Here is a 72089-nt window from a genome sequence, read left to right as displayed (position 1 = left end):
GTTCAAGAAAACAAGCTGCCCCTTTCCTGTGAGTGCAAGTCTTACAGAACAAGAGCAACACAAATTAAATCTCTGACAACAATTCCTGTGTGCAGACATACTCATGGTGTGATTCTAGGCAGAAAACGATATTTGATTGGCAATTTCAAAGCACATTTACTACTGTGGTAGAACAAATGATAATTACTGTAACAGCCTGAAACATTTTCCTTATAGTTCAGAGAGGCAGAAAAGAGCACATGTCCTAACAGCTACTTGAGACCATGAGCATGTGGAACCTGGGTGAGTGATTAGACTAGAGCAAAGGAAATGAGCCTTGGTGACGTTGAATGTGTTAGCGTTACACACTGCTATCTGAAATACCACACAGTGCTGAATAGTAAGCATGGGAGTGCAGGAAAATCAGCTGCCTGTGTGCTAAGCGTGTGCTTCTGGAGACTGTGTATTGTCAGGTGCAAGAGAGGTCTGCATGGACGCTTGCACAACTGCATGAAGACTGCAGAGATGTATGTAAGAGTACATGTGTGGTAAGGGTTAATTGGAGTTTTGAACATGTAGGAACTACCTCACCCATTGCAGGAGTGGAAGGAAAATCTTCCATGTTGATTTCAAATGTGTTAGCATTTGCCTCTCATTTGTGAGATATTGATTTGTGCTGAATGCTAACCATCACAGTTCAAGAAAACAAGCTGCCCCTTTCCTGTGAGTTCAAGTCTTACAGAACAAGAGCAACACAAATTAAATCTCTGACAACAATTCCTGTGTGCAGACAGACTCATGGTGTGATTCTAGGCAGAAAACGATATTTGATTGGCAATTTCAAAGCACATTTACTACTGTGGTAGAGCAAATGATAATTACTGTAACAGCCTGACTCATTTTCCTTATAGTTTAGAGAGGCAGAAAAGAGCACATGTCCTAACAGCTACTTGAGACCATGAGCATGTGGAACCTGGGTGAGTGATTAGACTAGAGCAAAGGAAATGAGCCTTGGTGACATTGAATGTGTCAGCGTTACACACTGCTATCTGAAATACCACACAGTGCTGAATAGTAAGCATGGGAGTGCAGGAAAATCAGCTGCCTGTGTGCTAAGAGTGTGCTTCTGGAGACTGTGTATTGTCAGGTGCAAGAGAGATCTGCATGGACGCTTGCACAACTGCATGAAGACTGCAGATATGTATGTAAGAGTACATGTGTGGTAAGGGTTAATTGGAGTTTTGAACATGTAGGAACTACCTCACCCATTGCAGGAGTGGAAGGAAAATCTTACATGTTGATTTCAAATGTGTTAGCATTTGCCTCTCATTTGTGAGATATTGATTTGTGCTGAATGCTAACCATCACAGTTCAAGAAAACAAGCTGCCCCTTTCCTGTGAGTGCAAGTCTTACAGAACAAGAGCAACACAAATTAAATCTCTGACAACAATTCCTGTGTGCAGACAGACTCATGGTGTGATTCTAGGCAGAAAACGATATTTGATTGGCAATTTCAAAGCACATTTACTACTGTGGTAGAGCAAATGATAATTACTGTAACAGCCTGAAACATTTTCCTTATAGTTCAGAGAGGCAGAAAAGAGCACATGTCCTAACAGCTACTTGAGACCATGAGCATGTGGAACCTGGGTGAGTGATTAGACTAGAGCAAAGGAAATGAGCCTTGGTGACGTTGAATGTGTTAGCGTTACACACTGCTATCTGAAATACCACACAGTGCTGAATAGTAAGCATGGGAGTGCAGGAAAATCAGCTGCCTGTGTGCTTCTGGAGACTGTGTATTGTCAGGTGCAAGAGAGATCTGCATGGACGCTTGCACAACTGCATGAAGACTGCAGAGATGTATGTAAGAGTACATGTGTGGTAAGGGTTAATTGGAGTTTTGAATATGTAGGAACTACCTCACCCATTGCAGGAGTGGAAGGAAAATCTACCATGTTGATTTCAAATGTGTTAGCATTTGCCTCTCATTTATGAGATATTGATTTGTGCTGAATGCTAACCATCACAGTTCAAGAAAACAAGCTGTTCCTTTCCTGCGAGGGCAAGTCTTACAGAACAAGAGCAACACGAATTAAATCTCTGACAACAATTCCTGTGTGCAGACAGACTCATGTTGTGATTCTAGGCAGAAAACGATATTTGATTGGCAATTTCAAAGCACATTTACTACTGTGGTAGAGCAAGTGATAATTACTGTAACAGCCTGACACATTTTCCTTATAGTTTAGAGAGGCAGAGAAGAGCACATGTCCTAACAGCTACTTGAGACCATGAGCATGTGGAACCTGGGTGAGTGATTGGACTAGAGCAAAGGAAATGAGCCTTGGTGACGTTGAATGTGTTAGCGTTACACACTACTATCTGTAATACCACACAGTGCTGAATAGTAAGCATGGGAGTGCAGGAAAATCAGCTGCCTGTGTGCTAAGAGTGTGCTTCTGGAGACTGTGTATTGTCAGGTGCAAGAGAGATCTGCATGGACGCTTGCACAACTGCATGAAGACTGCAGAGATGTATGTAAGAGTACATGTGTGGTAAGGGTTAATTGGAGTTTTGAACATGTAGGAACTACCTCACCCATTGCAGGAGTGGAAGGAGAATCTACCATGTTGATTTCAAATGTGTTAGCATTTGCCTCTAATTTGTGAGATATTGATTTGTGCTGAATGCTAACCATCACAGTTCAAGAAAACAAGCTGCCCCTTTCCTGTGAGTGCAAGTCTTACAGAACTAGAGCAACACAAATTAGATCTCTGACAACAATTCCTGTGTGCAGACAGACTCATGGTGTGATTCTAGGCAGAAAACGATATTTGATTGGCAATTTCAAAGCACATTTACTACTGTGGTAGAGCAAGTGATAATTACTGTAACAGCCTGACATATTTTCCTTATAGTTTAGAGAGGCAGGAAAGAGCACATGTCCTAACAGCTACTTGAGACCATGAGCATGTGGAACCTGGCTGAGTGATTAGACTAGAGCAAAGGAAATGATCCTTGGTGACGTTGAATGTGTTAGCGTTACACACTGCTATCTGAAATACCACACAGTGCTGAATAGTAAGCATGGGAGTGCAGGAAAATCAGCTGCCTGTGTGCTAAGAGTGTGCTTCTGGAGACTGTGTATTGTCAGGTGCAAGAGAGATCTGCATGGACGCTTGCACAACTGCATGAAGACTGCAGAGATGTATGTAAGAGTACATGTGTGGTAAGGGTTAATTGAAGGTTTTGAACATGTAGGAACTACCTCACCCATTGCAGGAGTGGAAGGAAAATCTACCATGTTGATTTCAAATGTGCTAGCAGTTGCCTCTCATTTGTGAGATATTGATTTGTGCTGAATGCTAACCATCGCAGTTCAAGAAAACAAGCTGCCCCTTTCCTGCGAGTGCAAGTCTTACAGAACAAGAGCAACACAAATTAAATCTCTGACAACAATTCCTGTGTGCAGACAGACTCATGGTGTGATTTTAGGCAGAAAACGATATTTGATTGGCAATTTCAAAGCACATTTACTACTGTGGTAGAGCAAGTGAACATTACTGTAACAGCCTGACACATTTTCCTTATAGTTTAGAGAGGCAAAAAAGAGCACATGTCCTAACAGCTACTTGAGACCATGAGCATGTGGAAACTGGGTGAGTGATTAGACTAGAGCAAAGGAAATGAGCCTTGGTGACGTTGAATGTGTTAGCGTTACACACTGCTATCTGAAATACCACACAGTGCTGTATAGTAAGCATGGGAGTGCAGGAAAATCCGCTACCTGTGTGCTAAGAGTGTGCTTCTGGAGACTGTGTATTGTTAGGTGCAAGAGAGATCTGCATGGACGCTTGCACAACTGCATGAAGACTGCAGAGCTGTATGTAAGAGTACATGTGTGGTAAGGGTTAATTGGAGGGTAAACAACCTTTACAACGCAACTTTTACAACGCACTACCATTACAACTAAACTTTTACAACGCAAGTGGATTTACAACGCATGCCATTACAACGCAAGTCTTTACATCGACTTGAGCTAGATGGCGTGCTAACATTACAAATAGTGTAGTTTACTATCGCAACACCTTCCCTACTGTTAAGTGGACTGGAGTTGGAATAGTAAATTACGCTTTTCTAATGTTAGCACGCCATCTAGCGCAAGTCGATGTAAAGACTTGCGTTGTAAAAGCATAGCGTAGTAACATCGCAGTCGTTGTAACGACCGCGAGGTAACTGCACGCGTTGTAATGACTCGCGTTGTTACGTCATACATCCAATTGGAGTTTTGAACATGTAGGAACTACTTCACCCATTGCAGGAGTGGAAGGAAAATCTACCATGTTGATTTCAAATGTGTTAGCATTTGCCCCTCATTTGTGAGATATTGATTTGTGCTGAATGCTAACCATCACAGTTCAAGAAAACAAGCTGCCCCTTTCCTGCGAGTGCAAATCTTACAGAACAAGAGCAACACAAATTAAATCTCTGACAACAATTTCTGTGTGCAGACAGACTCATGGTGTGATTCTAGGCAGAAAACGATATTTGATTGGCAATTTCAAAGCACATTTACTACTGTGGTAGAGCAAGTGATAATTACTGTAACAGCCTGACACATTTTCCTTATAGTTTAGAGAGGCAAAAAAGAGCACATGTCCTAACAGCTACTTGAGACCATGAGCATGTGGAACCTGGGTGAGAGATTAGACTACAGCAAAGGAAATGAACCTTGGTGACGTTGAATGTGTTAGTGTTACACACTGCTATCTGAGATACCACACAGTGCTGAATAGTAAGCATGGGAGTGCAGGAAAATCAGCTGCCTGTGTGCTAAGAGTGTGCTTCTGGAGACTGTGTATTGTCAGGTGCAAGAGCGATCTGCATGGACGCTTGCACAACTGCATGAAGACTGCAGAGATGTATGTAAGAGTACATGTGTGGTAAGGGTTAATTGGAGTTTTGAACATGTAGGAACTACCTCACCCATTGCAGGAGTGGAAGGAAAATCTTCCATGTTGATTTCAAATGTGTTAGCATTTGCCTCTCATTTGTGAGATATTGATTTGTGCTGAATGCTAACCATCACAGTTCAAGAAAACAAGCTGCCCCTTTCCTGTGAGTGCAAGTCTTACAGAACAAGAGCAACACAAATTAAATCTCTGACAACAATTCCTGTGTGCAGACAGACTCATGGTGTGATTCTAGGCAGAAAACGATATTTGATTGGCAATTTCAAAGCACATTTACTACTGTGGTAGAGCAAATGATAATTACTGTAACAGCCTGACACATTTTCCTTATAGTTTAGAGAGGCAGAAAAGAGCACATGTCCTAACAGCTACTTGAGACCATGAGCATGTGGAACCTGGTTGAGTGATTAGACTAGAGCAAAGGAAATGAGCCTTGGTGACGTTGAATGTGTTAGCGTTACACACTGCTATCTGAAATACCACACAGTGCTGAATAGTAAGAATGGGAGTGCAGGAAAATCAGCTGCCTGTGTGCTTCTGGAGACTGTGTATTGTCAGGTGCAAGAGAGATCTGCATGGACGCTTGCACAACTGCATGAAGACTGCAGAGATGTATGTAAGAGTACATGTGTGGTAAGGGTTAATTGGAGTTTTGAACATGTAGGAACTACCTCACCCATTGCAGGAGTGGAAGGAAAATCTTCCATGTTGATTTCAAATGTGTTAGCATTTGCCTCTCATTTGTGAGATATTGATTTGTGCTGAATGCTAACCATCACAGTTCAAGAAAACAAGCTGCCCCTTTCCTGTGAGTGCAAGTCTTACAGAACAAGAGCAACACAAATTAAATCTCTGACAACAATTCCTGTGTGCAGACATACTCATGGTGTGATTCTAGGCAGAAAACGATATTTGATTGGCAATTTCAAAGCACATTTACTACTGTGGTAGAACAAATGATAATTACTGTAACAGCCTGAAACATTTTCCTTATAGTTCAGAGAGGCAGAAAAGAGCACATGTCCTAACAGCTACTTGAGACCATGAGCATGTGGAACCTGGGTGAGTAATTAGACTAGAGCAAAGGAAATGAGCCTTGGTGACGTTGAATGTGTTAGCGTTACACACTGCTATCTGATATACCACACAGTGCTGAATAGTAAGCATGGGAGTGCAGGAAAATCAGCTGCCTGTGTGCTTCTGGAGACAGTGTATTGTCAGGTGCAAGAGAGATCTGCATGGACGCTTGCACAACTGCATGAAGACTGCAGAGATGTATGTAAGAGTACATGTGTGGTAATGGTTAATTGGAGTTTTGAACATGTAGGAACTACCTCACCCATTGCAGGAGTGGAAGGAAAATCTACCATGTTGATTTCAAATGTGTTAGCATTTGACTCTCATTTGTGAGATATTGATTTGTGCTGAATGCTAACTGTTAGAGTCGGGGATCTCTGGTTGGCGCAAGGTTGCCCTTGTGTCAAGCAGGAACCCTCTCCTCCACGTCAGGGCGCAGGATAACCCCTTTTGAATGACCCTTGCTCACCCTCTAGGTGCGTGGCGTGAGCAGCCAAGGCGATTCCTCAGGCGTTGTTGGTTAAGCACTTACAATCACACACACAGTAAATACATCAATCCCCCCAGAAACGGACACCAGACTTGGATATATAGAAAAATACGCTTCTTTATGTAAAAATAGGTATATATATCTCAGCAGACTTATCACAAGACCAATAACGTTTTCGCTATGCCACCAGGTTATAAAGCAGGCAAATGTTCTTTGTTCGTAGCTTCAAATGGATACTTTGTAGTCTCTTGCAAATGTTACTTGTGGTTCCAGTACTCACAGAGATCGGCTCCTGCGAACGGGGAAATAAGGCGTTGCGGGCCCCGAGCCCGATACTGGAACTTCTTTCGTGATGTGGAGAGTCGGCACAGGTCGGTGCGACTCTCAGCTTGGGAAGTGTTCTTGGGTCCTCAATCAGCAGGTGTGGGCAAGTAGGCAGGCGCGGCCAGCGACCCTTTAGCACGGCGGTGCAGGGGGGGTCTCCACAGCGGGGGCGGCGCGGCCTGAGATGTCCGGGGATAGCGAAGCGGGGTCGCAGGGCACAGTCAGTGCAGCTGGATGACCCGGCGTAGATCACAGTCGTCGGACGGCTTCCGGCGGGAGGGGTGATAGCGCGGTCAGCGCGCTCCAGTAGCAGGCGGTGACAGGGATGCAGGCGGCCTGGCCCGGGGACAGAGAGCGGCTCTGGACGGAGCGGGGCTCTCACGGGTTTGAGGCAGGCAAGCTTCTGAGTGTCACGGCCCTAGGAGGGGCGATGAGGGGCGCAGTCTCTTTCCAGCGGGATGCACACACGGCTCGAATTGGAGGACGAGCAAAAGCACAGAGAACCCACTGGTCCTGGGGTTCAGTTCAGGGGGCAAGCTCAGATCAAGCCCTTGGAGAATGTTCAAGCACAAAGTAGCAAAGTCTTTCCAGTAAGTCTCTTCCTCTCCTTTCTCAGCAAGGCAAGCAGCAGGCCAGCTCCTCCAGCGTCTTCTTCTCCTTCTAGTCGGGTAGAGGTTCTTTGTGGTAAACAGGATTCTGATTTCTTAGGAGCCAGGCTCCTACTTTTATACCATGATTCTTTTGTTCTTTAGCGCCAGGGGGCCTGGGCCTGGCTCAGTCCAGTTCTGGCGCACTTTGTTATGGTGACTCTGCTCTTTCCTTTCAGCAGCAGGGCAGAGACATCAGCCGCTCCACAGGGGGCGGCGCCGGCTTTGTGGTGGCAGAGCACAGGTCTATTCAAGAGTCAAGGTGTACTCCTCCCACCCATCCAGGTGTCACCTCTCTACCCACCACCTGGCAGCCAACCTGTCTCTGGGGATTCCCCAACCCTGCTCCTTACTGTTGCTAGGCAGAACACACACACACAGCAGAGGCGGACTGAGATGGTCAGGTCAGTAAATACTAACTTTCTAAAAGTAGTATTTACAAACCCAGGATATTAAAATAAACTTGACTACAAGAAGTATTTTATTATTCTGAGCTCAGGCATACTAAACTTGACACTCTACCATGCTTTCTGAGTCCACTGGGGTCACAGCGTTGGCGTGATCCCAGCAGCCCATTCTGGCCTATGGAGAGCAGGTAGCCTTCAATAGTGAAAAACGACAAGGGCTGTGATTCACTACTAAGACATGCCACACACATCAGGGCATGTCCTACCTTATGCCTACAATGCACCCTGCCCGTGGGCCTACCAGAGGGGTGGCTAATATGTAGGTAAGGGAAGGTTTAGGGACTGGCAAGTGGGGGCACTTGCGCAGTCAGTGCGACAGTCCCAGACTGCACGCAGGGTCTGCGGTGGCAGACCCTAGACACATTTTACAAAGCCGCTTTCTGTGGGTGGCGCAACCAGCGCTGCAAGCCCACCAGCAGCATTGGCATTCACAAGCCCTGGCACCCCTGGTGCACTTTACTGGGGACTGACAGTGAATCCAATAAACCAATCAGGGACATCAATTACAGGTACACTTTACGTAGGGAGCACTTGCACTGCGGCACGGATTAGCCGTGGCGCAGTGCCCTGAGCGGACAACACCAGCAAAACAATCAAGGCACACCATCAAAAAGTGGAAGGGAAACTCACGCCAAGGTGCCAGGTCTAACACGTGTCCCCTCCAGCTGAAATGTGGGGAGAACTACCCTTGCCCAGGGGGTTCCTCGTCACTAAGGCTGAAATACCTGGACAGACCGTCAGCGTTGGCGTGATCTGTACCAGGACGGTGTTCCACCGTGAAGTCCATACCCTGTAGGGAGATGGACCACCTCAACAGCTTCGGGTTCTCACCCCTCATTTGCATCAACCATCTGAGGGGCCTGTGGTCCGTCTGAACCCGGAAGTGAGACCCAAACAAGTAGGGTCTTAGCTTCTTCAGCGCCCAGACCACAGCAAATGCTTCTCGCTCAATTGCACTCCACCTACTTTCCCGTGGAAGTAACCTCCTACTGATGAAGGCTACGGGTTGGTCCCAGCCCTCCTCAGTCATCTGTGAGAGAACAGCCCCTACACCATGCTCTGAAGCGTCTGTCTGCACTAGGAATTCCTTGGAGAAGTCAGGGGCCAAGAGCACGGGCGCCGTGCACATGGCAGTCTTCAGGGTGTCGAAAGCTTTCTGACAGGTGTCAGTCCAAATCACGTTCCTGGGCTGCTTCTTGGAAGTCAGCTCTGTCAAGGGGGCAACAATCGTTCCATAGCCCTTGACAAACCTCCTGTAGTACCCAGTGAGCCCCAGGAAGGCCCTCACTGCGGTCTGCGTCTTGGGGGGTTCCCAAGCCAGGATGGTCTCAATTTTGGGTTGCAAGGGTGCCACCTTGCCACTCCCCACTTGGTGTCCCAAGTACACCACGGAACCCTGCCCGATCTGGCACTTGCTTGCCTTGATCGTGAGGCCTGCTCGGCGCAGCGCCATCAACACTTCCCAGAGGTGGCGCAGGTGTTCGGGCCAGGTGGCACTGAACACTGCGATGTCATCCAGGTAGGCGGCACTGAACGCATCCAGCCCAACCAGTACCTGGTTGACCAACCTCTGAAAGGTGGCAGGGGCATTCTTCATCCCAAATGGCATGACTCGGAACTGGAAGTGCCCATCTGGTGTAGAGAATGCGGACCTCTCTTTGGCCCCATCGGTCAAGGCGATCTGCCAGTACCCAGACGTTAAATCAAACGTGCTGAGGAACCGGGCAGCCCCCAGCCGATCAATGAGCTCATCAGCTCTGGGGATGGGGTGCGCGTCAGTCTTCGTTACTGAATTGAGTCCTCTGTAGTCCACACAGAACCGGAGTTCAGGTGTGGCTCCCGGCGCAGCAGCTTTGGGGACCAAGACCACGGGGCTGGACCAAGGACTGCTGGAGGACTCAACCACCCCTAGCGCGAGCATTTTGGAGACCTCCTCCTTAATGCAAGCTCTGACCCTGTCAGTTACCCTGTAAGCCTTGTGCTTCACAGGTAAGCTGTCTCCTGTGTCCACATCATGGACGCACCAGTCTGTGACACCAGGAACCAGGGAGAATCGGTCGGAAAACTGTCCCAGCAAGTGGCGGCAATCTTCCTGTTGTTCGGGCGTCAGGGTGGGTGAGAGGTTAACTCCATCCACTGACCCATCTTTCTCAGAGGCCACTAAGAGGTCAGGAAGAGGCTCGGTCTCCTCTTCCATTCCATCATCAGTGGCCAGCAGCATGCCCACTTCGGTCCTCTCTAAGTGGGGCTTAAGGCGGTTAACATGTAGGACCCTCAAAGGGTTCCTGGGAGTCTGCATGTCCACCAAGTAGGTGATAGGACTTTTGCGCTCCACAACCTCAAATGGACCTGTCCACTTGTCCTGAAGTGCACAAGGCTCCACTGGGGCCAAGACCCACACCTTTTGTCCAGGTTGAAGCTCTACCAGAGTGGCATTCTGGTCGTACCACCGCTTCATCTCCTCCTGGCTGGCTTCCAGATTTGCCTCAGCAAGTTGCCTGAAACGCCGAGTCTGGTTTCGGAAGGCCAGCATGTAACTATATACATTCTGCTGAGGTTTCCTGGGAGATTGCTCCCAGCCTTCCTTTACCAAACTCAGAGGTCCTCTTACCGGGTGACCATACAGGAGCCCAAAGGGGCTGAATCCTAGAGACTTCTGTGGCACCTCTCGGTAAGCGAAGAGCAGGCATGGCAAGAGGACGTCCCACTTACGCCTCATTGGACCGTCCAGGCCCATGATCATGCCTTTGAGGGTTCGGTTGAATCTCTCAACCAACCCATTTCCTTGGGGGTGGTAAGGAGTGGTGAACTTGTAAGTTACCCCACACTCCTTCCACAGGGATTTCATATATGTGGATATGAAATTGGTCCCCCTGTCGCTCACCACCTCTAGAGGGAATCCCACTCGGGAGAAAATTCCCATCAGTGCCCGTCCCACCACGGGGGCCGTCACTGTCCTCAGAGGGATGGCTTCAGGGTACTGGGTGGCATGGTCCACCAAGACCAGGATGAACCTGTTGCCCAGAGCTGTCTTGGGGTCCAGAGGCCCCACAATATCAATACCCACTCGTTGGAATGGCGTACCGACCACAGGGAAAGGTTGCAGAGGAGCCTTGTGCTTCCCTCCGCTCTTACCACTTGCCTGGCAAGTCTGACAGGTTCTGCAGTAGGAATCTGAATTCTTGTGCATTTGGGGCCAGTAAAAGTGGGTGACAAGCCTGTCATAGGTCTTGTCCATCTCCAAATGTCCTGCTAACGGCACATCATGAGCCAGCCCCAGTAGGAAGGTTCTGAACTTCTGGGGTACCACCAGCACACGGGCTGACCCAGGTTCAGCAGCCTTAGGCTCGGAATACAGGAGGTCACTCTCCCAGTACACGTAGTGTGTTTTGGCCTGAACACCATTGGCCTGGTCTGCAGCCTGTTGCTGCATACCCACGAGAGAAGGGCATTCTTTCTGCTCCCTGCAGAATTCCTCCCTGGAGGGACCTCCTTCTTGCTGCCAATGGGTCAGCTCAGGCAGATCTCCCAGTTCGGCAATCTGTTCCCCGGTAGGCTCCAGAGCATCCACCTCAGGGTCTACTTCCTCCTGGGCCGTGGGAACTTCGGGGGCCGGTTTCCCGCGCCTCCTGCGCCTTCTCCCTAAGGCCGGTTCCTGGACCTCTCCCTCAGGCTCCAGGACCCTCTCAACACCCCTACTGGCTGCCATGGACCGGGTGGTCACGCACGCCCAGTCGGGTAGACCCACCATCCTCAGATGCGTGGTCTTCTCCACCTTTTCCCAAGGGGAACTCTCCAGGAGTACCAGAGACCTCCCCCCACTCAAAGGGAACTTGAGCCATTGGACAACGACTCTCTACGTTGTCAGCATTGACAACCCTACAGTAGGCATTGGGTACAATTTGCTCTTGAGACACCAGGTGTTGCCTCACCGAGGTCACGCTGGCTCCTGTATCTCTAAGAGCCTCAACCTTCTTTCCATTGATGGTCACCACTTGCCCATATTTCTTAGTGTTAGAGGGCAGGTAGGTTACAGGGACCATCTCACTGTCCCCTAGCGAGACTAGGGTCATCTGCCCGGGACCCCCACCCTCCTGGACTGCTACCTCCTCCCCAAAGTTAACACTAGCTACTTGCCGGGGTGGAGCACCAGTGGGTGCGGTCTTACCAAACAGGCGACACTTAGGATCAGAGGCAATGTGACCCGGGTCACCACACCTATAACAATTGAAGGGCCCCTTTGGAACAGGTCTACCTGTCGGGGCCCCGTTCTGCTGCGGGGGTGGGGGAGGCTGAGAACCCTTCTGCTGGTTCCCTTGGGAATTACTTTGGGGGCCTTTTTGGAACCCCTTCTGTTTACCCTTGTCCCCCCCACTCTTCTGCTGGGGACCCTGCCCACCTTTGGCGGAGTCTCCCACTTGACCCTTGTGGACCCTGGTGCTGAGCCAGCGGTCCGCCTCCTCAGCAAGCTTCCTCGGGTTGGACAGCTTGCTATCTATCAGGTGCTGGCGTAGCTCAGGAAAACATTGACTGGACAAGTGCTCCCATGCAATTAAATCAAGCAGCCCTTGATAATCATTCACTTTGCTACCCTTCACCCAACCATCCAGCGCTCTGCAGAAAAAGGTCACATACTCCACATACGTACTCTCAGGGATCTTCTTGGTCTCCCTGAACCTCTGTCTATATAGCTCAGGAGTTAACCCATACCTGGTCATTAAAGCTTCCTTCATATGGGGGTATGAGGTCTGGACTTCTAAGGGCAAATCTAACAGTGTGTCCCGCCCTTCCGCAAGGAACCTTCCCCACAACCCCGCTCCCCAGTCTTTCTCAGGGACCCGGTGTGAGGACATGGCCACCTCGTAGGCTCTAAACCACTGCCCTATGTCATCCTTTCTAAAATACTCCTTTACTACATCTTTGGGGATGTACACCTTGGACTCTACCTGCGCTGGTGGAGTGCTGCCACCAGAAGGAGCGGTGTCCAAACTTTTCGCCTTCAGCTCCAACTCCTTCAATCTTATATCATGATCCATTTGGCGTTGTTGTGCCTCCAGGGCCAACTTCTGCTTTTCCATTTCCATTTGTCCTGCCAACTTTGCCATCTCCATTGCATGCGCCCTGTCGGCTGCCCTGTCTGCCAGCTCCTCTGGCGACCGGACTCTGCTGGGTTCCTCAAGGTTGTCGGGTGGAACGATGTCCCCCGCATTCCGTGGGTCTCGTGACTCCTTCCAGGCTCTCAGCGCCTTGGCGTACTGGGTTCTCCTCTTGAATCCAGCATGGGGAACGCGGAATTTTACACTGTAGCCTTTCAATTGCTCTATCGTGTAGCCTTCCAGTCTCTCCCAATCCACCTCATCTATTCCGGAAATCACAGAGAGTGCTCTTCCAGCGGAGAGTGAGCCAGGCATGGTTGCAGTAATGGCAGATGTCTCAACAAAGTTCAACAAATAAAAACCTGTGGCTGCGTTATTTGGTCTGCTCTCACTATCTGGTGATTAATATTTCACTGTATGCAAATTACAAGTGCAAATCCGAAATCCCAACCGCTGCCACCAATGTTAGAGTCGGGGATCTCTGGTTGGCGCAAGGTTGCCCTTGTGTCAAGCAGGAACCCTCTCCTCCACGTCAGGGCGCAGGATAACCCCTTTTGAATGACCCTTGCTCACCCTCTAGGTGCGTGGCGTGAGCAGCCAAGGCGATTCCTCAGGCGTTGTTGGTTAAGCACTTACAATCACACACACAGTAAATACATCAATCCCCCCAGAAACGGACACCAGACTTGGATATATAGAAAAATACGCTTCTTTATGTAAAAATAGGTATATATATCTCAGCAGACTTATCACAAGACCAATAACGTTTTCGCTATGCCACCAGGTTATAAAGCAGGCAAATGTTCTTTGTTCGTAGCTTCAAATGGATACTTTGTAGTCTCTTGCAAATGTTACTTGTGGTTCCAGTACTCACAGAGATCGGCTCCTGCGAACGGGGAAATAAGGCGTTGCGGGCCCCGAGCCCGATACTGGAACTTCTTTCGTGATGTGGAGAGTCGGCACAGGTCGGTGCGACTCTCAGCTTGGGAAGTGTTCTTGGGTCCTCAATCAGCAGGTGTGGGCAAGTAGGCAGGCGCGGCCAGCGACCCTTTAGCACGGCGGTGCAGGGGGGTCTCCACAGCGGGGGCGGCGCGGCCTGAGATGTCCGGGGATAGCGAAGCGGGGTCGCAGGGCACAGTCAGTGCAGCTGGATGACCCGGCGTAGATCACAGTCGTCGGACGGCTTCCGGCGGGAGGGGTGATAGCGCGGTCAGCGCGCTCCAGTAGCAGGCGGTGACAGGGATGCAGGCGGCCTGGCCCGGGGACAGAGAGCGGCTCTGGACGGAGCGGGGCTCTCACGGGTTTGAGGCAGGCAAGCTTCTGAGTGTCACGGCCCTAGGAGGGGCGATGAGGGGCGCAGTCTCTTTCCAGCGGGATGCACACACGGCTCGAATTGGAGGACGAGCAAAAGCACAGAGAACCCACTGGTCCTGGGGTTCAGTTCAGGGGGCAAGCTCAGATCAAGCCCTTGGAGAATGTTCAAGCACAAAGTAGCAAAGTCTTTCCAGTAAGTCTCTTCCTCTCCTTTCTCAGCAAGGCAAGCAGCAGGCCAGCTCCTCCAGCGTCTTCTTCTCCTTCTAGTCGGGTAGAGGTTCTTTGTGGTAAACAGGATTCTGATTTCTTAGGAGCCAGGCTCCTACTTTTATACCATGATTCTTTTGTTCTTTAGCGCCAGGGGGCCTGGGCCTGGCTCAGTCCAGTTCTGGAGCACTTTGTTATGGTGACTCTGCTCTTTCCTTTCAGCAGCAGGGCAGAGACATCAGCCGCTCCACAGGGGGCGGCGCCGGCTTTGTGGTGGCAGAGCACAGGTCTATTCAAGAGTCAAGGTGTACTCCTCCCACCCATCCAGGTGTCACCTCTCTACCCACCACCTGGCAGCCAACCTGTCTCTGGGGATTCCCCAACCCTGCTCCTTACTGTTGCTAGGCAGAACACACACACACAGCAGAGGCGGACTGAGATGGTCAGGTCAGTAAATACTAACTTTCTAAAAGTAGTATTTACAAACCCAGGATATTAAAATAAACTTGACTACAAGAAGTATTTTATTATTCTGAGCTCAGGCATACTAAACTTGACACTCTACCATGCTCTCTGAGTCCACTGGGGTCACAGCGTTGGCGTGATCCCAGCAGCCCATTCTGGCCTATGGAGAGCAGGTAGCCTTCAATAGTGAAAAACGACAAGGGCTGTGATTCACTACTAAGACATGCCACACACATCAGGGCATGTCCTACCTTATGCCTACAATGCACCCTGCCCGTGGGCCTACCAGAGGGGTGGCTAATATGTAGGTAAGGGAAGGTTTAGGGACTGGCAAGTGGGGGCACTTGCACAGTCAGCGCGACAGTCCCAGACTGCACGCAGGGTCTGCGGTGGCAGACCCTAGACACATTTTACAAAGCCGCTTTCTGTGGGTGGCGCAACCAGCGCTGCAAGCCCACCAGCAGCATTGGCATTCACAAGCCCTGGCACCCCTGGTGCACTTTACTGGGGACTGACAGTGAATCCAATAAACCAATCAGGGACATCAATTACAGGTACACTTTACGTAGGGAGCACTTGCACTGCGGCACGGATTAGCCGTGGCGCAGTGCCCTGAGCGGACAACACCAGCAAAACAATCAAGGCACACCATCAAAAAGTGGAAGGGAAACTCACGCCAAGGTGCCAGGTCTAACACTAACCATCACAGTTCAAGAAAACAAGCTGCCCCTTTCCTGCGAGTGCAAGTCTTACAGAACAAGAGCAACACGAATTAGATCTCTGACAACAATTCCTGTGTGCAGACAGACTCATGGTGTGATTCTAGGCAGAAAACGATATTTGATTGGCAATTTCAAAGCACATTTACTACTGTGGTAGAGCAAGTGATAATTACTGTAACAGCCTGACACATTTTCCTTATAGTTTAGAGAGGCAGAAAAGAGCACATGTCCTAACAGCTACTTGAGACCATGAGCATGTGGAACCTGGGTGAGTGATTAGACTAGAGCAAAGGAAATGAGCCTTGGTGACATTGAATGTGTCAGCGTTACACACTGCTATCTGAAATACCACACAGTGCTGAATAGTAAGCATGGGAGTGCAGGAAAATCAGCTGCCTGTGTGCTAAGAGTGTGCTTCTGGAGACTGTGTATTGTCAGGAGCAAGAGAGATCTGCATGGACGCTTGCACAACTGCATGAAGACTGCAGAGATGTATGTAAGAGTACATGTGTGGTAAGGGTTAATTGGAGTTTTGAACATGTAGGAACTACCTCACCCATTGCAGGAGTGGAAGGAAAATCTACCATGTTGATTTCAAATGTGTTAGCATTTGCCTCTCATTTGTGAGATATTGATTTGTTCTGAATGCTAACCATCACAGTTCAAGAAAACAAGCTGCCCCTTTCCTGCGAGTGCAAGTCTTACAGAACAAGAGCAACACAAATTAAATCTCTGACAACAATTCCTGTGTGCAGACAGACTCATGGTGTGATTCTAGGCAGAAAACGATATTTGATTCGCAATTTCAAAGCACATTTACTACTGTGGTAGAGCAAATGATAATTACTGTAACAGCCTGACACATTTTCCTTATAGTTCAGAGAGGCAGAAAAGAGCACATGTCCTAACAGCTACTTGAGACCATGAGCATGTGGAACCTGGGTGAGTGATTAGACTAGAGCAAAGGAAATGAGCCTTGGTGACGTTGAATGTGTTAGCGTTACACACTGCTATCTGAAAGACCACACAGTGCTGAATAGTAAGCATGGGAGTGCAGGAAAATCAGCTGCCTGTGTGCTAAGAGTGTGCTTCTGGAGACTGTGTATTGGCAGGTGCAAGAGAGATCTGCATGGACGCTTGCACAACTGCATGAAGACTGCAGAGATGTATGTAAGAGTACATGTGTGGTAAGGGTTAATTGGAGTTTTGAACATGTAGGAACTACCTCACCCATTGCAGTAGTGGAAGGAAAATCTACCATGTTGATTTCAAATGTGTTAGCATTTGACTCTCATTTGTGAGATATTGATTTGTGCTGAATGCTAACCATCACAGTTCAAGAAAACAAACTGCCCCTTTCCTGCGAGTGCAAGTCTTACAGAACAAGAGCAACACGAATTAAATCTCTGACAACAATTCCTGTGTGGTGACAGACTCATGGTGTGATTCTAGGCAGAAAACGATATTTGATTGGCAATTTCAAAGCACATGTACTACTGTGGTAGAGAAAGTGATAATTACTGTAACAGCCTGACACATTTTCCTTATAGTTTAGAGAGGCAGAAAAGAGCACATGTCCTAACAGCTACTTGAGACCATGAGCATGTGGAACCTGGGTGAGTGATGAGACTAGAGCAAAGGAAATGAGCCTTGGTGACGTTGAATGTGTTAGCGTTACACACTGCTATCTGAAATGCCACACAGTGCTGAATAGTAAGCATGGGAGTGAAGGAAAATCAGTTGCCTGTGTGCTAAGAGTGTGCTTCTGGAGACTGTGTATTGTCAGGTGCAAGAGAGATCTGCATGGACGCTTGCACAACTGCATGAAGACTGCAGAGATGTATGTAAGAGTACATGTGTGGTAAGGGTTAATTGGAGTTTTGAAAATGTAGGAACTACCTCACCCATTGCAGGAGTGGAAGGAAAATCTACCATGTTGATTTCAAATGTGTTAGCATTTGACTCTCATTTGTGAGATATTGATTTGTGCTGAATGCTAACCATCGCAGTTCAAGAAAACAAGCTGCCCCTTTCCTGCGAGTGCAAGTCTTACAGAACAAGAGCAACACAAATTAAATCTCTGACAACAATTCCTGTGTGCAGACAGACTCATGGTGGGATTCTAGGTAGAAAACGATATTTGATTGGCAATTTCAAAGCACATTTACTACTGTGGTAGAGCAAGTGAACATTACTGTAAAAGCCTGACACATTTTCCTTATAGTTTAGAGAGGCAAAAAAGAGCACATGTCCTAACAGCTACTTGAGACCATGAGCATGTGGAAACTGGGTGAGTGATTAGACTAGAGCAAAGGAAATGAGCCTTGGTGACGTTGAATGTGTTAGCGTTACACACTGCTATCTGAAATACCACACAGTGCTGAATAGTAAGCATGGGAGTGCAGGAAAATCAGCTGCCTGTGTGCTAAGAGTGTGCTTCTGGAGACTGTGTATTGTCAGGTGCAAGAGAGATCTGCATGGACGCTTGCACAACTGCATGAAGACTGCAGAGATGTATGTAAGAGTACATGTGTGGTAAGGGTTAATTGAAGGTTTTGAACATGTAGGAACTACCTCACCCATTGCAGGAGTGGAAGGAAAATCTACCATGTTGATTTCAAATGTGTTAGCAGTTGCCTCTCATTTGTGAGATATTGATTTGTGCTGAATGCTAACCATCGCAGTTCAAGAAAACAAGCTGCCCCTTTCCTGCGAGTGCAAGTCTTACAGAACAAGAGCAACACAAATTAAATCTCTGACAACAATTCCTGTGTGCAGACAGACTCATGGTGTGATTCTAGGCAGAAAACGATATTTGATTGGCAATTTCAAAGCACATTTACCACTGTGGTAGAGCAAGTGAACATTACTGTAACAGCCTGACACATTTTCCTTATAGTTTAGAGAGGCAAAAAAGAGCACATGTCCTAACAGCTACTTGAGACCATGAGCATGTGGAAACTGGGTGAGTGATTAGACTAGAGCAAAGGAAATGAGCCTTGGTGACGTTGAATGTGTTAGCGTTACACACTGCTATCTGAAATACCACACAGTGCTGAATAGTAAGCATGGGAGTGCAGGAAAATCAGCTACCTGTGTGCTAAGAGTGTGCTTCTGGAGACTGTGTATTGTTAGGTGCAAGAGAGATCTGCATGGACGCTTGCACAACTGCATGAAGACTGCAGAGCTGTATGTAAGAGTACATGTGTGGTAAGGGTTAATTGGAGGGTAAACAACCTTTACAACGCAACTTTTACAACGCACTACCATTACAACTAAACTTTTACAACGCAAGTGGATTTACAACGCATGCCATTACAACGCAAGTCTTTACATCGACTTGAGCTAGATGGCGTGCTAACATTACAAATAGTGTAGTTTACTATCGCAACACCTTCCCTACTGTTAAGTGGACTGGAGTTGGAATAGTAAATTACGCTTTTCTAATGTTAGCACGCCATCTAGCGCAAGTCGATGTAAAGACTTGCGTTGTAATGGCATAGCGTAGTAACATCGCAGTCGTTGTAACGACCGCGAGGTAACTGCACGCGTTGTAATGACTTGCGTTGTTACGTCATACATCCAATTGGAGTTTTGAACATGTAGGAACTACTTCACCCATTGCAGGAGTGAAAGGAAAATCTACCATGTTGATTTCAAATGTGTTAGCATTTGCCCCTCATTTGTGAGATATTGATTTGTGCTGAATGCTAACCATCACAGTTCAAGAAAACAAGCTGCCCCTTTCCTGCGAGTGCAAATCTTACAGAACAAGAGCAACACAAATTAAATCTCTGACAACAATTCCTGTGTGCAGACAGACTCATGATGTGATTCTAGGCAGAAAACGATATTTGATTGGCAATTTCAAAGCACATTTACTACTGTGGTAGAGCAAGTGATAATTACTGTAACAGCCTGACACATTTTCCTTATAGTTTAGAGAGGCAAAAAAGAGCACATGTCCTAACAGCTACTTGAGACCATGAGCATGTGGAACCTGGGTGAGAGATTAGACTACAGCAAAGGAAATGAACCTTGGTGACGTTGAATGTGTTAGCGTTACACATTGCTATCTGAGATACCACACAGTGCTGAATAGTAAGCATGGGAGTGCAGGAAAATCAGCTGCCTGTGTGCTAAGAGTATGCTTCTGGAGACTGTGTATTGTCAGGTGCAAGAGAGATCTGCATGGACGCTTGCACAACTGCATGAAGACTGCAGAGATGTATGTAAGAGTACATGTGTGGTAAGGGTTAATTGGAGTTTTGAACATGTAGGAACTACCTCACCCATTGCAGGAGTGGAAGGAAAATCTTCCATGTTGATTTCAAATGTGTTAGCATTTGCCTCTCATTTGTGAGATATTGATTTGTGCTGAATGCTAACCATCACAGTTCAAGAAAACAAGCTGCCCCTTTCCTGTGAGTGCAAGTCTTACAGAACAAGAGCAACACAAATTAAATCTCTGACAACAATTCCTGTGTGCAGACAGACTCATGGTGTGATTCTAGGCAGAAAACGATATTTGATTGGCAATTTCAAAGCACATTTACTACTGTGGTAGAGCAAATGATAATTACTGTAACAGCCTGACACATTTTCCTTATAGTTTAGAGAGGCAGAAAAGAGCACATGTCCTAACAGCTACTTGAGACCATGAGCATGTGGAACCTGGGTGAGTGATTAGACTAGAGCAAAGGAAATGAGCCTTGGTGACATTGAATGTGTCAGCGTTACACACTGCTATCTGAAATACCACACAGTGCTGAATAGTAAGCATGGGAGTGCAGGAAAATCAGCTGCCTGTGTGCTAAGAGTGTGCTTCTGGAGACTGTGTATTGGCAGGTGCAAGAGAGATCTGCATGGACGCTTGCACAACTGCATGAAGACTGCAGAGATGTATGTAAGAGTACATGTGTGGTAAGGGTTAATTGGAGTTTTGAACATGTAGGAACTACCTCACCAATTGCAGGAGTGGAAGGAAAATCTTCCATGTTGATTTCAAATGTGTTAGCATTTGCCTCTCATTTGTGAGATATTGATTTGTGCTGAATGCTAACCATCACAGTTCAAGAAAACAAGCTGCCCCTTTCCTGTGAGTGCAATTCTTACAGAACAAGAGCAACACAAATTAAATCTCTGACAACAATTCCTGTGTGCAGACAGACTCATGGTGTGATTCTAGGCAGAAAACGATATTTGATTGGCAATTTCAAAGCACATTTACTACTGTGGTAGAGCAAATGATAATTACTGTAACAGCCTGAAACATTTTCCTTATAGTTCAGAGAGGCAGAAAAGAGCACATGTCCTAACAGCTACTTGAGACCATGAGCATGTGGAACCTGGGTGAGTGATTAGACTAGAGCAAAGGAAATGAGCCTTGGTGACGTTGAATGTGTTAGCGTTACACACTGCTATCTGAAATACCACACAGTGCTGAATAGTAAGCATGGGAGTGCAGGAAAATCAGCTGCCTGTGTGCTTCTGGAGACTGTGTATTGTCAGGTGCAAGAGAGATCTGCATGGACGCTTGAACAACTGCATGAAGACTGCAGAGATGTATGTAAGAGTACATGTGTGGTAAGGGTTAATTGGAGTTTTGAACATGTAGGAACTACCTCACCCATTGCAGGAGTGGAAGGAAAATCTACCATGTTGATTTCAAATGTGTTAGCGTTTGCCTCTCATTTGTGAGATATTGATTTGTGCTGAATGCTAACCATCACAGTTCAAGAAAACAAGCTGTTCCTTTCCTGCGAGGGCAAGTCTTACAGAACAAGAGCAACACGAATTAAATCTCTGACAACAACTCCTGTGTGCAGACAGACTCATGTTGTGATTCTAGGCAGAAAACGATATTTGATTGGCAATTTCAAAGCACATTTACTACTGTGGTAGAGCAAGTGATAATTACTGTAACAGCCTGACACATTTTCCTTATAGTTTAGAGAGGCAGAAAAGAGCACATGTCCTAACAGCTACTTGAGACCATGAGCATGTGGAACCTGGGTGAGTGATTAGACTAGAGCAAAGGAAATGAGCCTTGGTGACATTGAATGTGTCAGCGTTACACACTGCTATCTGAAATACCACACAGTGCTGAATAGTAAGCATGGGAGTGCAGGAAAATCAGCTGCCTGTGTGCTAAGAGTGTGCTTCTGGAGACTGTGTATTGTCAGGAGCAAGAGAGATCTGCATGGACGCTTGCACAACTGCATGAAGACTGCAGAGATGTATGTAAGAGTACATGTGTGGTAAGGGTTAATTGGAGTTTTGAACATGTAGGAACTACCTCACCCATTGCAGGAGTGGAAGGAAAATCTACCATGTTGATTTCAAATGTGTTAGCATTTGCCTCTCATTTGTGAGATATTGATTTGTTCTGAATGCTAACCATCACAGTTCAAGAAAACAAGCTGCCCCTTTCCTGCGAGTGCAAGTCTTACAGAACAAGAGCAACACAAATTAAATCTCTGACAACAATTCCTGTGTGCAGACAGACTCATGGTGTGATTCTAGGCAGAAAACGATATTTGATTGGCAATTTCAAAGCACATTTACTACTGTGGTAGAGCAAATGATAATTACTGTAACAGCCTGACACATTTTCCTTATAGTTCAGAGAGGCAGAAAAGAGCACATGTCCTAACAGCTACTTGAGACCATGAGCATGTGGAACCTGGGTGAGTGATTAGACTAGAGCAAAGGAAATGAGCCTTGGTGACGTTGAATGTGTTAGCGTTACACACTGCTATCTGAAAGACCACACAGTGCTGAATAGTAAGCATGGGAGTGCAGGAAAATCAGCTGCCTGTGTGCTAAGAGTGTGCTTCTGGAGACTGTGTATTGGCAGGTGCAAGAGAGATCTGCATGGACGCTTGCACAACTGCATGAAGACTGCAGAGATGTATGTAAGAGTACATGTGTGGTAAGGGTTAATTGGAGTTTTGAACATGTAGGAACTACCTCACCCATTGCAGTAGTGGAAGGAAAATCTACCATGTTGATTTCAAATGTGTTAGCATTTGACTCTCATTTGTGAGATATTGATTTGTGCTGAATGCTAACCATCACAGTTCAAGAAAACAAACTGCCCCTTTCCTGCGAGTGCAAGTCTTACAGAACAAGAGCAACACGAATTAAATCTCTGACAACAATTCCTGTGTGGTGACAGACTCATGGTGTGATTCTAGGCAGAAAACGATATTTGATTGGCAATTTCAAAGCACATGTACTACTGTGGTAGAGAAAGTGATAATTACTGTAACAGCCTGACACATTTTCCTTATAGTTTAGAGAGGCAGAAAAGAGCACATGTCCTAACAGCTACTTGAGACCATGAGCATGTGGAACCTGGGTGAGTGATGAGACTAGAGCAAAGGAAATGAGCCTTGGTGACGTTGAATGTGTTAGCGTTACACACTGCTATCTGAAATGCCACACAGTGCTGAATAGTAAGCATGGGAGTGAAGGAAAATCAGTTGCCTGTGTGCTAAGAGTGTGCTTCTGGAGACTGTGTATTGTCAGGTGCAAGAGAGATCTGCATGGACGCTTGCACAACTGCATGAAGACTGCAGAGATGTATGTAAGAGTACATGTGTGGTAAGGGTTAATTGGAGTTTTGAAAATGTAGGAACTACCTCACCCATTGCAGGAGTGGAAGGAAAATCTACCATGTTGATTTCAAATGTGTTAGCATTTGACTCTCATTTGTGAGATATTGATTTGTGCTGAATGCTAACCATCGCAGTTCAAGAAAACAAGCTGCCCCTTTCCTGCGAGTGCAAGTCTTACAGAACAAGAGCAACACAAATTAAATCTCTGACAACAATTCCTGTGTGCAGACAGACTCATGGTGGGATTCTAGGTAGAAAACGATATTTGATTGGCAATTTCAAAGCACATTTACTACTGTGGTAGAGCAAGTGAACATTACTGTAAAAGCCTGACACATTTTCCTTATAGTTTAGAGAGGCAAAAAAGAGCACATGTCCTAACAGCTACTTGAGACCATGAGCATGTGGAAACTGGGTGAGTGATTAGACTAGAGCAAAGGAAATGAGCCTTGGTGACGTTGAATGTGTTAGCGTTACACACTGCTATCTGAAATACCACACAGTGCTGAATAGTAAGCATGGGAGTGCAGGAAAATCAGCTGCCTGTGTGCTAAGAGTGTGCTTCTGGAGACTGTGTATTGTCAGGTGCAAGAGAGATCTGCATGGACGCTTGCACAACTGCATGAAGACTGCAGAGATGTATGTAAGAGTACATGTGTGGTAAGGGTTAATTGAAGGTTTTGAACATGTAGGAACTACCTCACCCATTGCAGGAGTGGAAGGAAAATCTACCATGTTGATTTCAAATGTGTTAGCAGTTGCCTCTCATTTGTGAGATATTGATTTGTGCTGAATGCTAACCATCGCAGTTCAAGAAAACAAGCTGCCCCTTTCCTGCGAGTGCAAGTCTTACAGAACAAGAGCAACACAAATTAAATCTCTGACAACAATTCCTGTGTGCAGACAGACTCATGGTGTGATTCTAGGCAGAAAACGATATTTGATTGGCAATTTCAAAGCACATTTACCACTGTGGTAGAGCAAGTGAACATTACTGTAACAGCCTGACACATTTTCCTTATAGTTTAGAGAGGCAAAAAAGAGCACATGTCCTAACAGCTACTTGAGACCATGAGCATGTGGAAACTGGGTGAGTGATTAGACTAGAGCAAAGGAAATGAGCCTTGGTGACGTTGAATGTGTTAGCGTTACACACTGCTATCTGAAATACCACACAGTGCTGAATAGTAAGCATGGGAGTGCAGGAAAATCAGCTACCTGTGTGCTAAGAGTGTGCTTCTGGAGACTGTGTATTGTTAGGTGCAAGAGAGATCTGCATGGACGCTTGCACAACTGCATGAAGACTGCAGAGCTGTATGTAAGAGTACATGTGTGGTAAGGGTTAATTGGAGGGTAAACAACCTTTACAACGCAACTTTTACAACGCACTACCATTACAACTAAACTTTTACAACGCAAGTGGATTTACAACGCATGCCATTACAACGCAAGTCTTTACATCGACTTGAGCTAGATGGCGTGCTAACATTACAAATAGTGTAGTTTACTATCGCAACACCTTCCCTACTGTTAAGTGGACTGGAGTTGGAATAGTAAATTACGCTTTTCTAATGTTAGCACGCCATCTAGCGCAAGTCGATGTAAAGACTTGCGTTGTAATGGCATAGCGTAGTAACATCGCAGTCGTTGTAACGACCGCGAGGTAACTGCACGCGTTGTAATGACTTGCGTTGTTACGTCATACATCCAATTGGAGTTTTGAACATGTAGGAACTACTTCACCCATTGCAGGAGTGAAAGGAAAATCTACCATGTTGATTTCAAATGTGTTAGCATTTGCCCCTCATTTGTGAGATATTGATTTGTGCTGAATGCTAACCATCACAGTTCAAGAAAACAAGCTGCCCCTTTCCTGCGAGTGCAAATCTTACAGAACAAGAGCAACACAAATTAAATCTCTGACAACAATTCCTGTGTGCAGACAGACTCATGATGTGATTCTAGGCAGAAAACGATATTTGATTGGCAATTTCAAAGCACATTTACTACTGTGGTAGAGCAAGTGATAATTACTGTAACAGCCTGACACATTTTCCTTATAGTTTAGAGAGGCAAAAAAGAGCACATGTCCTAACAGCTACTTGAGACCATGAGCATGTGGAACCTGGGTGAGAGATTAGACTACAGCAAAGGAAATGAACCTTGGTGACGTTGAATGTGTTAGCGTTACACATTGCTATCTGAGATACCACACAGTGCTGAATAGTAAGCATGGGAGTGCAGGAAAATCAGCTGCCTGTGTGCTAAGAGTATGCTTCTGGAGACTGTGTATTGTCAGGTGCAAGAGAGATCTGCATGGACGCTTGCACAACTGCATGAAGACTGCAGAGATGTATGTAAGAGTACATGTGTGGTAAGGGTTAATTGGAGTTTTGAACATGTAGGAACTACCTCACCCATTGCAGGAGTGGAAGGAAAATCTTCCATGTTGATTTCAAATGTGTTAGCATTTGCCTCTCATTTGTGAGATATTGATTTGTGCTGAATGCTAACCATCACAGTTCAAGAAAACAAGCTGCCCCTTTCCTGTGAGTGCAAGTCTTACAGAACAAGAGCAACACAAATTAAATCTCTGACAACAATTCCTGTGTGCAGACAGACTCATGGTGTGATTCTAGGCAGAAAACGATATTTGATTGGCAATTTCAAAGCACATTTACTACTGTGGTAGAGCAAATGATAATTACTGTAACAGCCTGACACATTTTCCTTATAGTTTAGAGAGGCAGAAAAGAGCACATGTCCTAACAGCTACTTGAGACCATGAGCATGTGGAACCTGGGTGAGTGATTAGACTAGAGCAAAGGAAATGAGCCTTGGTGACATTGAATGTGTCAGCGTTACACACTGCTATCTGAAATACCACACAGTGCTGAATAGTAAGCATGGGAGTGCAGGAAAATCAGCTGCCTGTGTGCTAAGAGTGTGCTTCTGGAGACTGTGTATTGGCAGGTGCAAGAGAGATCTGCATGGACGCTTGCACAACTGCATGAAGACTGCAGAGATGTATGTAAGAGTACATGTGTGGTAAGGGTTAATTGGAGTTTTGAACATGTAGGAACTACCTCACCAATTGCAGGAGTGGAAGGAAAATCTTCCATGTTGATTTCAAATGTGTTAGCATTTGCCTCTCATTTGTGAGATATTGATTTGTGCTGAATGCTAACCATCACAGTTCAAGAAAACAAGCTGCCCCTTTCCTGTGAGTGCAATTCTTACAGAACAAGAGCAACACAAATTAAATCTCTGACAACAATTCCTGTGTGCAGACAGACTCATGGTGTGATTCTAGGCAGAAAACGATATTTGATTGGCAATTTCAAAGCACATTTACTACTGTGGTAGAGCAAATGATAATTACTGTAACAGCCTGAAACATTTTCCTTATAGTTCAGAGAGGCAGAAAAGAGCACATGTCCTAACAGCTACTTGAGACCATGAGCATGTGGAACCTGGGTGAGTGATTAGACTAGAGCAAAGGAAATGAGCCTTGGTGACGTTGAATGTGTTAGCGTTACACACTGCTATCTGAAATACCACACAGTGCTGAATAGTAAGCATGGGAGTGCAGGAAAATCAGCTGCCTGTGTGCTTCTGGAGACTGTGTATTGTCAGGTGCAAGAGAGATCTGCATGGACGCTTGAACAACTGCATGAAGACTGCAGAGATGTATGTAAGAGTACATGTGTGGTAAGGGTTAATTGGAGTTTTGAACATGTAGGAACTACCTCACCCATTGCAGGAGTGGAAGGAAAATCTACCATGTTGATTTCAAATGTGTTAGCGTTTGCCTCTCATTTGTGAGATATTGATTTGTGCTGAATGCTAACCATCACAGTTCAAGAAAACAAGCTGTTCCTTTCCTGCGAGGGCAAGTCTTACAGAACAAGAGCAACACGAATTAAATCTCTGACAACAACTCCTGTGTGCAGACAGACTCATGTTGTGATTCTAGGCAGAAAACGATATTTGATTGGCAATTTCAAAGCACATTTACTACTGTGGTAGAGCAAGTGATAATTACTGTAACAGCCTGACACATTTTCCTTATAGTTTAGAGAGGCAGAGAAGAGCACATGTCCTAACAGCTACTTGAGACCATGAGCATGTGGAACCTGGGTGAGTGATTAGACTAGAGCAAAGGAAATGAGCCTTGGTGACGTTGAATGTGTTAGCTTTACACACTACTATCTGAAATACCACACAGTGCTGAATAGTAAGCATGGGAGTGCAGGAAAATCAGCTGCCTGTGTGCTAAGAGTGTGCTTCTGGAGACTGTGTATTGTCAGGTGCAAGAGAGATCTGCATGGACGCTTGCACAACTGCTTGAAGACTGCAGAGATGTATGTAAGAGTACATGTGTGGTAAGGGTTAATTGGAGTTTTGAACATGTAGGAACTACCTCACCCATTGCAGGAGTGGAAGGAAAATCTACCATGTTGATTTCAAATGTGTTAGCAGTTGCCTCTCATTTGTGAGATATTGATTTGTGCTGAATGCTAACCATCGCAGTTCAAGAAAACAAGCTGCCCCTTTCCTGCGAGTGCAAGTCTTACAGAACAAGAGCAACACAAATTAAATCTCTGACAACAATTCCTGTGTGCAGACAGACTCATTGTGTGATTCTAGGCAGAAAACGATATTTGATTGGCAATTTCAAAGCACATTTACTACTGTGGTAGAGCAAGTGAACATTACTGTAACAGCCTGACACATTTTCCTTATAGTTTAGAGAGGCAAAAAAGAGCACATGTCCTAACAGCTACTTGAGACCATGAGCATGTGGAAACTGGGTGAGTGATTAGACTAGAGCAAAGGAAATGGGCCTTGGTGACGTTGAATGTGGTTGCGTCACACACTGCTATCTGAAATACCACACAGTGCTGAATAGTAAGCATGGGAGTGCAGGAAAATCAGCTGCCTGTGTGCTAAGAGTGTGCTTCTGGAGACTGTGTATTGTCAGGTGCAAGAGAGATCTGCATGGACGCTTGCACAACTGCATGAAGACTGCAGAGCTGTATGTAAGAGTACATGTGTGGTAAGGGTTTATTGGAGGGTAAACAACCTTTACAACGCAACTTTTACAACGCACTACCATTACAACTAAACTTTTACAACGCAAGTGGATTTACAACGCATGCCATTACAACGCAAGTCTTTACATCGACTTGCGCTAGATGGCGTGCTAACATTACAAATAGTGTAGTTTACTATCCCAACACCTTCCCTACTGTTAAGTGGACTGGAGTTGGAATAGTAAATTACGCTTTTCTAATGTTAGCACGCCATCTAGCGCAAGTCGATGTAAAGACTTGCGTTGTAATGGCATAGCGTAGTAACATCGCAGTCGTTGTAACAACCGCAATGTAACTGCACGCGTTGTAATGACTCGCGTTGTTACGTCATACATCCAATTGGAGTTTTGAACATGTAGGAACTACTTCACCCATTGCAGGAGTGGAAGGAACATCTACCATGTTGATTTCAAATGTGTTAGCATTTGCCTCTCATTTGTGAGATATTGATTTGTGCTGAATGCTAACCATCACAGTTCAAGAAAACAAGCTGCCCCTTTCCTGCGAGTGCAAATCTTACAGAACAAGAGCAACACAAATTAAATCTCTGACAACAATTCCTGTGTGCAGACAGACTCATGGTGTGATTCTAGGCAGAAAACGATATTTGATTGGCAATTTCAAAGCACATTTACTACTGTGGTAGAGCAAGTGATAATTACTGTAACAGCCTGACACATTTTCCTTATAGTTTAGAGAGGCAAAAAAGAGCACATGTCCTAACAGCTACTTGAGACCATGAGCATGTGGAACCTGGGTGAGAGATTAGACTACAGCAAAGGAAATGAACCTTGGTGACGTTGAATGTGTTAGCGTTACACACTGCTATCTGAGATACCACACAGTGCTGAATAGTAAGCATGGGAGTGCAGGAAAATCAGCTGCCTGTGTGCTTCTGGAGACAGTGTATTGTCAGGTGCAAGAGAGATCTGCATGGACGCTTGCACAACTGCATGAAGACTGCAGAGATGTATGTAAGATACATGTGTGGTAAGGGTTAATTGGAGTTTTGAACATGTAGGAACTACCTCACCCATTGCAGGAGTGGAAGGAAAATCTTCCATGTTGATTTCAAATGTGTTAGCATTTGCCTCTCATTTGTGAGATATTGATTTGTGCTGAATGCTAACCATCACAGTTCAAGAAAACAAGCTGCCCCTTTCCTGTGAGTGCAAGTCTTACAGAACAAGAGCAACACAAATTAAATCTCTGACAACAATTCCTGTGTGCAGACAGACTCATGGTGTGATTCTAGGCAGAAAACGATATTTGATTGGCAATTTCAAAGCACATTTACTACTGTGGTAGAACAAATGATAATTACTGTAACAGCCTGAAACATTTTCCTTATAGTTCAGAGAGGCAGAAAAGAGCACATGTCCTAACAGGTACTTGAGACCATGAGCATGTGGAACCTGGGTGAGTGATTACACTAGAGCAAAGGAAATGAGCCTTGGTGACGTTGAATGTGTTAGCGTTACACACTGCTATCTGAAATACCACACAGTGCTGAATAGTAAGCATGGGAGTGCAGGAAAATCAGCTGCCTGTGTGCTTCTGGAGACAGTGTATTGTCAGGTGCAAGAGAGATCTGCATGGACGCTTGCACAACTGCATGAAGACTGCAGAGATGTATGTAAGAGTACATGTGTGGTAAGGGTTAATTGGAGTTTTGAACATGTAGGAACTACCTCACCCATTGCAGGAGTGGAAGGAAAATCTACCATGTTGATTTCAAATGTGTTAGCATTTGACTCTCATTTGTGAGATATTGATTTGTGCTGAATGCTAACCATCACAGTTCAAGAAAACAAGCTGCCCCTTTCCTGCGAGTGCAAGTCTTACAGAACAAGAGCAACACGAATTAGATCTCTGACAACAATTCCTGTGTGCAGACAGACTCATGGTGTGATTCTAGGCAGAAAACGATATTTGATTGGCAATTTCAAAGCACATTTACTACTGTGGTAGAGCAAGTGATAATTACTGTAACAGCCTGACACATTTTCCTTATAGTTTAGAGAGGCAGAAAAGAGCACATGTCCTAACAGCTACTTGAGACCATGAGCATGTGGAACCTGGCTGAGTGATTAGACTAGAGCAAAGGAAATGAGCCTTGGTGACATTGAATGTGTCAGCGTTACACACTGCTATCTGAAATACCACACAGTGCTGAATAGTAAGCTTGGGAGTGCAGGAAAATCAGCTGCCTGTGTGCTAAGAGTGTGCTTCTGGAGACTGTGTATTGTCAGGTGCAAGAGAGATCTGCATGGACGCTTGCACAACTGCATGAAGACTGCAGAGATGTATGTAAGAGTACATGTGTGGTAAGGGTTAATTGGAGTTTTGAACATGTAGGAACTACCTCACCCATTGCAGGAGTGGAAGGAAAATCTTCCATGTTGATTTCAAATGTGTTAGCATTTGCCTCTCATTTGTGAGATATTGATTTGTGCTGAATGCTAACCATCACAGTTCAAGAAAACAAGCTGCCCCTTTCCTGTGAGTGCAAGTCTTACAGAACAAGAGCAACACAAATTAAATCTCTGACAACAATTCCTGTGTGCAGACAGACTCATGGTGTGATTCTAGGCAGAAAACGATATTTGATTGGCAATTTCAAAGCACATTTACTACTGTGGTAGAGCAAATGATAATTACTGTAACAGCCTGACACATTTTCCTTATAGTTTAGAGAGGCAGAAAAGAGCACATGTCCTAACAGCTACTTGAGACCATGAGCATGTGGAACCTGGGTGAGTGATTAGACTAGAGCAAAGGAAATGAGCCTTGGTGACATTGAATGTGTCAGCGTTACACACTGCTATCTGAAATACCACACAGTGCTGAATAGTAAGCATGGGAGTGCAGGAAAATCAGCTGCCTGTGTGCTAAGAGTGTGCTTCTGGAGACTGTGTATTGGCAGGTGCAAGAGAGATCTGCATGGACGCTTGCACAACTGCATGAAGACTGCAGAGATGTATGTAAGAGTACATGTGTGGTAAGGGTTAATTGGAGTTTTGAACATGTAGGAACTACCTCACCCATTGCAGGAGTGGAAGGAAAATCTTCCATGTTGATTTCAAATGTGTTAGCATTTGCCTCTCATTTGTGAGATATTGATTTGTGCTGAATGCTAACCATCACAGTTCAAGAAAACAAGCTGCCCCTTTCCTGTGAGTGCAAGTCTTACAGAACAAGAGCAACACAAATTAAATCTCTGACAACAATTCCTGTGTGCAGACAGACTCATGGTGTGATTCTAGGCAGAAAACGATATTTGATTGGCAATTTCAAAGCACATTTACTACTGTGGTAGAGCAAATGATAATTACTGTAACAGCCTGAAACATTTTCCTTATAGTTCAGAGAGGCAGAAAAGAGCACATGTCCTAACAGCTACTTGAGACCATGAGCATGTGGAACCTGGGTGAGTGATTAGACTAGAGCAAAGGAAATGAGCCTTGGTGACGTTGAATGTGTTAGCGTTACACACTGCTATCTGAAATACCACACAGTGCTGAATAGTAAGCATGGGAGTGCAGGAAAATCAGCTGCCTGTGTGCTTCTGGAGACTGTGTATTGTCAGGTGCAAGAGAGATCTGCATGGACGCTTGAACAACTGCATGAAGACTGCAGAGATGTATGTAAGAGTACATGTGTGGTAAGGGTTAATTGGAGTTTTGAACATGTAGGAACTACCTCACCCATTGCAGGAGTGGAAGGAAAATCTACCATGTTGATTTCAAATGTGTTAGCGTTTGCCTCTCATTTGTGAGATATTGATTTGTGCTGAATGCTAACCATCACAGTTCAAGAAAACAAGCTATCCTTTCCTGCGAGGGCAAGTCTTACAGAACAAGAGCAACACGAATTAAATCTCTGACAACAACTCCTGTGTGCAGACAGACTCATGTTGTGATTCTAGGCAGAAAACGATATTTGATTGGCAATTTCAAAGCACATTTACTACTGTGGTAGAGCAAGTGATAATTACTGTAACAGCCTGACACATTTTCCTTATAGTTTAGAGAGGCAGAGAAGAGCACATGTCCTAACAGCTACTTGAGACCATGAGCATGTGGAACCTGGGTGAGTGATTAGACTAGAGCAAAGGAAATGAGCCTTGGTGACGTTGAATGTGTTAGCTTTACACACTACTATCTGAAATACCACACAGTGCTGAATAGTAAGCATGGGAGTGCAGGAAAATCAGCTGCCTGTGTGCTAAGAGTGTGCTTCTGGAGACTGTGTATTGTCAGGTGCAAGAGAGATCTGCATGGACGCTTGCACAACTGCTTGAAGACTGCAGAGATGTATGTAAGAGTACATGTGTGGTAAGGGTTAATTGGAGTTTTGAACATGTAGGAACTACCTCACCCATTGCAGGAGTGGAAGGAGAATCTACCATGTTGATTTCAAATGTGTTAGCATTTGCCTCTCATTTGTGAGATATTGATTTGTGCTGAATGCTAACCATCACAGTTCAAGAAAACAAGCTGCCCCTTTCCTGTGAGTGCAAGTCTTACAGAACTAGAGCAACACAAATTAAATCTCTGACAACAATTCCTGTGTGCAGACAGACTCATGGTGTGATTCTAGGCAGAAAACGATATTTGATTGGCAATTTCAAAGCACATTTACTACTGTGGTAGAGCAAGTGATAATTACTGTAACAGCCTGACACATTTTCCTTACAGTTTAGAGAGGCAGAAAAGAGCACATGTCCTCACAGCTACTTGAGACCATGAGCATGTGGAACCTGGCTGAGTGATTAGACTAGAGCAAAGGAAATGATCCTTGGTGACGTTGAATGTGTTAGCGTTACACACTGCTATCTGAAATACCACACAGTGCTGAATAGTAAGCATGGGAGTGCAGGAAAATCCGCTGCCTGTGTGCTAAGAGTGTGCTTCTGGAGACTGTGTATTGTCAGGTGCAAGAGAGATCTGCATGGACGCTTGCACAACTGCATGAAGACTGCAGAGGTGTATGTAAGAGTACATGTGTGGTAAGGGTTAATTGAAGGTTTTGAACATGTAGGAACTACCTCACCCATTGCAGGAGTGGAAGGAAAATCTACCATGTTGATTTCAAATGTGTTAGCAGTTGCCTCTCATTTGTGAGATATTGATTTGTGCTGAATGCTAACCATCGCAGTTCAAGAAAACAAGCTGCCCCTTTCCTGCGAGTGCAAGTCTTACAGAACAAGAGCAACACAAATTAAATCTCTGACAACAATTCCTGTGTGCAGACAGACTCATGGTGTGATTCTAGGCAGAAAACGATATTTGATTGGCAATTTCAAAGCACATTTACTACTGTGGTAGAGCAAGTGAACATTACTGTAACATCCTGACACATTTTCCTTATAGTTTAGAGAGGCAAAAAAGAGCACATGTCCTAACAGCTACTTGAGACCATGAGCATGTGGAAACTGGGTGAGTGATTAGACTAGAGCAAAGGAAATGGGCCTTGGTGACGTTGAATGTGTTAGCGTCACACACTGCTATCTGAAATACCACACAGTGCTGAATAGTAAGCATGGGAGTGCAGGAAAATCAGCTGCCTGTGTGCTAAGAGTGTGCTTCTGGAGACTGTGTATTGTCAGGTGCAAGAGAGATCTGCATGGACGCTTGCACAACTGCATGAAGACTGCAGAGCTGTATGTAAGAGTACATGTGTGGTAAGGGTTTATTGGAGGGTAAACAACCTTTACAACGCAACTTTTACAACGCACTACCATTACAACTAAACTTTTACAACGCAAGTGGATTTACAACGCATGCCATTACAACGCAAGTCTTTACATCGACTTGCGCTAGATGGCGTGCTAACATTACAAATAGTGTAGTTTACTATCCCAACACCTTCCCTACTGTTAAGTGGACTGGAGTTGGAATAGTAAATTACGCTTTTCTAATGTTAGCACGCCATCTAGCGCAAGTCGATGTAAAGACTTGCGTTGTAATGGCATAGCGTAGTAACATCGCAGTCGTTGTAACAACCGCGATGTAACTGCACGCGTTGTAATGACTCGCGTTGTTACGTCATACATCCAATTGGAGTTTTGAACATGTAGGAACTACTTCACCCATTGCAGGAGTGGAAGGAACATCTACCATGTTGATTTCAAATGTGTTAGCATTTGCCTCTCATTTGTGAGATATTGATTTGTGCTGAATGCTAACCATCACAGTTCAAGAAAACAAGCTGCCCCTTTCCTGCGAGTGCAAATCTTACAGAACAAGAGCAACACAAATTAAATCTCTGACAACAATTCCTGTGTGCAGACAGACTCATGGTGTGATTCTAGGCAGAAAACGATATTTGATTGGCAATTTCAAAGCACATTTACTACTGTGGTAGAGCAAGTGATAATTACTGTAACAGCCTGACACATTTTCCTTATAGTTTAGAGAGGCAAAAAAGAGCACATGTCCTAACAGCTGCTTGAGACCATGAGCATGTGGAACCTGGGTGAGAGATTAGACTACAGCAAAGGAAATGAACCTTGGTGACGTTGAATGTGTTAGCGTTACACACTGCTATCTGAGATACCACACAGTGCTGAATAGTAAGCATGGGAGTGCAGGAAAATCAGCTGCCTGTGTGCTTCTGGAGACAGTGTATTGTCAGGTGCAAGAGAGATCTGCATGGACGCTTGCACAACTGCATGAAGACTGCAGAGATGTATGTAAGATACATGTGTGGTAAGGGTTAATTGGAGTTTTGAACATGTAGGAACTACCTCACCCATTGCAGGAGTGGAAGGAAAATCTTCCATGTTGATTTCAAATGTGTTAGCATTTGCCTCTCATTTGTGAGATATTGATTTGTGCTGAATGCTAACCATCACAGTTCAAGAAAACAAGCTGCCCCTTTCCTGTGAGTGCAAGTCTTACAGAACAAGAGCAACACAAATTAAATCTCTGACAACAATTCCTGTGTGCAGACAGACTCATGGTGTGATTCTAGGCAGAAAACGATATTTGATTGGCAATTTCAAAGCACATTTACTACTGTGGTAGAACAAATGATAATTACTGTAACAGCCTGAAACATTTTCCTTATAGTTCAGAGAGGCAGAAAAGAGCACATGTCCTAACAGGTACTTGAGACCATGAGCATGTGGAACCTGGGTGAGTGATTACACTAGAGCAAAGGAAATGAGCCTTGGTGACATTGAATGTGTTAGCGTTACACACTGCTATCTGAAATACCACACAGTGCTGAATAGTAAGCATGGGAGTGCAGGAAAATCAGCTGCCTGTGTGCTTCTGGAGACAGTGTATTGTCAGGTGCAAGAGAGATCTGCATGGACGCTTGCACAACTGCATGAAGACTGCAGAGATGTATGTAAGAGTACATGTGTGGTAAGGGTTAATTGGAGTTTTGAACATGTAGGAACTACCTCACCCATTGCAGGAGTGGAAGGAAAATCTACCATGTTGATTTCAAATGTGTTAGCATTTGACTCTCATTTGTGAGATATTGATTTGTGCTGAATGCTAACCATCACAGTTCAAGAAAACAAGCTGCCCCTTTCCTGCGAGTGCAAGTCTTACAGAACAAGAGCAACACGAATTAGATCTCTGACAACAATTCCTGTGTGCAGACAGACTCATGGTGTGATTCTAGGCAGAAAACGATATTTGATTGGCAATTTCAAAGCACATTTACTACTGTGGTAGAGCAAGTGATAATTACTGTAACAGCCTGACACATTTTCCTTATAGTTTAGAGAGGCAGAAAAGAGCACATGTCCTAACAGCTACTTGAGACCATGAGCATGTGGAACCTGGCTGAGTGATTAGACTAGAGCAAAGGAAATGAGCCTTGGTGACATTGAATGTGTCAGCGTTACACACTGCTATCTGAAATACCACACAGTGCTGAATAGTAAGCTTGGGAGTGCAGGAAAATCAGCTGCCTGTGTGCTAAGAGTGTGCTTCTGGAGACTGTGTATTGTCAGGTGCAAGAGAGATCTGCATGGACGCTTGCACAACTGCATGAAGACTGCAGAGATGTATGTAAGAGTACATGTGTGGTAAGCGTTAATTGGAGTTTTGAACATGTAGGAACTACCTCACCCATTGCAGGAGTGGAAGGAAAATCTACCATGTTGATTTCAAATGTGTTAGAATTTGCCTCTCATTTGTGAGATATTGATTTGTTCTGAATGCTAACCATCACAGTTCAAGAAAACAAGCTGCCCCTTTCCTGCGAGTGCAAGTCTTACAGAACAAGAGCAACACAAATTAAATCTCTGACAACAATTCCTGTGTGCAGACAGACTCATGGTGTGATTCTAGGCAGAAAACGATATTTGATTGGCAATTTCAAAGCACATTTACTACTGTGGTAGAGCAAATGATAATTACTGTAACAGCCTGACACATTTTCCTTATAGTTCAGAGAGGCAGAAAAGAGCACATGTCCTAACAGCTACTTGAGACCATGAGCATGTGGAACCTGGGTGAGTGATTAGACTAGAGCAAAGGAAATGAGCCTTGGTGACGTTGAATGTGTTAGCGTTACACACTGCTATCTGAAAGACCACACAGTGCTGAATAGTAAGCATGGGAGTGCAGGAAAATCAGCTGCCTGTGTGCTAAGAGTGTGCTTCTGGAGACTGTGTATTGGCAGGTGCAAGATAGTTCTGCATGGACGCTTGCACAACTGCATGAAGACTGCAGAGATGTATGTAAGAGTACATGTGTGGTAAGGGTTAATTGGAGTTTTGAACATGTAGGAACTACCTCACCCATTGCAGTAGTGGAACGAAAATGTACCATGTTGATTTCAAATGTGTTAGCATTTGACTCTCATTTGTGAGATATTGATTTGTGCTGAATGCTAACCATCACAGTTCAAGAAAACAAACTGCCCCTTTCCTGCGAGTGCAAGTCTTACAGAACAAGAGCAACACAAATTAAATCTCTGACAACAATTCCTGTGTGCAGACAGACTCATGGTGGGATTCTAGGTAGAAAACGATATTTGATTGGCAATTTCAAAGCACATTTACTACTGTGGTAGAGCAAGTGAACATTACTGTAACAGCCTGACGCATTTTCCTTATAGTTTAGAGAGGCAAAAAAGAGCACATGTCCTAACAGCTACTTGAGACCATGAGCATGTGGAAACTGGGTGAGTGATTAGACTAGAGCAAAGGAAATGAGCCTTGGTGACGTTGAATGTGTTAGCGTTACACACTGCTATCTGAAATACCACACAGTGCTGAATAGTAAGCATGGGAGTGCAGGAAAATCAGCTGCCTGTGTGCTAAGAGTGTGCTTCTGGAGACTGTGTATTGTCAGGTGCAAGAGAGATCTGCATGGACGCTTGCACAACTGCATGAAGACTGCAGAGCTGTATGTAAGAGTACATGTGTGGTAAGGGTTATTTGGAGGGTAAACAACCTTTACAACGCAACTTTTACAACGCACTACCATTACAACTAAACTTTTACAACGCAAGTGGATTTACAACGCATGCCATTACAACGCAAGTTTTTACATCGACTTGCGCTTGATGGCGTGCTAACATTACAAATAGTGTAGTTTACTATCCCAACACCTTCCCTACTGTTAAGTGGACTGGAGTTGGAATAGTAAATTACGCTTTTCTAATGTTAGCACGCCATCTAGCGCAAGTCGATGTAAAGACTTGCGTTGTAATGGCAGAGCGTAGTAACATCGCAGTCGTTGTAACGACCGCGATGTAACTGCACGCGTTGTAATGACTCGCGTTGTTACGTCATACATCCAATTGGAGTTTTGAACATGTAGGAACTACTTCACCCATTGCAGGAGTGGAAGGAAAATCTACCATGTTGATTTCAAATGTGTTAGCATTTGACTCTCATTTGTGAGATATTGATTTGTGCTGAATGCTAACCATCGCAGTTCAAGAAAACAAGCTGCCCCTTTCCTGCGAGTGCAAGTCTTACAGAACAAGAGCAACACAAATTAAATCTCTGACAACAATTCCTGTGTGCAGACAGACTCATGGTGGGATTGTAGGTAGAAAACGATATTTGATTGGCAATTTCAAAGCACATTTACTACTGTGGTAGAGCAAGTGAACATTACTGTAACAGCCTGACGCATTTTCCTTATAGTTTAGAGAGGCAAAAAAGAGCACATGTCCTAACAGCTACTTGAGACCATGAGCATGTGGAAACTGGGTGAGTGATTAGACTAGAGCAAAGGAAATGAGCCTTGGTGACGTTGAATGTGTTAGCGTTACACACTGCTATCTGAAATACCACACAGTGCTGAATAGTAAGCATGGGAGTGCAGGAAAATCAGCTGCCTGTGTGCTAAGAGTGTGCTTCTGGAGACTGTGTATTGTCAGGTGCAAGAGAGATCTGCATGGACGCTTGCACAACTGCATGAAGACTGCAGAGCTGTATGTAAGAGTACATGTGTGGTAAGGGTTATTTGGAGGGTAAACAACCTTTACAACGCAACTTTTACAACGCACTACCATTACAACTAAACTTTTACAACACAAGTGGATTTACAACGCATGCCATTACAACGCAAGTTTTTACATCGACTTGCGCTAGATGGCGTGCTAACATTACAAATAGTGTAGTTTACTATCCCAACACCTTCCCTACTGTTAAGTGGACTGGAGTTGGAATAGTAAATTACGCTTTTCTAATGTTAGCACGCCATCTAGCGCAAGTCGATGTAAAGACTTGCGTTGTAATGGCATACCGTAGTAACATCGCAGTTGTTGTAACGACCGCGATGTAACTGCACGCGTTGTAATGACTCGCGTTGTTACGTCATACATCCAATTGGAGTTTTGAACATGTAGGAACTACTTCACCCATTGCAGGAGTGGAAGGAAAATCTACCATGTTGATTTCAAATGTGTTAGCATTTGCCCCTCATTTGTGAGATATTGATTTGTGCTGAATGCTAACCATCACAGTTCAAGAAAACAAGCTGCCCCTTTCCTGCGAGTGCAAATCTTACAGAACAAGAGCAACACAAATTAAATCTCTGACAACAATTCCTGTGTGCAGACAGACTCATGGTGTGATTCTAGGCAGAAAACGATATTTGATTGGCAATTTCAAAGCACATTTACTACTGTGGTAGAGCAAGTGATAATTACTGTAACAGCCTGACACATTTTCCTTATAGTTTAGAGAGGCAAAAAAGAGCACATGTCCTAACAGCTACTTGAGACCATGAGCATGTGGAACCTGGGTGAGAGATTAGACTACAGCAAAGGAAATGAACCTTGGTGACGTTGAATGTGTTAGCGTTACACACTGCTATCTGAGATACCACACAGTGCTGAATAGTAAGCATGGGAGTGCAGGAAAATCAGCTGCCTGTGTGCTAAGAGTGTGCTTCTGGAGACTGTGTATTGTCAGGTGCAAGAGAGATCTGCATGGACGCTTGCACAACTGCATGAAGACTGCAGAGATGTATGTAAGAGTACATGTGTGGTAAGGGTTAATTGAAGTTTTGAACATGTAGGAACTACCTCACCCATTGCAGGAGTGGAAGGAAAATCTTCCATGTTGATTTCAAATGTGTTAGCATTTGCCTCTCATTTGTGAGATATTGATTTGTGCTGAATGCTAACCATCACAGTTCAAGAAAACAAGCTGCCCCTTTCCTGTGAGTGCAAGTCTTACAGAACAAGAGCAACACAAATTAAATCTCTGACAACAATTCCTGTGTGCAGACAGACTCATGGTGTGATTCTAGGCAGAAAACAATATTTGATTAGCAATTTCAAAGCACATTTACTACTGTGGTAGAGCAAATGATAATTACTGTAACAGCCTGACACATTTTCCTTATAGTTTAGAGAGGCAGAAAAGAGCACATGTCCTAACAGCTACTTGAGACCATGAGCATGTGGAACCTGGGTGAGTGATTAGACTAGAGCAAAGGAAATGAGCCTTGGGGACATTGAATGTGTCAGCGTTACACACTGCTATCTGAAATACCACACAGTGCTGAATAGTAAGCATGGGAGTGCAGGAAAATCAGCTGCCTGTGTGCTAAGAGTGTGCTTCTGGAGACTGTGTATTGTCAGGTGCAAGAGAGATCTGCATGGACGCTTGCACAACTGCATGAAGACTGCAGAGATGTATGTAAGAGTACATGTGTGGTAAGGGTTAAGTGGAGTTTTGAACATGTAGGAACTACCTCACCCATTGCAGGAGTGGAAGGAAAATCTACCATGTTGATTTCAAATGTGTTAGCATTTGCCTCTCATTTGTGAGATATTGATTTGTGCTGAATGCTAACCATCACAGTTCAAGAAAACAAGCTGCCCCTTTCCTGTGAGTGCAAGTCTTACAGAACAAGAGCAACACAAATTAAATCTCTGACAACAATTCCTGTGTGCAGACAGACTCATGGTGTGATTCTAGGCAGAAAACGATATTTGATTGGCAATTTCAAAGCACATTTACTACTGTGGTAGAGCAAATGATAATTACTGTAACAGCCTGAAACATTTTCCTTATAGTTCAGAGAGGCAGAAAAGAGCACATGTCCTAACAGCTACTTGAGACCATGAGCATGTGGAACCTGGATGAGTGATTAGACTAGAGCAAAGGAAATGAGCCTTGGTGACGTTGAATGTGTTAGCGTTACACACTGCTATCTGAAATACCACACAGTGCTGAATAGTAAGCATGGGAGTGCAGGAAAATCAGCTGCCTGTGTGCTTCTGGAGACTGTGTATTGTCAGGTGCAAGAGAGATCTGCATGGACGCTTGCACAACTGCATGAAGACTGCAGAGATGTATGTAAGAGTACATATGTGTGGTAAGGGTTAATTGGAGTTTTGAACATGTAGGAACTACCTCACCCATTGCAGGAGTGGAAGGAAAATCTACCATGTTGATTTCAAATGTGTTAGCATTTGCCTCTCATTTGTGAGATATTGATTTGTGCTGAATGCTAACCATCACAGTTCAAGAAAACAAGCTGTTCCTTTCCTGCGAGGGCAAGTCTTACAGAACAAGAGCAACACGAATTAAATCTCTGACAACAATTCCTGTGTGCAGACAGACTCATGTTGTGATTCTAGGCAGAAAACGATATTTGATTGGCAATTTCAAAGCACATTTACTACTGTGGTAGAGCAAGTGATAATTACTGTAACAGCCTGACACATTTTCCTTATAGTTTAGAGAGGCAGAGAAGAGCACATGTCCTAACAGCTACTTGAGACCATGAGCATGTGGAACCTGGGTGAGTGATTAGACTAGAGCAAAGGAAATGAGCCTTGGTGACGTTGAATGTGTTAGCGTTACACACTACTATCTGAAATACCACACAGTGCTGAATAGTAAGCATGGGAGTGCAGGAAAATCAGCTGCCTGTGTGCTAAGAGTGTGCTTCTGGAGACTGTGTATTGTCAGGTGCAAGAGAGATCTGCATGGATGCTTGCACAACTGCATGAAGACTGCAGAGATGTATGTAAGAGTACATGTGTGGTAAGGGTTAATTGGAGTTTTGAACATGTAGGAACTACCTCACCCATTGCAGGAGTGGAAGGAGAATCTACCATGTTGATTTCAAATGTGTTAGCATTTGCCTCTCATTTGTGAGATATTGATTTGTGCTGAATGCTAACCATCACAGTTCAAGAAAACAAGCTGCCCCTTTCCTGTGAGTGCAAGTCTTACAGAACTAGAGCAACACAAATTAAATCTCTGACAACAATTCCTGTGTGCAGACAGACTCATGGTGTGATTCTAGGCAGAAAACGATATTTGATTGGCAATTTCAAAGCACATTTACTACTGTGGTAGAGCAAGTGATAATTACTGTAACAGCCTGACACATTTTCCTTATAGTTTAGAGAGGCAGAAAAGAGCACATGTCCTAACAGCTACTTGAGACCATGAGCATGTGGAACCTGGCTGAGTGATTAGACTAGAGCAAAGGAAATGATCCTTGGTGATGTTGAATGTGTTAGCGTTACACACTGCTATCTGAAATACCACACAGTGCTGAATAGTAAGCATGGGAGTGCAGGAAAATCAGCTGCCTGTGTGCTAAGAGTGTGCTTCTGGAGACTATGTATTGTCAGGTGCAAGAGAGATCTGCATGGACGCTTGCACAACTGCATGAAGACTGCAGAGATGTATGTAAGAGTACATGTGTGGTAAGGGTTAATTGAAGGTTTTGAACATGTAGGAACTACCTCACCCATTGCAGGAGTGGAAGGAAAATCTACCATGTTGATTTCAAATGTGTTAGCAGTTGCCTCTCATTTGTGAGATATTGATTTGTGCTGAATGCTAACCATCACAGTTCAAGAAAACAAGCTGCCCCTTTCCTGTGAGTGCAAGTCTTACAGAACAAGAGCAACACAAATTAAATCTCTGACAACAATTCCTGTGTGCAGACAGACTCATGGTGTGATTCTAGGCAGAAAACGATATTTGATTGGCAATTTCAAAGCACATTTACTACTGTGGTAGAACAAATGATAATTACTGTAACAGCCTGAAACATTTTCCTTATAGTTCAGAGAGGCAGAAAAGAGCACATGTCCTAACAGCTACTTGAGACCATGAGCATGTGGAACCTGGGTGAGTGATTAGACTAGAGCAAAGGAAATGAGCCTTGGTGACGTTGAATGTGTTAGCGTTACACACTGCTATCTGAAATACCACACAGTGCTGAATAGTAAGCATGGGAGTGCAGGAAAATCAGCTGCCTGTGTGCTTCTGGAGACAGTGTATTGTCAGGTGCAAGAGAGATCTGCATGGACGCTTGCACAACTGCATGAAGACTGCAGAGATGTATGTAAGAGTACATGTGTGGTAAGGGTTAATTGGAGTTTTGAACATGTAGGAACTACCTCACCCATTGCAGGAGTGGAAGGAAAATCTACCATGTTGATTTCAAATGTGTTAGCATTTGCCTCTCATTTGTGAGATATTGATTTTTTCTGAATGCTAACCATCACAGTTCAAGAAAACAAGCTGCCCCTTTCCTGCGAGTGCAAGTCTTACAGAACAAGAGCAACACAAATTAAATCTCTGACAACAATTCCTGTGTGCAGACAGACTCATGGTGTGATTCTAGGCAGAAAAGGATATTTGATTGGCAATTTCAAAGCACATTTACTACTGTGGTAGAGCAAATGATAATTACTGTAACAGCCTGACACATTTTCCTTATAGATCAGAGAGGCAGAAAAGAGCACATGTCCTAACAGCTACTTGAGACCATGAGCATGTGGAACCTGGGTGAGTGATTAGACTAGAGCAAAGGAAATGAGCCTTGGTGACATTGAATGTGTCAGCGTTACACACTGCTATCTGAAATACCACACAGTGCTGAATAGTAAGCATGGGAGTGCAGGAAAATCAGCTGCCTGTGTGCTAAGAGTGTGCTTCTGGAGACTGTGTATTGTCAGGTGCAAGAGAGATCTGCATGGACGCTTGCACAACTGCATGAAGACTGCAGACATGTATGTAAGAGTACATGTGTGGTAAGGGTTAATTGGAGTTTTGAACATGTAGGAACTACCTCACCCATTGCAGGAGTGGAAGGAAAATCTACCATGTTGATTTCAAATGTGTTAGCATTTGCCTCTCATTTGTGAGATATTGATTTTTTCTGAATGCTAACCATCACAGTTCAAGAAAACAAGCTGCCCCTTTCCTGCGAGTGCAAGTCTTACAGAACAAGAGCAACACAAATTAAATCTCTGACAACAATTCCTGTGTGCAGACAGACTCATGGTGTGATTCTAGGCAGAAAAGGATATTTGATTGGCAATTTCAAAGCACATTTACTACTGTGGTAGAGCAAATGATAATTACTGTAACAGCCTGACACATTTTCCTTATAGATCAGAGAGGCAGAAAAGAGCACATGTCCTAACAGCTACTTGAGACCATGAGCATGTGGAACCTGGGTGAGTGATTAGACTAGAGCAAAGGAAATGAGCCTTGGTGACGTTGAATGTGTTAGCGTTACACACTGCTATCTGAAATGCCACACAGTGCTGAATAGTAAGCATGGGAGTGAAGGAAAATCAGTTGCCTGTGTGCTAAGAGTGTGCTTCTGGAGACTGTGTATTGTCAGGTGCAAGAGAGATCTGCATGGACGCTTGCACAACTGCATGAAGACTGCAGAGATGTATGTAAGAGTACATGTGTGGTAAGGGTTAATTGAAGGTTTTGAACATGTAGGAACTACCTCACCCATTGCAGGAGTGGAAGGAAAATCTACCATGTTGATTTCAAATGTGTTAGCAGTTGCCTCTCATTTGTGAGATATTGATTTGTGCTGAATGCTAACCATCACAGTTCAAGAAAACAAGCTGCCCCTTTCCTGTGAGTGCAAGTCTTACAGAACAAGAGCAACACAAATTAAATCTCTGACAACAATTCCTGTGTGCAGACAGACTCATGGTGTGATTCTAGGCAGAAAACGATATTTGATTGGCAATTTCAAAGCACATTTACTACTGTGGTAGAACAAATGATAATTACTGTAACAGCCTGAAACATTTTCCTTATAGTTCAGAGAGGCAGAAAAGAGCACATGTCCTAACAGCTACTTGAGACCATGAGCATGTGGAACCTGGGTGAGTGATTAGACTAGAGCAAAGGAAATGAGCCTTGGTGACGTTGAATGTGTTAGCGTTACACACTGCTATCTGAAATACCACACAGTGCTGAATAGTAAGCATGGGAGTGCAGGAAAATCAGCTGCCTGTGTGCTAAGAGTGTGCTTCTGGAGACTGTGTATTGTCAGGTGCAAGAGAGATCTGCATGGACGCTTGCACAACTGCATGAAGACTGCAGAGCTGTATGTAAGAGTACATGTGTGGTAAGGGTTATTTGGAGGGTAAACAACCTTTACAACGCAACTTTTACAATGCACTACCATTACAACTAAACGTTTACAACGCAAGTGGATTTACAACGCATGCCATTACAACGCAAGTTTTTACATCGACTTGCGCTTGATGGCGTGCTAACATTACAAATAGTGTAGTTTACTATCCCAACACCTTCCCTACTGTTAAGTGGACTGGAGTTGGAATAGTAAATTACGCTTTTCTAATGTTAGCACGCCATCTAGCGCAAGTCGATGTAAAGACTTGCGTTGTAATGGCAGAGCGTAGTAACATCGCAGTCGTTGTAACGACCGCGATGTAACTGCACGCGTTGTAATGACTCGCGTTGTTACGTCATACATCCAATTGGAGTTTTGAACATGTAGGAACTACTTCACCCATTGCAGGAGTGGAAGGAAAATCTACCATGTTGATTTCAAATGTGTTAGCATTTGACTCTCATTTGTGAGATATTGATTTGTGCTGAATGCTAACCATCGCAGTTCAAGAAAACAAGCTGCCCCTTTCCTGCGAGTGCAAGTCTTACAGAACAAGAGCAACACAAATTAAATCTCTGACAACAATTCCTGTGTGCAGACAGACTCATGGTGGGATTCTAGGTAGAAAACGATATTTGATTGGCAATTTCAAAGCACATTTACTACTGTGGTAGAGCAAGTGAACATTACTGTAACAGCCTGACGCATTTTCCTTATAGTTTAGAGAGGCAAAAAAGAGCACATGTCCTAACAGCTACTTGAGACCATGAGCATGTGGAAACTGGGTGAGTGATTAGACTAGAGCAAAGGAAATGAGCCTTGGTGACGTTGAATGTGTTAGCGTTACACACTGCTATCTGAAATACCACACAGTGCTGAATAGTAAGCATGGGAGTGCAGGAAAATCAGCTGCCTGTGTGCTAAGAGTGTGCTTCTGGAGACTGTGTATTGTCAGGTGCAAGAGAGATCTGCATGGACGCTTGCACAACTGCATGAAGACTGCAGAGCTGTATGTAAGAGTACATGTGTGGTAAGGGTTATTTGGAGGGTAAACAACCTTTACAACGCAACTTTTACAACGCACTACCATTACAACTAAACTTTTACAACGCAAGTGGATTTACAACGCATGCCATTACAACGCAAGTTTTTACATCGACTTGCGCTAGATGGCGTGCTAACATTACAAATAGTGTAGTTTACTATCCCAACACCTTCCCTACTGTTAAGTGGACTGGAGTTGGAATAGTAAATTACGCTTTTCTAATGTTAGCACGCCATCTAGCGCAAGTCGATGTAAAGACTTGCGTTGTAATGGCATAGCGTAGTAACATCGCAGTCGTTGTAACGACCGCGATGTAACTGCACGCGTTGTAATGACTCGCGTTGTTACGTCATACATCCAATTGGAGTTTTGAACATGTAGGAACTACTTCACCCATTGCAGGAGTGGAAGGAAAATCTACCATGTTGATTTCAAATGTGTTAGCATTTGCCCCTCATTTGTGAGATATTGATTTGTGCTGAATGCTAACCATCACAGTTCAAGAAAACAAGCTGCCCCTTTCCTGCGAGTGCAAATCTTACAGAACAAGAGCAACACAAATTAAATCTCTGACAACAATTCCTGTGTGCAGACAGACTCATGGTGTGATTCTAGGCAGAAAACGATATTTGATTGGCAATTTCAAAGCACATTTACTACTGTGGTAGAGCAAGTGATAATTACTGTAACAGCCTGACACATTTTCCTTATAGTTTAGAGAGGCAAAAAAGAGCACATGTCCTAACAGCTACTTGAGACCATGAGCATGTGGAACCTGGGTGAGAGATTAGACTACAGCAAAGGAAATGAACCTTGGTGACGTTGAATGTGTTAGCGTTACACACTGCTATCTGAGATACCACACAGTGCTGAATAGTAAGCATGGGAGTGCAGGAAAATCAGCTGCATGTGTGCTAAGAGTGTGCTTCTGGAGACTGTGTATTGTCAGGTGCAAGAGAGATCTGCATGGATGCTTGCACAACTGCATGAAGACTGCAGAGATGTATGTAAGAGTACATGTGTGGTAAGGGTTAATTGAAGTTTTGAACATGTAGGAACTACCTCACCCATTGCAGGAGTGGAAGGAAAATCTTCCATGTTGATTTCAAATGTGTTAGCATTTGCCTCTCATTTGTGAGATATTGATTTGTGCTGAATGCTAACCATCACAGTTCAAGAAAACAAGCTGCCCCTTTCCTGTGAGTGCAAGTCTTACAGAACAAGAGCAACACAAATTAAATCTCTGACAACAATTCCTGTGTGCAGACAGACTCATGGTGTGATTCTAGGCAGAAAACAATATTTGATTGGCAATTTCAAAGCACATTTACTACTGTGGTAGAGCAAATGATAATTACTGTAACAGCCTGACACATTTTCCTTATAGTTTAGAGAGGCAGAAAAGAGCACATGTCCTAACAGCTACTTGAGACCATGAGCATGTGGAACCTGGGTGAGTGATTAGACTAGAGCAAAGGAAATGAGCCTTGGGGACATTGAATGTGTCAGCGTTACACACTGCTATCTGAAATACCACACAGTGCTGAATAGTAAGCATGGGAGTGCAGGAAAATCAGCTGCCTGTGTGCTAAGAGTGTGCTTCTGGAGACTGTGTATTGTCAGGTGCAAGAGAGATCTGCATGGACGCTTGCACAACTGCATGAAGACTGCAGAGATGTATGTAAGAGTACATGTGTGGTAAGGGTTAAGTGGAGTTTTGAACATGTAGGAACTACCTCACCCATTGCAGGAGTGGAAGGAAAATCTACCATGTTGATTTCAAATGTGTTAGCATTTGCCTCTCATTTGTGAGATATTGATTTGTGCTGAATGCTAACCATCACAGTTCAAGAAAACAAGCTGCCCCTTTCCTGTGAGTGCAAGTCTTACAGAACAAGAGCAACACAAATTAAATCTCTGACAACAATTCCTGTGTGCAGACAGACTCATGGTGTGATTCTAGGCAGAAAACGATATTTGATTGGCAATTTCAAAGCACATTTACTACTGTGGTAGAGCAAATGATAATTACTGTAACAGCCTGAAACATTTTCCTTATAGTTCAGAGAGGCAGAAAAGAGCACATGTCTTAACAGCTACTTGAGACCATGAGCATGTGGAACCTGGATGAGTGATTAGACTAGAGCAAAGGAAATGAGCCTTGGTGACGTTGAATGTGTTAGCGTTACACACTGCTATCTGAAATACCACACAGTGCTGAATAGTAAGCATGGGAGTGCAGGAAAATCAGCTGCCTGTGTGCTTCTGGAGACTGTGTATTGTCAGGTGCAAAAGAGATCTGCATGGACGCTTGCACAACTGCATGAAGACTGCAGAGATGTATGTAAGAGTACATATGTGTGGTAAGGGTTAATTGGAGTTTTGAACATGTAGGAACTACCTCACCCATTGCAGGAGTGGAAGGAAAATCTACCATGTTGATTTCAAATGTGTTAGCATTTGCCTCTCATTTGTGAGATATTGATTTGTGCTGAATGCTAACCATCACAGTTCAAGAAAACAAGCTGTTCCTTTCCTGCGAGGGCAAGTCTTACAGAACAAGAGCAACACGAATTAAATCTCTGACAACAATTCCTGTGTGCAGACAGACTCATGTTGTGATTCTAGGCAGAAAACGATATTTGATTGGCAATTTCAAAGCACATTTACTACTGTGGTAGAGCAAGTGATAATTACTGTAACAGCCTGACACATTTTCCTTATAGTTTAGAGAGGCAGAGAAGAGCACATGTCCTAACAGCTACTTGAGACCATGAGCATGTGGAACCTGGGTGAGTGATTAGACTAGAGCAAAGGAAATGAGCCTTGGTGACGTTGAATGTGTTAGCGTTACACACTACTATCTGAAATACCACACAGTGCTGAATAGTAAGCATGGGAGTGCAGGAAAATCAGCTGCCTGTGTGCTAAGAGTGTGCTTCTGGAGACTGTGTATTGTCAGGTGCAAGAGAGATCTGCATGGACGCTTGCACAACTGCATGAAGACTGCAGAGATGTATGTAAGAGTACATGTGTGGTAAGGGTTAATTGGAGTTTTGAACATGTAGGAACTACCTCACCCATTGCAGGAGTGGAAGGAGAATCTACCATGTTGATTTCAAATGTGTTAGCATTTGCCTCTCATTTGTGAGATATTGATTTGTGCTGAATGCTAACCATCACAGTTCAAGAAAACAAGCTGCCCCTTTCCTGTGAGTGCAAGTCTTACAGAACTAGAGCAACACAAATTAAATCTCTGACAACAATTCCTGTGTGCAGACAGACTCATGGTGTGATTCTAGGCAGAAAACGATATTTGATTGGCAATTTCAAAGCACATTTACTACTGTGGTAGAGCAAGTGATAATTACTGTAACAGCCTGACACATTTTCCTTATAGTTTAGAGAGGCAGAAAAGAGCACATGTCCTAACAGCTACTTGAGACCATGAGCATGTGGAACCTGGCTGAGTGATTAGACTAGAGCAAAGGAAATGATCCTTGGTGATGTTGAATGTGTTAGCGTTACACACTGCTATCTGAAATACCACACAGTGCTGAATAGTAAGCATGGGAGTGCAGGAAAATCAGCTGCCTGTGTGCTAAGAGTGTGCTTCTGGAGACTATGTATTGTCAGGTGCAAGAGAGATCTGCATGGACGCTTGCACAACTGCATGAAGACTGCAGAGATGTATGTAAGAGTACATGTGTGGTAAGGGTTAATTGAAGGTTTTGAACTTGTAGGAACTACCTCACCCATTGCAGGAGTGGAAGGAAAATCTACCATGTTGATTTCAAATGTGTTAGCAGTTGCCTCTTTTTTGTGAGATATTGATTTGTGCTGAATGCTAACCATCACAGTTCAAGAAAACAAGCTGCCCCTTTCCTGTGAGTGCAAGTCTTACAGAACAAGAGCAACACAAATTAAATCTCTGACAACAATTCCTGTGTGCAGACAGACTCATGGTGTGATTCTAGGCAGAAAACGATATTTGATTGGCAATTTCAAAGCACATTTACTACTGTGGTAGAACAAATGATAATTACTGTAACAGCCTGAAACATTTTCCTTATAGTTCAGAGAGGCAGAAAAGAGCACATGTCCTAACAGCTACTTGAGACCATGAGCATGTGGAACCTGGGTGAGTGATTAGACTAGAGCAAAGGAAATGAGCCTTGGTGACGTTGAATGTGTTAGCGTTACACACTGCTATCTGAAATACCACACAGTGCTGAATAGTAAGCATGGGAGTGCAGGAAAATCAGCTGCCTGTGTGCTTCTGGAGACAGTGTATTGTCAGGTGCAAGAGAGATCTGCATGGACGCTTGCACAACTGCATGAAGACTGCAGAGATGTATGTAAGAGTACATGTGTGGTAAGGGTTAATTGGAGTTTTGAACATGTAGGAACTACCTCACCCATTGCAGGAGTGGAAGGAAAATCTACCATGTTGATTTCAAATGTGTTAGCATTTGACTCTCATTTGTGAGATATTGATTTGTGCTGAATGCTAACCATCACAGTTCAAGAAAACAAGCTGCCCCTTTCCTGCGAGTGCAAGTCTTACAGAACAAGAGCAACACGAATTAGGTCTCTGACAACAATTCCTGTGTGCAGACAGACTCATGGTGTAATTCTAGGCAGAAAACGATATTTGATTGGCAATTTCAAAGCACATTTACTACTGTGGTAGAGCAAGTGATAATTACTGTAACAGCCTGACACATTTTCCTTATAGTTTAGAGAGGCAGAAAAGAGCACATGTCCTAACAGCTACTTGAGACCATGAGCATGTGGAACCTGGGTGAGTGATTAGACTAGAGCAAAGGAAATGAGCCTTGGTGACATTGAATGTGTCAGCGTTACACACTGCTATCTGAAATACCACACAGTGCTGAATAGTAAGCATGGGAGTGCAGGAAAATCAGCTGCCTGTGTGCTAAGAGTGTGCTTCTGGAGACTGTGTATTGTCAGGTGCAAGAGAGATCTGCATGGACGCTTGCACAACTGCATGAAGACTGCAGACATGTATGTAAGAGTACATGTGTGGTAAGGGTTAATTGGAGTTTTGAACATGTAGGAACTACCTCACCCATTGCAGGAGTGGAAGGAAAATCTACCATGTTGATTTCAAATGTGTTAGCATTTGCCTCTCATTTGTGAGATATTGATTTTTTCTGAATGCTAACCATCACAGTTCAAGAAAACAAGCTGCCCCTTTCCTGCGAGTGCAAGTCTTACAGAACAAGAGCAACACAAATTAAATCTCTGACAACAATTCCTGTGTGCAGACAGACTCATGGTGTGATTCTAGGCAGAAAAGGATATTTGATTGGCAATTTCAAAGCACATTTACTACTGTGGTAGAGCAAATGATAATTACTGTAACAGCCTGACACATTTTCCTTATAGATCAGAGAGGCAGAAAAGAGCACATGTCCTAACAGCTACTTGAGACCATGAGCATGTGGAACCTGGGTGAGTGATTAGACTAGAGCAAAGGAAATGAGCCTTGGTGACGTTGAATGTGTTAGCGTTACACACTGCTATCTGAAATGCCACACAGTGCTGAATAGTAAGCATGGGAGTGAAGGAAAATCAGTTGCCTGTGTGCTAAGAGTGTGCTTCTGGAGACTGTGTATTGTCAGGTGCAAGAGAGATCTGCATGGACGCTTGCACAACTGCATGAAGACTGCAGAGATGTATGTAAGAGTACATGTGTGGTAAGGGTTAATTGAAGGTTTTGAACATGTAGGAACTACCTCACCCATTGCAGGAGTGGAAGGAAAATCTACCATGTTGATTTCAAATGTGTTAGCAGTTGCCTCTCATTTGTGAGATATTGATTTGTGCTGAATGCTAACCATCACAGTTCAAGAAAACAAGCTGCCCCTTTCCTGTGAGTGCAAGTCTTACAGAACAAGAGCAACACAAATTAAATCTCTGACAACAATTCCTGTGTGCAGACAGACTCATGGTGTGATTCTAGGCAGAAAACGATATTTGATTGGCAATTTCAAAGCACATTTACTACTGTGGTAGAACAAATGATAATTACTGTAACAGCCTGAAACATTTTCCTTATAGTTCAGAGAGGCAGAAAAGAGCACATGTCCTAACAGCTACTTGAGACCATGAGCATGTGGAACCTGGGTGAGTGATTAGACTAGAGCAAAGGAAATGAGCCTTGGTGACGTTGAATGTGTTAGCGTTACACACTGCTATCTGAAATACCACACAGTGCTGAATAGTAAGCATGGGAGTGCAGGAAAATCAGCTGCCTGTGTGCTAAGAGTGTGCTTCTGGAGACTGTGTATTGTCAGGTGCAAGAGAGATCTGCATGGACGCTTGCACAACTGCATGAAGACTGCAGAGCTGTATGTAAGAGTACATGTGTGGTAAGGGTTATTTGGAGGGTAAACAACCTTTACAACGCAACTTTTACAACGCACTACCATTACAACTAAACTTTTACAACGCAAGTGGATTTACAACGCATGCCATTACAACGCAAGTTTTTACATCGACTTGCGCTTGATGGCGTGCTAACATTACAAATAGTGTAGTTTACTATCCCAACACCTTCCCTACTGTTAAGTGGACTGGAGTTGGAATAGTAAATTACGCTTTTCTAATGTTAGCACGCCATCTAGCGCAAGTCGATGTAAAGACTTGCGTTGTAATGGCAGAGCGTAGTAACATCGCAGTCGTTGTAACGACCGCGATGTAACTGCACGTGTTGTAATGACTCGCGTTGTTACGTCATACATCCAATTGGAGTTTTGAACATGTAGGAACTACTTCACCCATTGCAGGAGTGGAAGGAAAATCTACCATGTTGATTTCAAATGTGTTAGCATTTGACTCTCATTTGTGAGATATTGATTTGTGCTGAATGCTAACCATCGCAGTTCAAGAAAACAAGCTGCCCCTTTCCTGCGAGTGCAAGTCTTACAGAACAAGAGCAACACAAATTAAATCTCTGACAACAATTCCTGTGTGCAGACAGACTCATGGTGGGATTCTAGGTAGAAAACGATATTTGATTGGCAATTTCAAAGCACATTTACTACTGTGGTAGAGCAAGTGAACATTACTGTAACAGCCTGACGCATTTTCCTTATAGTTTAGAGAGGCAAAAAAGAGCACATGTCCTAACAGCTACTTGAGACCATGAGCATGTGGAAACTGGGTGAGTGATTAGACTAGAGCAAAGGAAATGAGCCTTGGTGACGTTGAATGTGTTAGCGTTACACACTGCTATCTGAAATACCACACAGTGCTGAATAGTAAGCATGGGAGTGCAGGAAAATCAGCTGCCTGTGTGCTAAGAGTGTGCTTCTGGAGACTGTGTATTGTCAGGTGCAAGAGAGATCTGCATGGACGCTTGCACAACTGCATGAAGACTGCAGAGCTGTATGTAAGAGTACATGTGTGGTAAGGGTTATTTGGAGGGTAAACAACCTTTACAACGCAACTTTTACAACGCACTACCATTACAACTAAACTTTTACAACGCAAGTGGATTTACAACGCATGCCATTACAACGCAAGTTTTTACATCGACTTGCGCTAGATGGCGTGCTAACATTACAAATAGTGTAGTTTACTATCCCAACACCTTCCCTACTGTTAAGTGGACTGGAGTTGGAATAGTAAATTACGCTTTTCTAATGTTAGCACGCCATCTAGCGCAAGTCGATGTAAAGACTTGCGTTGTAATGGCATAGCGTAGTAACATCGCAGTCGTTGTAACGACCGCGATGTAACTGCACGCGTTGTAATGACTCGCGTTGTTACGTCATACATCCAATTGGAGTTTTGAACATGTAGGAACTACTTCACCCATTGCAGGAGTGGAAGGAAAATCTACCATGTTGATTTCAAATGTGTTAGCATTTGCCCCTCATTTGTGAGATATTGATTTGTGCTGAATGCTAACCATCACAGTTCAAGAAAACAAGCTGCCCCTTTCCTGCGAGTGCAAATCTTACAGAACAAGAGCAACACAAATTAAATCTCTGACAACAATTCCTGTGTGCAGACAGACTCATGGTGTGATTCTAGGCAGAAAACGATATTTGATTGGCAATTTCAAAGCACATTTACTACTGTAGTAGAGCAAGTGATAATTACTGTAACAGCCTGACACATTTTCCTTATAGTTTAGAGAGGCAAAAAAGAGCACATGTCCTAACAGCTACTTGAGACCATGAGCATGTGGAACCTGGGTGAGAGATTAGACTACAGCAAAGGAAATGAACCTTGGTGACGTTGAATGTGTTAGCGTTACACACTGCTATCTGAGATACCACACAGTGCTGAATAGTAAGCATGGGAGTGCAGGAAAATCAGCTGCCTGTGTGCTAAGAGTGTGCTTCTGGAGACTGTGTATTGTCAGGTGCAAGAGAGATCTGCATGGACGCTTGCACAACTGCATGAAGACTGCAGAGATGTATGTAAGAGTACATGTGTGGTAAGGGTTAATTGAAGTTTTGAACATGTAGGAACTACCTCACCCATTGCAGGAGTGGAAGGAAAATCTTCCATGTTGATTTTAAATGTGTTAGCATTTGCCTCTCATTTGTGAGATATTGATTTGTGCTGAATGCTAACCATCACAGTTCAAGAAAACAAGCTGCCCCTTTCCTGTGAGTGCAAGTCTTACAGAACAAGAGCAACACAAATTAAATCTCTGACAACAATTCCTGTGTGCAGACAGACTCATGGTGTGATTCTAGGCAGAAAACGATATTTGATTGGCAATTTCAAAGCACATTTACTACTGTGGTGGAGCAAATGATAATTACTGTAACAGCCTGAAACATTTTCCTTATAGTTCAGAGAGGCAGAAAAGAGCACAAGTCCTAACAGCTACTTGAGACCATGAGCATGTGGAACCTGGGTGAGTAATTAGACTAGAGCAAAGGAAATGAGCCTTGGTGACGTTGAATGTGTTAGCGTTACACACTGCTATCTGAAATACCACACAGTGCTGAATAGTAAGCATGGGAGTGCAGGAAAATCAGCTGCCTGTGTGCTTCTGGAGACTGTGTATTGTCAGGTGCAAGAGAGATCTGCATGGACGCTTGCACAACTGCATGAAGACTGCAGAGATGTATGTAAGAGTACATGTGTGGTAAGCGTTAATTGGAGTTTTGAACATGTAGGAACTACCTCACCCATTGCAGGAGTGGAAGGAAAATCTACCATGTTGATTTCAAATGTGTTAGCATTTGCCTCTCATTTGTGAGATATTGATTTGTGCTGAATGCTAACCATCACAGTTCAAGAAAACAAGCTGTTCCTTTCCTGCGAGGGCAAGTCTTACAGAACAAGAGCAACACAAATTAAATCTCTGACAACAATTCCTGTGTGCAGACAGACTCATGTTGTGATTCTAGGCAGAAAACGATATTTGATTGGCAATTTCAAAGCACATTTACTACTGTGGTAGAGCAAGTGATAATTACTGTAACAGCCTGACACATTTTCCTTATAGTTTAGAGAGGCAGAGAAGAGCACATGTCCTAACAGCTACTTGAGACCATGAGCATGTGGAACCTGGGTGAGTGATTAGACTAGAGCAAAGGAAATGAGCCTTGGTGACGTTGAATGTGTTAGCGTTACACACTACTATCTGAAATACCACACAGTGCTGAATAGTAAGCATAGGAGTGCAGGAAAATCAGCTGCCTGTGTGCTAAGAGTGTGCTTCTGGAGACTGTGTATTGTCAGGTGCAAGAGAGATCTGCATGGACGCTTGCACAACTGCATGAAGACTGCAGAGATGTATGTAAGAGTACATGTGTGGTAAGGGTTAATTGGAGTTTTGAACATGTAGGAACTACCTCACCCATTGCAGGAGTGGAAGGAGAATCTACCATGTTGATTTCAAATGTGTTAGCATTTGAGTCTCATTTGTGAGATATTGATTTGTGCTGAATGCTAACCATCACAGTTCAAGAAAACAAGCTGCCCCTTTCCTGTGAGTGCAAGTCTTACAGAACTAGAGCAACACAAATTAAATCTCTGACAACAATTCCTGTGTGCAGACAGACTCATGGTGTGATTCTAGGCAGAAAACGATATTTGATTGGCAATTTCAAAGCACATTTACTACTGTGGTAGAGCAAGTGATAATTACTGTAACAGCCTGACACATTTTCCTTATAGTTTAGAGAGGCAGAAAAGAGCACATGTCCTAACAGCTACTTGAGACCATGAGCATGTGGAACCTGGCTGAGTGATTAGACTAGAGCAAAGGAAATGATCCTTGGTGACGTTGAATGTGTTAGCGTTACACACTGCTATCTGAAATACCACACAGTGCTGAATAGTAAGCATGGGAGTGCAGGAAAATCAGCTGCCTGTGTGCTAAGAGTGTGCTTCTGGAGACTGTGTATTGTCAGGTGCAAGAGAGATCTGCATGGACGCTTGCACAACTGCATGAAGACTGCAGAGATGTATGTAAGAGTACATGTGTGGTAAGGGTTAATTGAAGGTTTTGAACATGTAGGAACTACCTCATCCATTGCAGGAGTGGAAGGAAAATCTACCATGTTGATTTCAAATGTGTTAGCAGTTGCCTTTCATTTGTGAGATATTGATTTGTGCTGAATGCTAACCATCGCAGTTCAAGAAAACAAGCTGCCCCTTTCCTGCGAGTGCAAGTCTTACAGAACAAGAGCAACACAAATTAAATCTCTGACAACAATTCCTGTGTGCAGACAGACTCATGGTGTGATTCTAGGCAGAAAACGATATTTGATTGGCAATTTCAAAGCACATTTACTACTGTGGTAGAGCAAGTGAACATTACTGTAACAGCCTGACACATTTTCCTTATAGTTTAGAGAGGCAAAAAAGAGCACATGTCCTAACAGCTACTTGAGACCATGAGCATGTGGAAACTGGGTGAGTGATTAGACTAGAGCAAAGGAAATGGGCCTTGGTGACGTTGAATGTGTTAGCGTTACACACTGCTATCTGAAATACCACACAGTGCTGAATAGTAAGCATGGGAGTGCAGGAAAATCAGATGCCTGTGTGCTAAGAGTGTGCTTCTGGAGACTGTGTATTGTCAGGTGCAAGAGAGATCTGCATGGACACTTGCACAACTGCATGGAGACTGCAGAGCTGTATGTAAGAGTACATGTGTGGTAAGGGTTAATTGGAGGGTAAACAACCTTTACAACGCAACTTTTACAACGCACTACCATTACAACTAAACTTTTACAACGCAAGTGGATTTACAACGCATGCCATTACAACGCAAGTCTTTACATCGACTTGCGCTAGATGGCGTGCTAACATTACAAATAGTGTAGTTTACTATCCCAACACCTTCCCTACTGTTAAGTGGACTGGAGTTGGAATAGTAAATTACGCTTTTCTAATGTTAGCACGCCATCTAGCGCAAGTCGATGTAAAGACTTGTGTTGTAATGGCATAGCGTAGTAACATCGCAGTCGTTGTAACGACCGCGATGTAACTGCACGCGTTGTAATGACTCGCGTTGTTACGTCATACATCCAATTGGAGTTTTGAACATGTAGGAACTACTTCACCCATTGCAGGAGTGGAAGGAAAATCTACCATGTTGATTTAAAATGTGTTAGCATTTGCCTCTCATTTGTGAGATATTGATTTGTGCTGAATGCTAACCATCACAGTTCAAGAAAACAAGCTGCCCCTTTCCTGCGAGTGCAAATCTTACAGAACAATAGCAACACAAATTAAATCTCTGACAACAATTCCTGTGTGCAGACAGACTCATGGTGTGATTCTAGGCAGAAAACGATATTTGATTGGCAATTTCAAAGCACATTTACTACTGTGGTACAGGAAGTGATAATTACTGTAACAGCCTGACACATTTTCCTTATAGTTTAGAGAGGCAAAAAAGAGCACATGTCCTAACAGCTACTTGAGACCATGAGCATGTGGAACCTGGGTGAGAGATTAGACTACAGCAAAGGAAATGAACCTTGGTGACGTTGAATGTGTTAGCGTTACACACTGCTATCTGAGATACCACACAGTGCTGAATAGTAAGCATGGGAGTGCAGGAAAATCAGCTGCCTGTGTGCTAAGAGTGTGCTTCTGGAGACTGTGTATTGTCAGGTGCAAGAGAGATCTGCATGGACGCTTGCACAACTGCATGAAGACTGCAGAGATGTATGTAAGAGTACATGTGTGGTAAGGGTTAATTGGAGTTTTGAACATGTAGGAACTACCTCACCCATTGCAGGAGTGGAAGGAAAATCTTCCATGTTGATTTCAAATGTGTTAGCATTTGCCTCTCATTTGTGAGATATTGATTTGTGCTGAATGCTAACCATCACAGTTCAAGAAAACAAGCTGCCCCTTTCCTGTGAGTGCAAGTCTTACAGAACAAGAGCAACACAAATTAAATCTCTGACAACAATTCCTGTGTGCAGACAGACTCATGGTGTGATTCTAGGCAGAAAACGATATTTGATTGGCAATTTCAAAGCACATTTACTACTGTGGTAGAACAAATGATAATTACTGTAACAGCCTGAAACATTTTCCTTATAGTTCAGAGAGGCAGAAAAGAGCACATGTCCTAACAGCTACTTGAGACCATGAGCATGTGGAACCTGGGTGAGTGATTAGACTAGAGCAAAGGAAATGAGCCTTGGTGACGTTGAGTGTGTTAGAGTTACACACTGCTATCTGAAATACCACACAGTGCTGAATAGTAAGCATGGGAGTGCAGGAAAATCAGCTGCCTGTGTGCTTCTGGAGACTGTGTATTGTCAGGTGCAAGAGAGATCTGCATGGACGCTTGCACAACTGCATGAAGACTGCAGAGATGTATGTAAGAGTACATGTGTGGTAAGGGTTAATTGGAGTTTTGAACATGTAGGAACTACCTCACCCATTGCAGGAGTGGAAGGAAAATCTACCATGTTGATTTCAAATGTGTTAGCATTTGCCTCTCATTTGTGAGATATTGATTTGTGCTGAATGCTAACCATCACAGTTCAAGAAAACAAGCTGTTCCTTTCCTGCGAGGGCAAGTCTTACAGAACAAGAGCAACACAAATTAAATCTCTGACAACAATTCCTGTGTGCAGACAGACTCATGTTGTGATTCTAGGCAGAAAACGATATTTGATTGGCAATTTCAAAGCACATTTACTACTGTGGTAGAGCAAGTGATAATTACTGTAACAGCCTGACACATTTTCCTTATAGTTTAGAGAGGCAGAGAAGAGCACATGTCCTAACAGCTACTTGAGACCATGAGCATGTGGAACCTGGGTGAGTGATTAGACTAGAGCAAAGGAAATGAGCCTTGGTGACGTTGAATGTGTTAGCGTTACACACTACTATCTGAAATACCACACAGTGCTGAATAGTAAGCATAGGAGTGCAGGAAAATCAGCTGCCTGTGTGCTAAGAGTGTGCTTCTGGAGACTGTGTATTGTCAGGTGCAAGAGAGATCTGCATGGACGCTTGCACAACTGCATGAAGACTGCAGAGATGTATGTAAGAGTACATGTGTGGTAAGGGTTAATTGGAGTTTTGAACATGTAGGAACTACCTCACCCATTGCAGGAGTGGAAGGAGAATCTACCATGTTGATTTCAAATGTGTTAGCATTTGAGTCTCATTTGTGAGATATTGATTTGTGCTGAATGCTAACCATCACAGTTCAAGAAAACAAGCTGCCCCTTTCCTGTGAGTGCAAGTCTTACAGAACTAGAGCAACACAAATTAAATCTCTGACAACAATTCCTGTGTGCAGACAGACTCATGGTGTGATTCTAGGCAGAAAACGATATTTGATTGGCAATTTCAAAGCACATTTACTACTGTGGTAGAGCAAGTGATAATTACTGTAACAGCCTGACACATTTTCCTTATAGTTTAGAGAGGCAGAAAAGAGCACATGTCCTAACAGCTACTTGAGACCATGAGCATGTGGAACCTGGCTGAGTGATTAGACTAGAGCAAAGGAAATGATCCTTGGTGACGTTGAATGTGTTAGCGTTACACACTGCTATCTGAAATACCACACAGTGCTGAATAGTAAGCATGGGAGTGCAGGAAAATCAGCTGCCTGTGTGCTAAGAGTGTGCTTCTGGAGACTGTGTATTGTCAGGTGCAAGAGAGATCTGCATGGACGCTTGCACAACTGCATGAAGACTGCAGAGATGTATGTAAGAGTACATGTGTGGTAAGGGTTAATTGAAGGTTTTGAACATGTAGGAACTACCTCATCCATTGCAGGAGTGGAAGGAAAATCTACCATGTTGATTTCAAATGTGTTAGCAGTTGCCTTTCATTTGTGAGATATTGATTTGTGCTGAATGCTAACCATCGCAGTTCAAGAAAACAAGCTGCCCCTTTCCTGCGAGTGCAAGTCTTACAGAACAAGAGCAACACAAATTAAATCTCTGACAACAATTCCTGTGTGCAGACAGACTCATGGTGTGATTCTAGGCAGAAAACGATATTTGATTGGCAATTTCAAAGCACATTTACTACTGTGGTAGAGCAAGTGAACATTACTGTAACAGCCTGACACATTTTCCTTATAGTTTAGAGAGGCAAAAAAGAGCACATGTCCTAACAGCTACTTGAGACCATGAGCATGTGGAAACTGGGTGAGTGATTAGACTAGAGCAAAGGAAATGGGCCTTGGTGACGTTGAATGTGTTAGCGTTACACACTGCTATCTGAAATACCACACAGTGCTGAATAGTAAGCATGGGAGTGCAGGAAAATCAGATGCCTGTGTGCTAAGAGTGTGCTTCTGGAGACTGTGTATTGTCAGGTGCAAGAGAGATCTGCATGGACACTTGCACAACTGCATGGAGACTGCAGAGCTGTATGTAAGAGTACATGTGTGGTAAGGGTTAATTGGAGGGTAAACAACCTTTACAACGCAACTTTTACAACGCACTACCATTACAACTAAACTTTTACAACGCAAGTGGATTTACAACGCATGCCATTACAACGCAAGTCTTTACATCGACTTGCGCTAGATGGCGTGCTAACATTACAAATAGTGTAGTTTACTATCCCAACACCTTCCCTACTGTTAAGTGGACTGGAGTTGGAATAGTAAATTACGCTTTTCTAATGTTAGCACGCCATCTAGCGCAAGTCGATGTAAAGACTTGTGTTGTAATGGCATAGCGTAGTAACATCGCAGTCGTTGTAACGACCGCGATGTAACTGCACGCGTTGTAATGACTCGCGTTGTTACGTCATACATCCAATTGGAGTTTTGAACATGTAGGAACTACTTCACCCATTGCAGGAGTGGAAGGAAAATCTACCATGTTGATTTAAAATGTGTTAGCATTTGCCTCTCATTTGTGAGATATTGATTTGTGCTGAATGCTAACCATCACAGTTCAAGAAAACAAGCTGCCCCTTTCCTGCGAGTGCAAATCTTACAGAACAATAGCAACACAAATTAAATCTCTGACAACAATTCCTGTGTGCAGACAGACTCATGGTGTGATTCTAGGCAGAAAACGATATTTGATTGGCAATTTCAAAGCACATTTACTACTGTGGTACAGGAAGTGATAATTACTGTAACAGCCTGACACATTTTCCTTATAGTTTAGAGATGCAAAAAAGAGCACATGTCCTAACAGCTACTTGAGACCATGAGCATGTGGAACCTGGGTGAGAGATTAGACTACAGCAAAGGAAATGAACCTTGGTGACGTTGAATGTGTTAGCGTTACACACTGCTATCTGAGATACCACACAGTGCTGAATAGTAAGCATGGGAGTGCAGGAAAATCAGCTGCCTGTGTGCTAAGAGTGTGCTTCTGGAGACTGTGTATTGTCAGGTGCAAGAGAGATCTGCATGGACGCTTGCACAACTGCATGAAGACTGCAGAGATGTATGTAAGAGTACATGTGTGGTAAGGGTTAATTGGAGTTTTGAACATGTAGGAACTACCTCACCCATTGCAGGAGTGGAAGGAAAATCTTCCATGTTGATTTCAAATGTGTTAGCATTTGCCTCTCATTTGTGAGATATTGATTTGTGCTGAATGCTAACCATCACAGTTCAAGAAAACAAGCTGCCCCTTTCCTGTGAGTGCAAGTCTTACAGAACAAGAGCAACACAAATTAAATCTCTGACAACAATTCCTGTGTGCAGACAGACTCATGGTGTGATTCTAGGCAGAAAACGATATTTGATTGGCAATTTCAAAGCACATTTACTACTGTGGTAGAACAAATGATAATTACTGTAACAGCCTGAAACATTTTCCTTATAGTTCAGAGAGGCAGAAAAGAGCACATGTCCTAACAGCTACTTGAGACCATGAGCATGTGGAACCTGGGTGAGTGATTAGACTAGAGCAAAGGAAATGAGCCTTGGTGACGTTGAGTGTGTTAGAGTTACACACTGCTATCTGAAATACCACACAGTGCTGAATAGTAAGCATGGGAGTGCAGGGAAATCAGCTGCCTGTGTGCTTCTGGAGACAGTGTATTGTCAGGTGCAAGAGAGATCTGCATGGACGCTTGCACAACTGCATGAAGACTGCAGAGATGTATGTAAGAGTACATGTGTGGTAAGGGTTAATTGGAGTTTTGAACATGTAGGAACTACCTCACCCATTGCAGGAGTGGAAGGAAAATCTACCATGTTGATTTCAAATGTGTTAGCATTTGACTCTCATTTGTGAGATATTGATTTGTGCTGAATGCTAACCATCACAGTTCAAGAAAACAAGCTGCCCCTTTCCTGCGAGTGCAAGTCTTACAGAACAAGAGCAACACGAATTAGATCTCTGACAACAATTCCTGTGTGCAGACAGACTCATGGTGTGATTCTAGGCAGAAAACGATATTTGATTGGCAATTTCAAAGCACATTTACTACTGTGGTAGAGCAAGTGATAATTACTGTAACAGCCTGACACATTTTCCTTATAGTTTAGAGAGGCAGAATAGAGCACATGTCCTAACAGCTACTTGAGACCATGAGCATGTGGAACCTGGGTGAGTGATTAGACTAGAGCAAAGGAAATGAGCCTTGGTGACATTGAATGTGTCAGCGTTACACACTGCTATCTGAAATACCACATAGTGCTGAATAGTAAGCATGGGAGTGCAGGAAAATCAGCTGCCTGTGTGCTAAGAGTGTGCTTCTGGAGACTGTGTATTGTCAGGTGCAAGAGAGATCTGCATGGACGCTTGCACAACTGCATGAAGACTGCAGAGATGTATGTAAGAGTACATGTGTGGTAAGGGTTAATTGGAGTTTTGAACATGTAGGAACTACCTCACCCATTGCAGGAGTGGAAGGAAAATCTTCCATGTTGATTTCAAATGTGTTAGCATTTGCCTCTCATTTGTGAGATATTGATTTGTGCTGAATGCTAACCATCACAGTTCAAGAAAACAAGCTGCCCCTTTCCTGTGAGTGCAAGTCTTACAGAACAAGAGCAACACAAATTAAATCTCTGACAACAATTCCTGTGTGCAGACAGACTCATGGTGTGATTCTAGGCAGAAAACGATATTTGATTGGCAATTTCAAAGCACATTTACTACTGTGGTGGAGCAAATGATAATTACTGTAACAGCCTGAAACATTTTCCTTATAGTTCAGAGAGGCAGAAAAGAGCACAAGTCCTAACAGCTACTTGAGACCATGAGCATGTGGAACCTGGGTGAGTGATTAGACTAGAGCAAAGGAAATGAGCCTTGGTGACGTTGAATGTGTTAGCGTTACACACTGCTATCTGAAATACCATACAGTGCTGAATAGTAAGCATGGGAGTGCAGGAAAATCAGCTGCCTGTGTGCTTCTGGAGACTGTGTATTGTCAGGTGCAAGAGAGATCTGCATGGACGCTTGCACAACTGCATGAAGACTGCAGAGATGTATGTAAGAGTACATGTGTGGTAAGGGTTAATTGGAGTTTTGAACATGTAGGAACTACCTCACCCATTGCAGGAGTGGAAGGAAAATCTACCATGTTGATTTCAAATGTGTTAGCATTTGCCTCTCATTTGTGAGATATTGATTTGTGCTGAATGCTAACCATCACAGTTCAAGAAAACAAGCTGTTCCTTTCCTGCGAGGGCAAGTCTTACAGAACAAGAGCAACACAAATTAAATCTCTGACAACAATTCCTGTGTGCAGACAGACTCATGTTGTGATTCTAGGCAGAAAACGATATTTGATTGGCAATTTCAAAGCACATTTACTACTGTGGTAGAGCAAGTGATAATTACTGTAACAGCCTGACACATTTTCCTTATAGTTTAGAGAGGCAGAGAAGAGCACATGTCCTAACAGCTACTTGAGACCATGAGCATGTGGAACCTGGGTGAGTGATTAGACTAGAGCAAAGGAAATGAGCCTTGGTGACGTTGAATGTGTTAGCGTTACACACTACTATCTGAAATACCACACAGTGCTGAATAGTAAGCATAGGAGTGCAGGAAAATCAGCTGCCTGTGTGCTAAGAGTGTGCTTCTGGAGACTGTGTATTGTCAGGTGCAAGAGAGATCTGCATGGACGCTTGCACAACTGCATGAAGACTGCAGAGATGTATGTAAGAGTACATGTGTGGTAAGGGTTAATTGGAGTTTTGAACATGTAGGAACTACCTCACCCATTGCAGGAGTGGAAGGAGAATCTACCATGTTGATTTCAAATGTGTTAGCATTTGCCTCTCATTTGTGAGATATTGATTTGTGCTGAATGCTAACCATCACAGTTCAAGAAAACAAGCTGCCCCTTTCCTGTGAGTGCAAGTCTTACAGAACTAGAGCAACACAAATTAAATCTCTGACAACAATTCCTGTGTGCAGACAGACTCATGGTGTGATTCTAGGCAGAAAACGATATTTGATTGGCAATTTCAAAGCACATTTACTACTGTGGTAGAGCAAGTGATAATTACTGTAACAGCCTGACACATTTTCCTTATAGTTTAGAGAGGCAGAAAAGAGCACATGTCCTAACAGCTACTTGAGACCATGAGCATGTGGAACCTGGCTGAGTGATTAGACTAGAGCAAAGGAAATGATCCTTGGTGACGTTGAATGTGTTAGCGTTACACACTGCTATCTGAAATACCACACAGTGCTGAATAGTAAGCATGGGAGTGCAGGAAAATCAGCTGCCTGTGTGCTAAGAGTGTGCTTCTGGAGACTGTGTATTGTCAGGTGCAAGAGAGATCTGCATGGACGCTTGCACAACTGCATGAAGACTGCAGAGATGTATGTAAGAGTACATGTGTGGTAAGGGTTAATTGAAGGTTTTGAACATGTAGGAACTACCTCATCCATTGCAGGAGTGGAAGGAAAATCTACCATGTTGATTTCAAATGTGTTAGCAGTTGCCTTTCATTTGTGAGATATTGATTTGTGCTGAATGCTAACCATCGCAGTTCAAGAAAACAAGCTGCCCCTTTCCTGCGAGTGCAAGTCTTACAGAACAAGAGAAACACAAATTAAATCTCTGACAACAATTCCTGTGTGCAGACAGACTCATGGTGTGATTCTAGGCAGAAAACGATATTTGATTGGCAATTTCAAAGCACATTTACTACTGTGGTAGAGCAAGTGAACATTACTGTAACAGCCTGACACATTTTCCTTATAGTTTAGAGAGGCAAAAAAGAGCACATGTCCTAACAGCTACTTGAGACCATGAGCATGTGGAAACTGGGTGAGTGATTAGACTAGAGCAAAGGAAATGGGCCTTGGTGACGTTGAATGTTTTAGCGTTACACACTGCTATCTGAAATACCACACAGTGCTGAATAGTAAGCATGGGAGTGCAGGAAAATCAGATGCCTGTGTGCTAAGAGTGTGCTTCTGGAGACTGTGTATTGTCAGGTGCAAGAGAGATCTGCATGGACACTTGCACAACTGCATGGAGACTGCAGAGCTGTATGTAAGAGTACTACATGTGTGGTAAGGGTTAATTGGAGGGTAAACAACCTTTACAACGCAACTTTTACAACGCACTACCATTACAACTAAACTTTTACAACGCAAGTGGATTTACAACGCATGCCATTACAACGCAAGTCTTTACATCGACTTGCGCTAGATGGCGTGCTAACATTACAAATAGTGTAGTTTACTATCCCAACACCTTCCCTACTGTTAAGTGGACTGGAGTTGGAATAGTAAATTACGCTTTTCTAATGTTAGCACGCCATCTAGCGCAAGTCGATGTAAAGACTTGTGTTGTAATGGCATAGCGTAGTAACATCGCAGTCGTTGTAACGACCGCGATGTAACTGCACGCGTTGTAATGACTCGCGTTGTTACGTCATACATCCAATTGGAGTTTTGAACATGTAGGAACTACTTCACCCATTGCAGGAGTGGAAGGAAAATCTACCATGTTGATTTAAAATGTGTTAGCATTTGCCTCTCATTTGTGAGATATTGATTTGTGCTGAATGCTAACCATCACAGTTCAAGAAAACAAGCTGCCCCTTTCCTGCGAGTGCAAATCTTACAGAACAAGAGCAACACAAATTAAATCTCTGACAACAATTCCTGTGTGCAGACAGACTCATGGTGTGATTCTAGGCAGAAAACGATATTTGATTGGCAATTTCAAAGCACATTTACTACTGTGGTACAGGAAGTGATAATTACTGTAACAGCCTGACACATTTTCCTTATAGTTTAGAGAGGCAAAAAAGAGCACATGTCCTAACAGCTACTTGAGACCATGAGCATGTGGAACCTGGGTGAGAGATTAGACTACAGCAAAGGAAATGAACCTTGGTGACGTTGAATGTGTTAGCGTTACACACTGCTATCTGAGATACCACACAGTGCTGAATAGTAAGCATGGGAGTGCAGGAAAATCAGCTGCCTGTGTGCTAAGAGTGTGCTTCTGGAGACTGTGTATTGTCAGGTGCAAGAGAGATCTGCATGGACGCTTGCACAACTGCATGAAGACTGCAGAGATGTATGTAAGAGTACATGTGTGGTAAGGGTTAATTGGAGTTTTGAACATGTAGGAACTACCTCACCCATTGCAGGAGTGGAAGGAAAATCTTCCATGTTGATTTCAAATGTGTTAGCATTTGCCTCTCATTTGTGAGATATTGATTTGTGCTGAATGCTAACCATCACAGTTCAAGAAAACAAGCTGCCCCTTTCCTGTGAGTGCAAGTCTTACAGAACAAGAGCAACACAAATTAAATCTCTGACAACAATTCCTGTGTGCAGACAGACTCATGGTGTGATTCTAGGCAGAAAACGATATTTGATTGGCAATTTCAAAGCACATTTACTACTGTGGTGGAGCAAATGATAATTACTGTAACAGCCTGAAACATTTTCCTTATAGTTCAGAGAGGCAGAAAAGAGCACAAGTCCTAACAGCTACTTGAGACCATGAGCATGTGGAACCTGGGTGAGTGATTAGACTAGAGCAAAGGAAATGAGCCTTGGTGACGTTGAATGTGTTAGCGTTACACACTGCTATCTGAAATACCACACAGTGCTGAATAGTAAGCATGGGAGTGCAGGAAAATCAGCTGCCTGTGTGCTTCTGGAGACTGTGTATTGTCAGGTGCAAGAGAGATCTGCATGGACGCTTGCACAACTGCATGAAGACTGCAGAGATGTATGTAAGAGTACATGTGTGGTAAGGGTTAATTGGAGTTTTGAACATGTAGGAACTACCTCACCCATTGCAGGAGTGGAAGGAAAATCTACCATGTTGATTTCAAATGTGTTAGCATTTGCCTCTCATTTGTGAGATATTGATTTGTGCTGAATGCTAACCATCACAGTTCAAGAAAACAAGCTGTTCCTTTCCTGCGAGGGCAAGTCTTACAGAACAAGAGCAACACAAATTAAATCTCTGACAACAATTCCTGTGTGCAGACAGACTCATGTTGTGATTCTAGGCAGAAAACGATATTTGATTGGCAATTTCAAAGCACATTTACTACTGTGGTAGAGCAAGTGATAATTACTGTAACAGCCTGACACATTTTCCTTATAGTTTAGAGAGGCAGAGAAGAGCACATGTCCTAACAGCTACTTGAGACCATGAGCATGTGGAACCTGGGTGAGTGATTAGACTAGAGCAAAGGAAATGAGCCTTGGTGACGTTGAATGTGTTAGCGTTACACACTACTATCTGAAATACCACACAGTGCTGAATAGTAAGCATAGGAGTGCAGGAAAATCAGCTGCCTGTGTGCTAAGAGTGTGCTTCTGGAGACTGTGTATTGTCAGGTGCAAGAGAGATCTGCATGGACGCTTGCACAACTGCATGAAGACTGCAGAGATGTATGTAAGAGTACATGTGTGGTAAGGGTTAATTGGAGTTTTGAACATGTAGGAACTACCTCACCCATTGCAGGAGTGGAAGGAGAATCTACCATGTTGATTTCAAATGTGTTAGCATTTGCCTCTCATTTGTGAGATATTGATTTGTGCTGAATGCTAACCATCACAGTTCAAGAAAACAAGCTGCCCCTTTCCTGTGAGTGCAAGTCTTACAGAACTAGAGCAACACAAATTAAATCTCTGACAACAATTCCTGTGTGCAGACAGACTCATGGTGTGATTCTAGGCAGAAAACGATATTTGATTGGCAATTTCAAAGCACATTTACTACTGTGGTAGAGCAAGTGATAATTACTGTAACAGCCTGACACATTTTCCTTATAGTTTAGAGAGGCAGAAAAGAGCACATGTCCTAACAGCTACTTGAGACCATGAGCATGTGGAACCTGGCTGAGTGATTAGACTAGAGCAAAGGAAATGATCCTTGGTGACGTTGAATGTGTTAGCGTTACACACTGCTATCTGAAATACCACACAGTGCTGAATAGTAAGCATGGGAGTGCAGGAAAATCAGCTGCCTGTGTGCTAAGAGTGTGCTTCTGGAGACTGTGTATTGTCAGGTGCAAGAGAGATCTGCATGGACGCTTGCACAACTGCATGAAGACTGCAGAGATGTATGTAAGAGTACATGTGTGGTAAGGGTTAATTGAAGGTTTTGAACATGTAGGAACTACCTCATCCATTGCAGGAGTGGAAGGAAAATCTACCATGTTGATTTCAAATGTGTTAGCAGTTGCCTTTCATTTGTGAGATATTGATTTGTGCTGAATGCTAACCATCGCAGTTCAAGAAAACAAGCTGCCCCTTTCCTGCGAGTGCAAGTCTTACAGAACAAGAGCAACACAAATTAAATCTCTGACAACAATTCCTGTGTGCAGACAGACTCATGGTGTGATTCTAGGCAGAAAACGATATTTGATTGGCAATTTCAAAGCACATTTACTACTGTGGTAGAGCAAGTGAACATTACTGTAACAGCCTGACACATTTTCCTTATAGTTTAGAGAGGCAAAAAAGAGCACATGTCCTAACAGCTACTTGAGACCATGAGCATGTGGAAACTGGGTGAGTGATTAGACTAGAGCAAAGGAAATGGGCCTTGGTGACGTTGAATGTGTTAGCGTTACACACTGCTATCTGAAATACCACACAGTGCTGAATAGTAAGCATGGGAGTGCAGGAAAATCAGATGCCTGTGTGCTAAGAGTGTGCTTCTGGAGACTGTGTATTGTCAGGTGCAAGAGAGATCTGCATGGACACTTGCACAACTGCATGGAGACTGCAGAGCTGTATGTAAGAGTACATGTGTGGTAAGGGTTAATTGGAGGGTAAACAACCTTTACAACGCAACTTTTACAACGCACTACCATTACAACTAAACTTTTACAACGCAAGTGGATTTACAACGCATGCCATTACAACGCAAGTCTTTACATCGACTTGCGCTAGATGGCGTGCTAACATTACAAATAGTGTAGTTTACTATCCCAACACCTTCCCTACTGTTAAGTGGACTGGAGTTGGAATAGTAAATTACGCTTTTCTAATGTTAGCACGCCATCTAGCGCAAGTCGATGTAAAGACTTGTGTTGTAATGGCATAGCGTAGTAACATCGCAGTCGTTGTAACGACCGCGATGTAACTGCACGCGTTGTAATGACTCGCGTTGTTACGTCATACATCCAATTGGAGTTTTGAACATGTAGGAACTACTTCACCCATTGCAGGAGTGGAAGGAAAATCTACCATGTTGATTTAAAATGTGTTAGCATTTGCCTCTCATTTGTGAGATATTGATTTGTGCTGAATGCTAACCATCACAGTTCAAGAAAACAAGCTGCCCCTTTCCTGCGAGTGCAAATCTTACAGAACAAGAGCAACACAAATTAAATCTCTGACAACAATTCCTGTGTGCAGACAGACTCATGGTGTGATTCTAGGCAGAAAACGATATTTGATTGGCAATTTCAAAGCACATTTACTACTGTGGTACAGGAAGTGATAATTACTGTAACAGCCTGACACATTTTCCTTATAGTTTAGAGAGGCAAAAAAGAGCACATGTCCTAACAGCTACTTGAGACCATGAGCATGTGGAACCTGGGTGAGAGATTAGACTACAGCAAAGGAAATGAACCTTGGTGACGTTGAATGTGTTAGCGTTACACACTGCTATCTGAGATACCACACAGTGCTGAATAGTAAGCATGGGAGTGCAGGAAAATCAGCTGCCTGTGTGCTAAGAGTGTGCTTCTGGAGACTGTGTATTGTCAGGTGCAAGAGAGATCTGCATGGACGCTTGCACAACTGCATGAAGACTGCAGAGATGTATGTAAGAGTACATGTGTGGTAAGGGTTAATTGGAGTTTTGAACATGTAGGAACTACCTCACCCATTGCAGGAGTGGAAGGAAAATCTTCCATGTTGATTTCAAATGTGTTAGCATTTGCCTCTCATTTGTGAGATATTGATTTGTGCTGAATGCTAACCATCACAGTTCAAGAAAACAAGCTGCCCCTTTCCTGTGAGTGCAAGTCTTACAGAACAAGAGCAACACAAATTAAATCTCTGACAACAATTCCTGTGTGCAGACAGACTCATGGTGTGATTCTAGGCAGAAAACAATATTTGATTGGCAATTTCAAAGCACATTTACTACTGTGGTGGAGCAAATGATAATTACTGTAACAGCCTGAAACATTTTCCTTATAGTTCAGAGAGGCAGAAAAGAGCACAAGTCCTAACAGCTACTTGAGACCATGAGCATGTGGAACCTGGGTGAGTGATTAGACTAGAGCAAAGGAAATGAGCCTTGGTGACGTTGAATGTGTTAGCGTTACACACTGCTATCTGAAATACCACACAGTGCTGAATAGTAAGCATGGGAGTGCAGGAAAATCAGCTGCCTGTGTGCTTCTGGAGACTGTGTATTGTCAGGTGCAAGAGAGATCTGCATGGACGCTTGCACAACTGCATGAAGACTGCAGAGATGTATGTAAGAGTACATGTGTGGTAAGGGTTAATTGGAGTTTTGAACATGTAGGAACTACCTCACCCATTGCAGGAGTGGAAGGAAAATCTACCATGTTGATTTCAAATGTGTTAGCATTTGCCTCTCATTTGTGAGATATTGATTTGTGCTGAATGCTAACCATCACAGTTCAAGAAAACAAGCTGTTCCTTTCCTGCGAGGGCAAGTCTTACAGAACAAGAGCAACACAAATTAAATCTCTGACAACAATTCCTGTGTGCAGACAGACTCATGTTGTGATTCTAGGCAGAAAACGATATTTGATTGGCAATTTCAAAGCACATTTACTACTGTGGTAGAGCAA

The sequence above is a fragment of the Triturus cristatus genome, chromosome 8 (assembly GCF_964204655.1).
Source record: "Triturus cristatus chromosome 8, aTriCri1.1, whole genome shotgun sequence".
In the NCBI taxonomy this organism is placed as follows: Eukaryota; Metazoa; Chordata; class Amphibia; order Caudata; family Salamandridae; genus Triturus; species Triturus cristatus.
This window is presented reverse-complemented; position numbering follows the sequence as displayed.